We start from the raw sequence: 72089 nt of genomic DNA, 5'->3' as shown, positions 1-72089 counted from the left end.
TTGAAGAATATGGTCTCAGGAATCCGAGATCTGAGGACTGAGGGTTAAAACCAGCAGAGGCAAACAAATTCATTAGATTCTTATTTCCATCAAGCAAAAAGCTGGAATTTGAGGTATGGTTCAAGTGGTAGAGGGCCAGCCTTGAAGAAAAAAGCCACTCAAGAGCTTAAGACTCTAAGTTTAATCCCCAGTACCAGCAGAAAAAGAAAGATAAAAATAGTGGGTTTGGCTGGGAAGGTGGCTTAGTGGTAGAGTGCTTGCCTTATATGCATGAAGCCCTGGGTTCCATTCCTCAGCACCACATAAGCAGAAAAAGCTGCAAGTGTTGTTATGGCTCAAGTGGTAGAGCAGTAACCTTGAGCTGAAGAGCTGAAGGATAGCGCCCAGGCCCAGAGTTCAGGCCCCATGACTGACAAAAAAAAAAAAAAAGTGCCTTTGCGGTGTATCTTGGTGGTAGATCATTTGATTAGCATAAGGTCCTGGTTTGATCCGCAGGACTGCAAAGTAATAAAATTAAAATGAAATAAAAAGCTAAACATGGGATTAAAAATGGTCTTGTTTCATGACTAGGTGTTATGAATCATGTAACTAGTCTTCTCCTTTTTGTATTAGTTACTGAAAAATTAAAACTCTAAGATGCAATCTCTCCAGTTGCATGTGCATTCAAACTAGTAACTATCATTTAATTTAGTTTAAAAAAATAGTTGCTAAAGAAATGAAATGAATTCAATCTACCTGCAGCTCATATCTATATATTATTATGTCTTATGTAATTTATCCTATGACTTGATATTTTCAAACTCATTTTCCTCACTAGTAAGTTAAAAGAAGTAAAAATACTTAATGATCATTAGTAGAAATCCAAATGTAATTGTATATAATTTTAATGCTGTGCTCATAATTAAGAACACAATAAATATCAGCTACTACTCAGTTTTGTATTGTATAATCTTCTATTTATACATTGCAATCTGTTTTGTTATAGTTAGATACTTTTGTGTAATTCTCAAATGCATCATATTAAGCCTTTTGCTTTCAAGCCATGTGGGTGGATTTTTGCAAAATGCATAAAGATATACACCATTTGAAGAAATTTTTTGGTGTTTAAGAAAAACAATTTTTAAACTGTAGAAAGACTCATTGCACATAAATATACAACGCACTTTCAAAGGTAAATTATAAAACGCAACATAAAATTTGAATGATACATTATTTATAATAATCTGAATGTACATATTAATGATAATGTGATGTACTAATAATCTTTCCACTGCAGATCTGTTTGACACCACCATATTACCTCATGGATTCTCTGGTAGATGGGAACCTCACTGAAGTGACAGAGTTCATTCTATTGGGCTTAACACATGATCCAGTCCTTCGAGTCATCCTCTTCATCATCATCCTGGGCATCTACCTGGTAACTGTATCTGGAAATCTCTGCACAATTCTTCTCATCAGAGTCTCCACTCAACTCCACCACCCCATGTACTTTTTCCTCAGCCATTTAGCTTTTGCTGACATGGTCTTTTCATCTTCTGTCACACCCAACATGTTAGTTAATTTCCTTGTGGACACAAATATCATCTCCTACCATGGATGTGCCATCCAGCTGGGTACAGCTGTTTTCTTTGGGGCAGTCGAGTGCTTCCTTCTGGCTGCCATGGCCTATGATCGCTTTGTGGCCATCTGTGACCCGCTGCTGTATTCAACCAAAATGTCCACACAAGTCTGTGTGCAGTTACTTATAGTAGCTTACACCAGTGGTTGTTTTAATGCTTCATCCTTTACCATTTCTTTCTTTTCTTTAGTGTTCTGTGGCTCAAACAGAGTCAATCATTTCTTCTGTGATTTTACTCCTCTACTTGAAGTTGCCTGTTCTGAAGACAGTGTCCTTATACTTCTTTCCACATTTAGCGCTGGTTCCATCCTTGTGGTCACAGTGATTGTCATAGCCATCTCCTACATCTATATCCTCATCACCATCCTGAAGATGCGCTCCACGGAGGGCCGCCACAAGGCCTTCTCCACCTGCACCTCCCACCTTACTGCAGTCACTCTGTTGTATGGGACGGTTATCTTTATTTATGTGATGCCCAAATCCAGCTACTCCACTGACCAGAACAAGGTGATATCTGTGTTCTACATGGTGGTGATCCCCATGTTGAACCCCCTCATCTACAGTCTCAGGAATAATGAGATCAAGGGGGCTCTGAAAAGAGAGCTTGGGAGGAAAATGTCTTAGGTTTGGTATTTTCTAAGCTTCATTACAGAAATAATAATTATAACTATACCAAAAAGTAAACTGATTTTCTGAGATGGCCCTACAATCATCCTAGTGAAATTTTTAGTAAGCATAGTTCATTTTGAGATCATATATGATTAAGAACATAAACTGTTTTTGGAGAACAAAATTTGCTAAAAATTCTTTAAAAGTCTTTTTTCCAAAAAGAAAATGTTTACTGCAACTTATTAGTTTGGATCTTAAGTCCTCTGAAGGCACATAAATTTAGTTAATTTCAGTTCCTTGTGTGATTTTAGGTAATGGTTGAAACAATAAAGGGTGAAGAAGGGGGATCTTTAACCCAGTTATTAAAGGTATTCTCCCTCCTGAGCTACAGTAATACACATATTTGTCCTTTTAATGTTCATCCAAGTATCTTTCTTGTAAGCTTGCTTTGTTCCTCTTTATTGCTCTTCCATATTTTGGATCCAACATTGTATTTTGTCTGCCTAAGAACTTACTATTTATTTCTTCTGTTTGATCTACTCTCCTGCTGATGTATTCTATCACATCTTCAATGTGATAAATAATTTCTGTTTTTTTATTATTTCAAAATATATTTTGAGCTGGGTTCTGGTGGCTCATGCCTATAATTCTAGCTACTCAGAAGGCTAAGATCTGAGGATTGTAGTTCAAAGCCAGCCCAGGCAGGAAAGTACATGAGACTCTTATCTCCAATTTACTAAAAAAAAGCTGGAACTGTGGCTGTGGCTCAAGTGTTATAGTGTTAGCCTTGAGCAGAAAAGCTCAGAGACTGCATTTGGGCCATGAGTTTAAGCCACAGGACTGCCCCAACACACACATGTGCGTGAGCGCACGCGCCCGCGCGCGCGTGCGCGCACACACACACACACACACACTACATATACATACATATATATAGGTATAGATGTAGTATTTTTACAACCTCATCAGTTAATAGTTACATAGTTTTATCAAATACTTGGGTGAATGAAAAAGTAAATACTGCAAAGTCCATAGTGATACCTTCTTTATATGGTCTGAAGATGTTAACACAATTTTTCTGAGGATCTCGTACTGGCCATAAAACATGTAGCACATTTCTCAAAAATACTGCTCAGGATTTTTATATTTTTCCTATGATCTAGTATGAAATAGTAAGAAGTACATTTGTCCACAATTCTAACTGAAACTGCATGGCATTTACCAAGCCTGATGACATTTATTGTTACTGTCAGGGAAACAAATTAACAGAATATTTTTACTTTAATTAAATTCTGATTAATTCTTTTTAATTACTACAATTTCTCTTGTCTTAAATTAAATCTATGTGTTCTTGCTAGAATAAACCTAATATTATATTAATACTTTATGATGTTCATAAACTATTGATAAGTTTGCTAATATTGTGTAAGGTATTTTTGTCTATTTTCATAAAAATGAAGCTGGAGTATAATCGCATTTTCTTTTTTTTTCTTTTTTTTAATTAATAAGTTTTTTTAATTGTGAAAATACCGTACAGAGGGGTTACAATTACATGAGCAATGTAATGAGTACATTTCTTATCAAGCATTGTTGCCTCCTCCTTAGTTTCCCCTATCATCCCTGCCCTCCCAACTCCCCCCCCACCTTTCCCCCCCCCTCGGCCAAATTTGTAAAGTTCGTTTTTCGACATAACGACGTGTACATCTCATTGTTGCAATAGGTCCACCTGTATCCCTCCCCAAATTATACCAGCATCAAATACAGTGAAAACAGGGGTTATACCGTGGGGGAGGGACATACAAAACAACAAAAAAATCATCTTTTTTTTTAAATTTAATTTTATTTTATTTGAGAACATACTGTACAGAGGGGTTACAATTACATTGGCAGGATAATGCATACATTTCTTACCAAGCATTGCAGCCTCCTCCTTTGTTTACCCTTCACCTCCCTTCCCAGCCTCCCCCCTCCCCCCCCACCCAATCATACCCCCCTCCCCCCCCCCCACACCGACATTGTAAAGCTTGCTTTGACATGACATTTTGTAATTCTCCTTGTTGCAACAGGTCCACCTGAATCCTTAAACGACTTGTTTGTCCCCATCTCCTCCACATGTTATACTGACATCAAATAAAGTGAAAGCAGGGGTTACACTGTGGGGGAGGGACATACAAAGCAACAAAGAAATAATCTTATAAATGCGTTAGAAACACATGCATGAAAGATGCCTCCATCAGAAAGAATGACATTTCCCCATTTGTTAGGAAATGGAAAGGCTTGGAAAAAATTATATTAAGTGAAGTAAGCCAGGCCCAAAGAAACATAGGTCCCATGGTTTCCCTTATTTGCAATATCTAGTATAGGTATGAGTCAAGCGGAAAAGGTCAGATAATGTGATGTTAGGAAAACGAACCCTTAAATATGTATTTTAATGTTTTCGTTTCTTTCAGGCAAAAAAATCATCTTAAAAATATGTTAGAAACATAGCAAGAAAAAAAACCCATCTGAGTCCTTATCTTGGGGTACATTTCACCTAACATCAACTTATCTGACCGTTTCTGCTTGTCTCAGACATATCCTAGTAATTGCAAATAAGGGAAACCTTGGGACCTATCTTTTTTGCTTGTTGAATTTCAGTATCAAGACATCTCAGATGTAATTATTGCACTGAAATATGCACTTGCTAGTCTCAATGAACTTACATAAGGGTCTAATTACTATTTCACTGAATGTCTTTAGTATTTAATAAAATTTAACAGTAAGGCATTGCTGACTGCTTTTTTTTCATAACCTGATTAAAGTTCTTTAATGATCAAATGATCCTGCTTATTTTCTGTTGGAGCTGATTTCAAATCTGTTTTTTTCAATTGTTCAGTTTATCTATAGTATCAATTGTTACATACAAGTGCTTATAATTACCTATATTCCTAATAATAGCTGTTGCAGCTGTATTTGTATTGCTTTTTACCTTCTCTATTTGGCTGTTTGGATTTTGTACTTTCATTTTATTTTAGCATGAAAACAGGTAACAAAACCATGGGAAGAAACAAGTATTTACCTGTTTTCTCTTTCATTGAATGTTGACTTTCTACTTAATTAATTTCTGTTATTCACTTTATAATTATTTTCCTTTTTATATTACTTTATATTGTTATTCTTTTCTAATTGAAAAATGCAACTTTTATCGTTTTAAATATTTTTCTAGTATGCAAATTAGCTTATATACTTTTGAGTTTTATAACTAGAATTTGTCTTATCAAATTTCTCTCTCCTCTCTCTCTCTCTCTTACTTTATGTTGAATGCTCTCTATGTTGAATGTTGCTTTACTTCATTTCTCATATTCATCCAAATGGTATGCATAATGCTTAAAGTGCATATCAATATGTTTTTGTTATGTCATGATGACAGTCTCAGGGCCCCAGGTTCAGCCTGGGATGCACAGAAACTCTAAATTTTATGTCTCAGAATCTCAGGAACTGAGGAGCTGGAGCTTTCTTTCCCTTTTTAATAAAGTCATATTATTCACTGTGTTGATTATCATATATCTATATGCTCAAACTTAGTGTTTCTGTTTCTACTGGCTCTCATTCTTGGTATCTTGGTTTCTTTGACTTAGACATATTTGACTTAATAATTGATAGGGTTAATAAAAATTTAATCATTTATTTGCACATTTTACCCTGATATAATATTAGAGTGATCATCTCACAGATTTTATCATCTCAAGGTCTGAGATTTCCTAGAGCATTATGGCTGCATATCTGTCCAAGGCCTGATTACTTCCTGTTTCCCTTCATTCTGAATATATAATGTGAAATATGTCAAGCTTTTCACAGTGCATTCACTTAGCTTTTGTTTTTACTTTGGCTCTGTAATACCAAAACAATACAAAATCTACAGCCTGTACTAGTGCCTTGTGTTAGTAAGACTTTTTTTGACTTGTCAAGTTCTGTTGTCACGAAGTAATACCTCAATTCTATTTTCTGTGTTCTATTGTATGGTAATGCAATTCCTTATTTTCTGAAAGTCAATTAGCATATTAAGATGGAATTAACATTTCATCATTTATTCCAATGGCTCTCACCATTGGATTAATTAAAACAACCAAAAAATATTGTCGGACAGGAACCCCCAAGAAAATTTTATATGTATGAGTAGGATATTACACTCAACCTTGCAGGGAGATGGCACTCTGTTCAACCTGAACTGTCCTCACCTCCTGCCACCCTTGCTCAGGTGCTTAGTGGCCACTGAGACCTGCACTGACCAGTCCTGTCCCTGGCACATCAACCTCCCACACTTGCCTCTGTTTATTTTTTTCTCCAGGGAATTTATTCCTCTCTCATGATCTATATGGTTTACATTTCCTGTCTTGATCCCACACTCAAACTTATATTCCATCTTGACTCTTTCACTGTAGCATGAAAAGTGCAAATAGTGTCTTGAATATAAGAATTATTCACAATATTTCTTAAATATATGAAGAAAGAAGAGGTGAATAAATTAAAAGACTAATATCTTTGACTTTATCATTAACTTACATGGTATTTGATTCTGAAATACTTTAAAGAGAGGAGAAGAAAAGGCATTATAGATGATTGTTCCAGCATGTAAAAATGGAAGGTGTCTCTCCAGGGGTTTATAACAATTTTAAGGGAAGGATTACCACGTCAGCCGTATGTGGGTCCATCCATGAAGTCAACTAAAAGTTTAGTTGTAACAGTCTCACTCGCATCACACTATAAACTGAATGCTTTTCTTGGAAATTGTTTGTCTTCCACTCAATCGTTAGAAGCCAAGAACTCCCTGCTTTGCCCAACAGAAAAACTCACCTGTTTTGACCAGAAAGTGGAAATCACAGATGGTGATAGTCCCTCCTATTCTTCTTTACAGACCCCATAATTTGACCACAGCAAGAATGTAAGTGTCCACAAAGATCATTCCCCAATGATATTTTTTCTACAAGAAGAAATTTTCAAGAATTGTTATGTTCCCTCCTTGCATTTCTCTTACACTTTGCTGAGTCCTAAATACACATACCAGGCTAATCTCAGGATAAATTGCATTGAAATGGACAAAATTGAAATGTGTGTTAGTCACTTCCCCATTTAATGTAACAAATAGGCTGAGATAACTAACTTAAAGAGATAAGATGTTTACCATGGCACACAGGTTTGGATGTTTTGGTCCATAATGAGTTGATTCTGGGTCTTTGGTGGCACATTATGGCAGGGACATAGTAGAGAAAAACCATTTGCCCATGTGCTCATCAAGAAAACTGAAGGATGCCAGGTGCCAGTGGTTCATGCCTGTAATCCTAACTACTCAGGAGGCTGAGATCTGAGGATCAAAGTTCAAACCCAGCCCAGGCAGGAAAGTTCTTGAGACTCTTATCTCCAATAAACTACCAGAAAACCAGATGTGGCTCTGTGGCTCAAGCAGTAGAACACTTGTCTTGAGCTGAATAGTGCAGGGACAGTGCCCAAGCCCAGAGTTCAAGCCCCATGACTGACCAAAAAAAAAAAAAGAAAACTGAAGGAGAATAAACTTGGGTCTGACCATTAACTTTTATACTCTGTTCTCTATAAGCCAAAGAACTACCACTCAGCTCAAACTTTCAATTCTTCCATCACAACTGAAAAAAACACAAATCACAATTTAACTTTGTAGACCTTAACATCTAAACAATAATATTTAGCAACCTGAAGATGTAGCAGTGAATACCACTTGAAATACATTAACAAAACCATAAAAAGATTTGCAGTAAAGTTTGTTTTATGAAAAACATTTGTTTTTAATATAAATTTAGTGAGGTTTTACATAGGTAACATAGGAAACTCTTATTTACGACATGATCTGAAAACAATCACCATCTTTTCTAAAAGGTTCACCATGATATTTGCATGTAAATAAATAAATATAGGACAAGAAAGACTCTTTTCTTTTAGGTATATCTATGGATTATTATGTCTATAGCAAAGATTAGAAAATAGCAGATCTTCCTAAAATAGTTTCCTACCTAGCTCTCTCTTTAGTGCACTCTTAATCTCATTATTCCTAAGACTGTAGATGAGGGGGTTCAACATGGGGATCACCACCATGTAGAACACAGATATCACCTTGTTCTGGTCAGTGGAGTACAGGGACTTGGGCATCACATAAATGAATATAATGGTTCCATAGAACAGAGTGACTGCAGTGAGGTGGGAGGTACAGGTGGAGAAGGCCTTGTGGCGGCCCTCAGTGGAGTGCATCTTCAGGATGGTGATGAGAATGTAGATATAGGAGATGGCTATGACAATCACTGTGAACAAAATTACAATGCCAGCAGAATAAGTGGGGAAAAGTATGAAAAGACTGTCTACAGAACAGGAGAGCTCAACTAAAGGAGCAAAATCACAGAAGAAATGATTGACTCTATTAGGCCCACAGAAGAGTAAAGAACAGAAGGAAATGGTAAAAGAAGAAGCATTAAGAAAACCACTGGTATAAGCTACTATAAGTAACTGCACACAGACTTGTGTGGACATTTTGGTTGAATACAGTAGTGGGTTACAGATGGCCACAAAGCGATCATAGGCCATGGCAGCCAGAAGGAAACACTCAACTGCCCCAAAAGAAACAACTGTACCCAGCTGGATGGCACATCCATGGTAGGAGATCACATTTTTGTCCACCAGGAAGTTAACCAACATGTTGGGTGTGACAGAAGATGAAAACACGATGTCCACAAAAGCTAAATGACCAAGAAAAAAGTACATGGGGTGGTGGAGCTGGGTGGAGACTCTGATGAGAAGGACTGTGCAGAGATTTCCAGATACAGTCACCAGGTAGATGCACAGGATGATGATGAAGAGGATGACTCGAAGGATTGGATCATGTGTTAAGCCCAATAAAATGAACTCTGTCACTGTGGTGTGGTTCCTGTCTACTAGGAAATCCATCAAACAATGGAGCTGCTGCCAGGACCAATCTAGATGAATAGATTACATGAAAAAATGTATAAATGTAGTGATTTCATTGCTCATCACATAAGCATTTACAAGTACCAGTACATGAAAAGATGATTCATCTATAATTTTAAAAATAAGTTTAGCAAAAGCACCCTCAAAATTCCGTCCTATACTGTCTCTATCCCTTTATATTTACATTTTCTTCAATCTATATAATATATGACATTAAAGCCAAATAAAATCCTAGCTACATGAACATAACCACAGGAGGACTGAGTGTACTAGAAGGAAACAAAGTAGTTAAGCTGTTGCAACAAAGGCTCAGGTATCAGCTCATAAATACTTACATGATTCCTAAATGGTAAGTACACAGCTAAGAATTAGCTACCCATTGAACTATGATTATAGATATAGTTTACTATAGTTTACTATATTATCTATATTTACTATAGTTTATTATATTATATATATTTACTATATATATCTATATTTACTATAGTTTACTATATTATCTATATTCCAAAATGATATAATTTTTGTTGTATAGAACTGAGTTAGCAATCTGGTGATGAATATAAAACATGGTTATGTCTGCATAGAAGTGGTGAATTCCAAACATTCAGCCCAGTAGATTGATTGCCTGTTCCTTTCCCTACTGCATTATAATGAAATTAAGTTGTTGTAAGAACCAGGTCCATAAACCTACCTATAAATAGAAACTGGCTTCCATTGACCTGCTTAATGCTAACATTTTATAGTATTTCACAGTTTTATACTGCAAAATAGCTATCAGCTAAATAAAACCATTTCCGAGAAGTAGTCATTTTGTTTCTGATACTCAGCTAAATAAAAATTCTAAATTAGGGGTATCGATGACTTTACTTATTGCTTTGCAAACTGTTAAAATTGATTTATTGTTTTTATGCTTTTGAAACAGAAAATAGTATTTTATATACACATTGAATTGCCAGTGCAATCCCTATGCAAAAAGCACTTCATACTTAGCTCAAATTAAAGTTGTTTCATTTAAACAAATAATTTTCTACTGGAATCATTTCTAATGGTTCTTTTCCTGCATGAAGTCAAGACATTTTGGACACATTATACAGCTATAAAAAAGCACATATTAAAAAATTCAAAGAGGATCTCTGTGCTTGTTTCAAAATTGATCTTGATGTTCCAAATCTTCTGTGTGTGTGTGTGTGTGTGTGTGTGTATATGTGTGTGTGTGTGTGTATATATATATATATATATATATATATATACTTACACATTTTTCATAAGGCCTACTCATCTAAAAAAATCAAATGGATGAATAATCTTCTGCAAAGATTTGTATAACTTTACGTTTAAAAGTCTTCAATTTAATTATTAACATTTAAGTATCAATACAAGCTGAGGGCAGTGCTGAAATGATCATGTTTGTTTCCTACTGTTAAGTAAATGAGCAATCCTGGTAATGAATCAAAACTAATTACTCACATGAAACTGATGATGTAAAAAGAGCAAGTCAGCCCAAATCACTCACTATCTGATTGATGGATTACATCTGCCATATTGCTACACACATGTACTGTGGACTATATAGAAAGTAAATTTTCTCCAATAGGAAGTGAAACTTGCATCAAATTAATGAACAAAATCCAATTTCTTAGGTCTTGAAAGTTGAATTCACTCATCATTCTGTAGTCACATAAAGTAATAGTGGTTATATCACTCTTAAAAACACTTTTGTTCTCCCTTGTGGAGAAATCCCAATTGAAGCTGGAGATTCAGCTATGAGTTGGAAAGCATCATGGAGCCTCATCAAGTTCTGGAGTGATTATTGTACAACTCAATTCCCAATACAACACAACTGGTCTTCCAAGATGCTACCAATTCTCTGGTGGTCAATTTATTCTTTTGTTTCTATCTAGATGCTCTTGCAGACATCTCCTAACTTTAATGTTTATAAGAGTATTTAATTAGATAAATTGTCTTATAGAGAAAATACTGTTTCCAAGTTTGCTTTGATAGCCATGATTAAGAAATGGTACTAAATTGCTGGAATGAAATAAAAACATTAATTTTTAAAAAGATTTATTTTATTGTTATATAATATATACAGATATTGTATATGTATATACAATGATAAACAGATGGGTCACATTTACATGTGTCTGGTAAGAAGTCCATTTCCTTTCGTACAATTTCTTCTAGTCCCTCATTCTCTCCAATTCCCTCCATCCCATATACAACCACTAGTTGTATAGTTCACCTTCATCAGTGTCCAGGGTGCTCCACTGCTGCAATTTTCCACACTTTTTCTGTGCTCTCCTTCCCACCCTCCCGCAGATATGCATGTGAATATATCATATATAATGTAAAGCGTACAGAATCATAAGATAAAGAAGAAAAAATAAGAAAAGATTTTCTTTCCATATCTTTAGGGTTCATTTCAGTGTGTATATATTTATATACATAAGAAAAGGCACTTGGGAATTGCACCTTCGTGATTCTCTCCTAAGACTACCTCTTTTGGTCTCACTGTATGTGAGTATCTAGAACCCTGTATAATTTGTCATATTCCAGTGTATTTTATATCTAACTTCCATATATCATAGAGAACATGCCCCATTTGCCCCCCCCCCCGATCTTGGCTACCTTGCTTAACATGGTTTGTTCTAGTTCCATCCATTTCCCTGTAAATGACATTATTTTATTCTTTCCAACGACTGTGTAAAATTCCATTGTATATAGGTACAACGTTTATTGGATCCACTCACTAAGGTGGGGCATCCGATTTGTTTCCATATTTCAGCTATTGTGAATAATGTGACAATGAACATAGATATGCAGGTGTCCTTGTCATATCCTGGTTCATGATGCTCAGAGTAGGTGCCTAGGAGTGGTATGGCTGGGTCATCGGTCTACGTTTAGTATTTTGAGAAACCTCCAGACTGTGGTCCAGTGCAGTAGGGTTCCTTTTCTCCCACATCCCTACCAGCAATTGTTGTTGCTTCAATTCAAAAATGTTGGGCAACAGGTAATTGTAACCCCTCTGTACAGTATGTTCACAAAAAATTTAAAAAAATAAATAAATAAAAAATTTTTAAAAACTAATTAGATAAACGTTAAAAAATGTTGGGCAATCTAACTGGGATAAGATGGAATCTCAGGGTTGTTTTGATTTGCAGTTCCTTTATGGCTAGAGATGATGAACCTTTCCTCATGTGTTTCTTTGAAATTCTGACCTCTTCTTCTGAGAAGTCTCTCCTTAGGTCCCTTGTCCATTTGGTAATTGGTGTGTTAAGTTTGGGAGGGGTGAGTTTCTTGAGCTCCTTATATGTATTGGACAGTAGGCCTTTGTCTGATGTATGGTTTTCATAGATCTTTTCCCAGTCTGATGGCTGTCCTTCTAGGTTAGCAACTATGTCCTTAGCTGTGCAGAAACCTTTTACTTTAATGTGCTGTCATCCCACTTGTCCAGTGTTTCCCCTATCTTTGTGTCCCTGGGACTCTATTCAGGAAGTTCCTGCATATACCTGTAAGTTCTAGTATTTCTGCTACTCTCTCTTGCAGTAGTTTTGGATTTTCTGGTCTGATGTTGAGATCTTTGAGCCACTGTGAATTGCTATTAGTGCATGGTAAGAGCAGGGATCCACTTTTATTCTTCTGCATATGGCTGCCCAGTTTTCCCAGCACCAAGTGTTGAAGAGGCTATGTTATTTCCACTGTATGTCTTTGGCTCCTTTGTCAATATCATATGACTGTAAGTATGTGGTTTTATTTCTGGGTCTTCTAATTGGTTGCAGTGATGTTCAGGTCTATTTTTGTGCCAAAACCAAGCTGTTTTTTTTTGTCATTATGGCTCTGTAGTAGAGCTTGAAATCTGGTATTGTGATGCCACCCACATTATTTTTTTGCCTAGAATTGCTTTGGCTATTCTAGGTCTTTTGTGTTGGATAAGAATTTTGGGATTGTTTCCTCTATCTCAGTTAAAAAACATCATTGGGATTTTGATTGAAATAGCATTAAATTTGTATATCATTTTTATATCATTTTGGCAGTATGGCCATTTTCACAATATTGATTCTATTTGTTCATGAACATGGAAAGTCTTTCCATTTCCTGGTCTACTCTTTGATTTCTTTCTTCAGATTTTTACAATCTTTGCTATAATTTTTTTACATCTTTGGTTAAGCTACTTCCTAGTTATTTTTTGAGGCTATTGAAAATGGTTTTTTCATGAATTCCTTTTCTGCTTGTACATTGCTGGCATACAGAAAGGCTACTGACTGATGTGGGTTAATATTGTATCCTGCTACTTTGGGGAAGGGGTCGATCAGCTCTAGGAGTTTGGAGTGTATTTTTAGGTCCTTTAAGTATAAGAGCAGAGCATATCATCTACAAATAGGGATAGGTTAATTTCTTCTTTCCCTTTCTGAATCCCCTCTATGTTCTTTTCTGGCCTTGTTGCTCTGGCTAAGAATTCCAGAACTATATAAAAGAGGAATGAAGAAAGTTGGTATCCTTGCCTTGTTCCTGATTTTAGGAGAAATGGTTTGAGTTTTCACTGTTCAATGTGATAGGGCCTGTTGGCGTGTCATAGATAGTCTTCATTGTTTTAAGGAAAGTCCTTTTTATTCCTAGATTCTCCAAAGCTTTTTACATGAATGTATGTTGTATTTTGTCCAAGGTTTTTTCTACATCTCTTAAGATGATGATGGGGTCCTTGTCTTTGGCTCTGTTAACATGGTGAATTACATTTTTTGATTTGTGTATGTTAAACTAGTCTGTATCTGTGGAATGAAGCCTGCTTGGTCATAATGTATTTTTTTATTGTTTTGGATTTTGTTGGCTAACATTTTATTGAAGAGCTTTGCATCTGTGTTCATCAGAGAAATTGGCCTGTGGTTCTTTTCTTTTCTTTTCTTTTCTTCTTTCCAGTTTTGGGATGAGTGTGATATTGGCTTCATAAAATGAGTTTAGAATTTCTCTCTCTGATTCTATTCATAGAAAATCTTGAGGATTATTGGTATCAGTTCATCTTTGATAGTCTTATAGGATTCAGCGGTGAATCTAACCACCCTTGGCTTTTCCTTGTTGGAAGACTTCTGATTATTTCCTCTATCTCATAGTGTATTATTGGCTTGTTTACTTGGTTTGTTTCTTCTTGGTTCAGTTTAGGAAGATTGAGTGTTTCTAAAAATTCATCCATTTCTGCTAGGTTTTCTTTCTTTCGTGAATATAGATTTTGAAAGTAGTCCTTTATAATCATTCAAATTTCTTGGATGTTCATTGTAATGTTTCTTATGGTATCTATGGTCTTATTGATTTGAATCTCCTTTCTTCTTTTTCTCATTAATCTCACAAGTGGTCTGTCCATTTTATTTTTTTTTCAAAAAACAAACTTTTTGTTTCATTGCTCTTATTTATAGGTTTTTTTAGTTTCTACTTTATTGATTTCTGCTTAATCTTTGCTATCTCTCTCCATCTAGTAGTTTTAGGTTTGATTTGTTCTTGTTTTTCTAGCAATTTTAATTCCATCATGAGGTTATTTACTTGAGTTGTTTCTATATCCATAAATTGTTTGTACAATTACTGAAAGATAATAAAAAGTTTTAATGAGAAAACAAATAGTGTAATTCCTGAGAAATGAAATGTCCAATTTCAATAAAATAAACATGGAGAAGCAGATACTTGAAAGTGTTGTAGTGGGGTCAAGGGGACAGGGGTAGACAATGAAATGGAGAATAGGAGGAGAATGCAATATATATCCTATAAAATTACGATGTGTGAGAGAAGGGATGGGTAGGGAGAGATGGGTAAGAAAGTTGAAAAGGGTGACATTGATCAAGATGCATTGTATTCATAAGCTGCTATGTTAAATGGCAACTCCAAAGTAAAACTACTTAAATATAATTTTTAAAAAGCGCTGACTAATAGGATACCATTGCAAACAGCAACAGCAAAAACAGAAACAAAAAACAAATTACTTAGTAGCACTTTTTGAACGTTTAAAGCTAATGTTAGCATTTCCCTGAAATTTAGCACTTTTTTCAATGTCATAATCTTCAAAGTGTTCTTGAACTAATATTTATCTCTAAGGCAATTTATTTAATTACTCTCTTGAGGAAATACAAGAAAATATTTCTGATGTGTACATGAGCAGCTAGATAGAAACATGAGCATAAATTGATCACTTGAGAATTGGTAACATGTTGACGAATCAGTTGTGTTATGTGAATTGAATTACTCAGTATTCACTCCAAAACCTGATAAGGCTCCATGATGCTCTTGAATTCATAGCTGGATCCTCAGTTTCATTAGGGATTAATCCTCAAAGGAGAACAATAATTAGAAAATGACTTGTTCTCTCTATACATATTCACCATGACTTTGTGTTGCTACCAAAAGATGAATAAATTCTCACTTCAAGAGGTAAGATATCAGTGGCTCTGTGGCTCAAGTGGGAGAGTGCTCACCTTGATCTGAAGAGCCGAGGGACAGAACATAGGCCCAGAGCCCAGAGTTCAAGCTCCACGACTAACAAAAAAAAAAAATTAGGAAAAGAGGTAAGATATTGACTTTCATTAGTTAATCTTCTCTTTTAATATCATTTATTATTTGAGAAAACTTTACTGTCTGTAGTTTGCAATTTTTCACATGTCATAATGTGAAAACTGGGCTGATGTAATCAAGCAATCAGGTAGTGGGTTACTTTGTCTGACTGTCTCTGTTTACATCACCTATACACAATCCATTACTGGGATTCCTATTTACTTAACCATAAGACAGAAGCAGACACTGTGTTTTCAGTATTATTCAAATTTTAGCACTCTAACAATATGACAATATACCTTGGGGTTTTTGTAATACTTAAAGAGTTAATTGAAGTGTCAAAAGCCTGAAGATGTCAAAATTCTTTTGCATCTGAGTTTTTAGTGTCACTTAAACTTTATAGAAAGCTTAGTGGACAGAATCAGTGATTTTAATTCTTCAGTATGTACTTTATTCTGCAATGTTATTTGAAATGACTTTACTTCATGTTAAAACATTGCCAGTTAGAAATCATTATTGTTTATATATACCACATTTTCTTGATCCATTCATCTACTGAAGGGCATCTGGGTTGGTTCCATATCTTAGATATGGTAAATAAGGCTACAATAAACATAGTTGTGCTGGTAGCTTTAGCATGGTCTTGTTTGTGATCATTTGGGTAAATGCCCAAAAGTGGGATTGCTGGGTCATAGGGGAGCTCTATGTGGAGTCTTTTTTTTTAATTTAATTTAATTTTATTTGTGAACATACTGTACAGAGGAGTTACAATTACATGGGCAGGATAATGCGTACATTTCTTACCAAGCATTGCAGCCTCCTCCTTTGTTTACCCTTCACATCCCTTCCCAGCCTCCCCCCTCCCCCCCAATCCCAATCCTTCTCCTCCCCCCCCCCCACCGACGTTGTAAAGCTCGTTTTGGATATGACAACTTGTACTTCTCATTGTTGCCACAGGTCCACCTGTATCCTTAAACAACTGGTTTTTTTCCATCTCCTTATGTGGAGTCTTTTGAGGAACCTCCATACTGCTTTCCAAAGTGGTTGAACACGTTTACACTCCCACCAATAATGTAGTAAGGTTCCCTTCTGTTCACATCCCCTCCAGCATCTGTTGTTATTAGAGTTCTTGATTATAACCATTCTAACTGGGGTGAGATGGAATGTCAATGTTGTTTTGATTTGCATTTCTTTTATGGCTAGAGAGGTTGAGCATTTCTTCATGTGTCTATTGGTCAGCCTTCTTTCCTCTTCAGAGAAGTTTCTCTTTAAGTCTTTAGCCCACATATTTATTGGGCAGTTGTTTCTTTGAAGATTTGCTTTTGGGGGATTTAATTTTTTAAGTTCCAGGTATATTTTAGATATGAGACCCAATGGAATTCTATTCCTCCATCAGAAAGAATGACATTGCCCCATTTGTTAGGAAATGGAAAGACTTGGAAAAAAATATATTAAGTGAAGTAAGTCAGGCCCAAAGAAACATAGGTCCCATGGTTTCCCTTATTTGCAATATCTAGTATATGTCTGAGTCAAGCAGAAAAGGTCAGATAGTTTGATGTTAGGGGAATGAACCCTAAGTTAAGTATTCAAGTGTGGGTTTTTTTTGTTTTTTTTTTCCTTTCATGCAATTGTTTCTAAAATATTTATAAGATGATTTCTATGTTGCTTTGTATGTCCCCCCCCACGGTTTAACCCATACTTTCACTGAATTTGGTGTTGGTAATTTGTGGAGGGGAAGGGAAAAACAAATCGTTTGACTAGGGATACAGGTGGACCCATTGCAACAATGAGATGTACAAGTCGTTATGTCGAAAAACAAACTTTATAACTTTGGTGGGGGGGGGGAGGATCAAGTCGGGGGCGGGGAGGGGGAGTATGGGAAGGGATGAAAAGGGGAAACAAAAAGGAAGCAACAATGCTTGATAAGAAATGTACTCTTGCCCATGTAATTGTAACTCCTCAGTACAGTATTCTCACAATAAAAAAAATTTTTTTAAATCATTATTGTTATGGTAGGCAGTGATTTGTTTCATTTGATAGACCCTACTTTAAGTTGGGCTGAGTATTCAAATTTTCATTATTCATAATGACTGCAATAATATTTCAAAGATTGGCAAAAACTCTACCTGCTATTTAAATCATTTAAACATCCAGTGAATTGAAATAGTTGGTTTTAAAAAGTGGATGACCCCTTTTAATAATTTAGAATTTGTTTCTTGTTATGGTACCGGGAACTATTTTATTTCTTCTCAAAATATTTTAATACTTAGTAGATATATTGAAGCATAAAAAGTCCATGTGATGATATTACTTGTTAACTTTATCAAGGCTACATGAACTGGTTATATACTCAATATTTGATGTATTGATCATTATGGTTTTTATAGTTTAATTTCATTATTACATAGTTACTAAAAGAATAGACAGTCTCTTGGACTTCATGTTTGTAATTTATCACTTGTGTAATTATGTGAATATTTTATATTCTCTTTCAACCTCTGCTAATTCAATTCCACAATGATAATGGAATAAATGTTTTTTAGAACTTTTACGGAATCATATTATTTATAATTATTTGTGTAAGTATATAATTCTAAGTTGCATGCTTACCATTTACTAAACACTCAAATAATTATTAGCTACTATCCAAGTTCTTGCAAAATTCTAGGTAAGTTTATATTTCCACTAAAATGTACATTCATTGTTTAAATATCCACTTCTTTGTATTTTTATTACATGGGTGCAAAGCTCCATTAGACAGTTTTAAGCCATAAGGGTAAAAGAATAAGACAATACAATAAGGATTTTCCAGCGTGTTTGCTAAAAATATTTTATTAATTTGCAAGTTGACACATTGCTGTTTATAAAAATGTACAGGTACTTGAATTACTTTGTTTTTCATTACTTTCCATATTTGTTAAAGAAAATGATATCGTCATAGTTATTTATAAAACTTTCATGTAATTTATTCAACTTAGATTTGTTTTGGCAACAATTCCACTGTATGATGGATTCCCTGGTGGATGGGAACCATACCACAGTGACAGAGTTCATTCTACTGGGCTTAACACAAGATCCAGTCCTTCGAGTCATCCTCTTTATCATCATCCTGTGCATCTACCTGGTGACTGTATCTGGAAATCTCTGCACAATCCTTCTCATCAGAGTCTCCACTCAGCTCCACCACCCCATGTACTTTTTCCTCAGCCATTTAGCTTTTGCTGACTTAGGCTACTCTTCTTCTGTCACACCCAATATGCTGGTTAACTTTTTGGTAGAGAAAAATGCAATCTCCTATCTTGGATGTGCCATCCAGCTTGGTTCAGTTGTTTTCTTTGGATCATCTGAGTGCTTCCTTCTGGCTGCCATGGCCTATGATCGCTTCATGGCCATCTGCAACCCACTACTGTATTCAACCAAAATGTCTACACAAGTCTGTGTCCTGTTAGTATTAGTTGCTTATATAGGTGGTTTTCTCAACACTTGCTCTTTTAACTTATGCTTCTATTGTTTATTTTTCTGTGGACCAAATGGGATCAATCACTTTTTCTGTGATTTTGCTCCTTTAGTTGAACTCTCCTGTAATGATATTAGTGTCTCTGCTATTGTTCCCTCATTTACTGCTGGCTCCATCATTGTGGTCACAGTGATTGTCATAGCCATCTCCTACATCTACATCCTCATCACCATCCTGAAGATGCGCTCCATGGAGGGCCGCCACAAGGCCTTTTCCACCTGCACCTCCCACCTCACTGCAGTCACTCTATTCTATGGGACCATCACATTCATCTATGTGATGCCCAAATCCAGTTACTCCACTGACCAGAACAAGGTGATATCTGTGTTCTACATGGTGGTGATCCCCATGTTGAACCCCCTCATCTACAGTCTCAGGAATAATGAGATCAAGGGGGCTCTGAAGAGAGAGCTTGGGAGGAAAGTGTTTTCTTAGCCAGGTTTGGTATTTTCTAAGCTTCATTATAGAAATAATAATTACAACTATACCAAAAAGTAAACTGATTTTCTGAAAAGTTCTTATAATCATTGATACACAATTTTCCATAGTGAACTTTTAGTAAGCATGGTTCATTTTGAAATGATGTACCAAAAAGTATGAAGTGCTCTGATAAAATCTCACTGAATTTATGATTAAGAATATAAACTGCTGTTGCAAAACAAAATTTGCTAAGAATTCTTTAAAAGATTTTTTTATGTTACTATCCTTTTCTAACTAATTGAAATAAATACAAATCTTCTAGTTTTTAATGTTTTCTAGTATGTAAATTAGTTTATAAGCTCACTGAGTTTTATAACGAGAATATGTCTTACCAAGTTTCTCTCTCCTTTGTCCTTCTCTTTCTATCTTTGATGTTCATGAGCCTCTTGCTTAATGTCTCATGTTCATAGTATGCATAGTGCTTATAGTGTATATAAATATGTTCTTGTTACTTCAGCCTCGGTTGCACAGAAACTCTAAATTGTTAAAGTCTCAGAAGCTCAGGAACTGGAGAGATGGAGTCTTCTTTACCTTTTTAATAAAGGAATATATTTTACTCTGTTGATTAACAGACACCTACATTCTATTAGCGCTTCTATTATTTCCACTAGCTCTTGTTCTTGGGGTCTTGGTTCTTTTCTGCTAGACATATTTATTTAAGTTAATAAATGATAGGACTAATTAAATCTTTGGTCATTTATTTGCTCATACATTTTACACTGATAGAATAATAGCTGGCTCATGTTATGTTTGATCAGCTCAAAGTTTGAGATTTCTTAGAACTCTATGGCTGCATATCTGTGCAGATAACATGCTCTTATACTTAAAGGACCCCAAAAAATATACTCCCAAACTCCTAGAGTTGATTGACCACTTCCCCAAAGTAGTAGGATACAAAATTAACCCACAACAGTCCATAGCCTTTTTTTATGCCAACAACTTACAAGCAGAAAGGGAATTAATGAAAACAACCCACTTTCTTTTTGTTTTATTCATTTTTATTGTAAAAATGTTGTACAGAGGGGTTACAGTTACATGAGTAGGGTAATAAGTACATTTCATAGTGAGCATTGTTACCTCCTCTTTTATTTTCCCCTACCATCACTTCCCTCCTCATCTCCCCAACTCCTCCGGCCCTCCCCACCCCAACATTGTAAAGTTCATTTTCAATATAGTGTCCTGTACATTTCGTCATCACAATGGGTCAGCCTTCATTCTCTGTTAAGCATTCTGCAATATTCCTTCCCCTCCCCAAATTACAAATAGATAGATAGATAGATAGATAGATAGATAGATAGATAGATAGATAGATAGATAGATAGATATAGATATAGATATAGATATAGATATAGATATAGATATAGATATAGATATAGATATAGATATAGATATAGATATAGATAGATAGATAGATATACAAAATGCAGAGCACCAGCATCAAATCCAATGAAAACAGGGTTATACCATGGGGGAAGAACATACAATAGAAACAAAAGAATCACATAGTTTATTGTAAGTACATTAAAAACACTAGCAAGAAAGAAAAACAAAAAACAAAAAACCTCAGGTCCCTTTCTTGGGGGTACATTTTGTTTAACATTATCTCATATGGTCATATGTACATAACATTTGACCTACTCTGCTTGTCCTAGACATGTTCTAGTTACTGCAAACAAGGGAAACCATGGGACCTATGTTTCTTTGGCCCTGCTTACTTCACTTTATATGATTTTTTTCCAAGTCTTTCCATTTCCTAACAAAAATGGCAATGTCATTTTTTTCTGATGGAGGCAGATGTGTATATATATATATATATATATATATATATATATATATGCACACACACACACACATATATATATATACATATATATATATATATATATATATATTCTTGATCCATTCATCTACTGAGGGGCATCTTGGTTGGTTCCATATCTTAGCTATGGTAAATAATGCTGCGATAAACATGGTTGTACTGGTAGTTGGTATGACCTTGTTTGTGATCCTTTGGGTAAATGCAAAGAAATGCAAATCAAGACAACATTGAGATTCCACTTCACTCCAGCTAGAATGGCTATGATCAAGAAATCTAGTAACTACAGACGCTGGAGGGGAGTGGCCAGAAGGGAACCCTACTACATTGTTGGTGGGAGTGTAAACTTGTTCAACCACTCTGGAAAGCAGTATGGAGGTTCCTCAAAAGACTCTACATAGAGCTCACTTATGACCCAACAACCCACTTTCAATAGCTTCAAAAAATACCTAGGAAGTAACCTAACTAAAGATGTTTTTAAAAAAATTATAGCAAAGACTATAAAAATCTGAAGAAAGAAATCAAAGAGGAGACCAGGAAGTGGAAAGACTTTCCATGTTCATGGATAAATAGAATCAATATTGTGAAAATAGCCATACTGCCAAAATGATATACAAATTCAATGCTATTCCAATAAAAATCCCAATGATGTTTTTTGACTGAGATAGAGAAAACAATCGCAAAATTCTTTTTCTTTTTTTTTTTTTCGGGGTCCGGTCGTGGGGCCTGAACTCTGGGCCTGGGCGCTGTCCCTCAGCTCTTCAGCTCAAGGCTAGCACTCTACCACTTGAGCCATAGCGCCACTTCCAGCTTTTTTTCTTTTTGCTTATGTGGTGCTGAGGAATCGAACCCAGGGCCTCTGGCATGCAAGGCAAGTGCTCTACCACTGAGCCACCTTCCCAGCCCCGCCAAAATTCTTATCCAACACAAAAGACCTAGAATAGCCAAAGCAATTCTAGGCAAAAAAAATAATGTGGGTGGCATCACAATACCAGATTTCAAGCTCTACTACAGAGCCATAATGACAAAAAAAAAAAAAAAAAACCAGCTTGGTTTTGGCACAAAAATAGACCTGAACATCAATGGAACCAATTAGAAGACCCAGAAATAAAACCACATACTTAGAGTCATATGATATTGACAAAGGAGCCAAAGACATACAGTGGAAATAACATAGCCTCTTCAACAATTGGTGCTGGGAAAACTGGGCAGCCATATGCAGAAGAATAAAAGTGGATCCCTGCTCTCACCATGCACTAATAGCAATTCACAGTGGCTCAAAGATCTCAACATCAGACCAGAAAATCCAAAACTTCTGCAAGAGAGAGTAGCAGAAATACTAGAACTTACAGGTATATGCAGGAACTTCCTGAATAGAGTCCAGGGACACAAAGATAGGGGAAACACTGGACAAGTGGGATGACAGCACATTAAAGTAAAAGGTTTCTGAACAACTAAGGACATAGTTACTAACCTAGAAGGACAGCCATCAGACTGGGAAAAGATCTATGCAAACCATACATCAGACAAAGGCCTAATGTCCAATATATACAAGGAGCTCAAGAAACTAACCCCTCCCAGGGCTGGGAAGGTAGCTCAGTGGTAGAGCACTTGCCTTGCATGCCTGAGACCCTGGGTTCGATTCCTCAGCACTATATAAGTAAAAAAGAAAAAAGCTGGAAGTGGCGCTGTGGCTCAAGTGGTAGAACGCTAGCCTTGAGCTGAAGAGGGGCAGCACCCAGGCCCAGAGTTCAGGCCCCATGACCTGACCCCCCCCCAAAAAAAGAAACTAACCCCTCCCATACTTAATACACCAATTACCAAATGGGCAAGGGACCTAAGGAGAGACTTCTCACAAGAAGAGGTCAGAATGTCAAAAAACACATGAGGAAATGTTCATCATCTCTAGCCATAAAGGAACTGCAAATCAAAACAACCCTGAGATTCCATCTTATCCTAGTTAGATTGCCCAACATTTTGAATTGAAGTAACAACTATTGCTGGTGGGGATGAAGGGGAAAAGCAATCCTACTGCACTGTTGGTGGGAATGTAAACTAGTACAACTACTCTGGACCACAGTCTGGAGGTTTCTCAAAATAATAAATGTAGACTGATGACCCAGCCATACCACTCCTAGGCACCTACTCTGAGCATCATGAACAAGGACACCTGCATATCCATGTTCAATGTCACATTATTCACAATAGCTGAGATATGGAAACAAATCAGATACCCCACCACAGTGAGTGGATCCAAAAAATGTTGTACTTATATACAATGGAATTTTACACAGCCGTTGGAAAGAATAAAATAATGTCATTTACAGGGAACTGGATGGAACTAGAACAAGCCATGTTAAGCGAGGTAGCCAAGATCAGGGGGGCAAATGGGGCATGTTCTCTATGATAAGTGGAAGTTAGACATAAAATGCACTGGAATATGACAAATTACACAGGTTCTAGACACTCACATACAGTGAGACCAAAAGAGGATAGTCTTAGGAGAAAATCACAAAGGTGCAATACCCAAGTGCCTTTTCTTATGTATATAAAATAATATACACACTGAAATGAACTCTAAAGATATGGATGATTCTTCATTCTTTTTTTATTGTGCATTCTTTACCGTATATACATTGTATTCAAATACATACCTGTGGGAGGGTGGGCAGAAGGGCACAGTATCCTAAGAAAAAGTATGGAAAATTGCAGCAGTGGAACACACGGGGCATTGATGAAAGTGAACTATATAACTGGTGGTGGAGATGGGAAGGAGGGAATGGAGAAAGCGAGGGAGTAGAAGAAACTGTACAAAAAGAAATGGATTTATTACCTGACACATGCAAATGTGACCCCTCCGTATATCACTGTATATACATATACAATAGCTATGTATATTATATGTAACAATAAAATAAAACATTTAAAAAGTTAATGTTATCATTTCATTCTAGCAATTTTGTACCATTTCTTTTTAAATTTTTATTTTAATTTAAAGATGCTGTACAGAGGGGCTACAGTTACATGAGTAAGGTAATGTATACATTTCTTGTCAAGCATTGTTACCCCTTCCCTTCCCCCACTATCCCTTCTTTCCCTTTATCTCCCTCACTCCCCCCACCCCCACCTGAAGTTGTAAAGTTCATTTCCAATAGACTCTCTTGTAGGTATCATTGTTGCAATGGGTCATCCTGTGACCTTGTTTCAGCGTTTTGTTATTCCCCTTCCCCTCCTCAAATTAGACAATATATATACAAGATGCAGTGTACCAAAATTAAGTATAATGACAGCAGGGGATATACCATATGGGGAAGAACATACAAATGCAACAGAAAAAAATCACATAGTACATTAAAAACAACAACAACAACAACAACAAAGAAAGACCTCGTGTCCATATCTTGGGGTTCATTTCACTTAGCATCATCTTATATGGTCACAAGTACATAGCTTTTGAGTTTTTCTGCTCATCCGATAAAATTATCCTAGATGTGTACATTTTTGCAAGTGAGGGAAACCATGGGACCTATATTTCTTTCATCTGGCTTATTTCACTTAATATGATTTTTTCAAGTCTTTCCATTTCCTAACAAATGGGGTGGTGTCATTCTTTCTGAGGGAAGCATAGAATTCCATTATATATCTATACCACAATTTCTTGATCCTTCATCTACTGAGGGGTATCTGGTACCATTTCTTAATCACAGCTATTAAAGCAAACTTGGAAACAATATTTCTCTATAAGGCAATTTGTTTAATTAAGCTCTCCTATAAACATTAAAATTTGGAGATATGTATGCAAGAACATCTAGATAGAAACAAAAGAATAAATTGACCACCAGAGAATTGGTAGCATCTTGGAAGACCAGTTGTGTTGTATTGGGAATTGAGTTTAGAATAACCACTCCAGAACATAATGAGTATCCATGATGCTTTCCAACTCATAGCTGAATCTCCAGCTTCAACTGGGATTTCTCCACAAGGGAGAATTAAAAGTGATATAACCACTATGACTTTGTGTGACTAGAGAATGATGAGTGAATTCACCTTTCAAGACCTAAGAAATTGGATTTTGTTCATTGAGTTGATGCAAGTTTCACTTACTATTGGAGAAAATTTGACTTTCTATGAAGTCCACAGTTCATGTGTGTAGAAACATGGCAGATGTAATCCATCAATCAGGTAGTGAGTGATTTGGATTGACTTGCTCTTTTTACATCATCAGTTTCATGTGAGTAATTAGTTTTGATTCATTACCAGGAGTACTCGTTTACTTAACAGTAAGAAACAAACATGATCATGTCAGCACTGCCTTCAGCTTGTATTGATACTTAAATGTTAATGATTAAATTGAAGATTTGTAAATGTAAAATTATACAAAACTTTGCAGAAGATTATTCATCTATTTGATTTTTTTTGTCAGAAGATTATTCATCCATTCGATTTTTTTTGTCAGTCATGGGGCTTGAATTCTGAGCTTGGGCGCTGTCCCTCAGCTCTTCAGCTCAAAGCAAATGCTCTACCGCTTAAGCCACAGTGCCACTTCCCCATTTGATTTTTTATTAGCGTAGAATATATGATAATTCTCATGTATATATACAGAAGATTTGGAACATAAGATCAACCTGGGAATAAGCACAGAGATCCTCCTTGAATTTTTTAATATGTACTTTATACAGCTGTATATTATATTTAAAATGTCTTGACCTTGTCCATAAAAAGAACCATTAGAAATTAGTTACCAAAAAAAAGAAATGACTGTTACAGTAGAAAAATTATTTGTTTGAGAACTTTACAACTTTGGTGCAGGGAGGAGGCGGGGAGGGAGGGATGGGGGGGGCGAGGGGAGGCTGGGAAGGGATGTGAAGGGTAAACAAAGGAGGAGGCTGCAATGCTTGATAAGAAATGTACTCATTATCTTGCCCATGTAATTGTAACCCCTCTGTACAGTATGTTCACAAAAAATTAAAATTTAAATTTAAAAAAGAAAAATTATTTGTTTGAATGGATTAACTTTAATTTGAGCTAAGTATTAAGTGCTTTTGCACAGGGATTGTAATGGTAATTCAAAGTATATACAAAATACTATATTCTGTTTCAAATGCCTAAAATATTTAATCAATTTTTAATAGCTTGCAAAGCAGTAAGTAAATCACTGATACCCCTAATTTAGAATTTTTATCTAGCCGAGTATGAGAAACATTTGCTACTTTTCAGAAAGGTTTTTATTTAACTGATAGCTACCTTGAAATATAAAACTAACTAGAGGATGCTATAACTAACATGTTAGCATTAAGAAAGTAGTTTTATGGACTTGGTGCTTACAACTTAATTTCATTATAATGAAGTAAGGAAATGAACAGGCAAACAATCTTCTGGGCTGAGTATTTGGAATTTATCACTTGCTATACAAACATTAGCATGTTTTAAGTGAAATGAACCCCAAGATAAGGACACAAGTGGTTTTTTTCTTTCTTGCTATTGTTTCTAACATATTTATAAGGTACCACATGATTATTTTGTTGCTTTGTATGTCCCTCCCCCACGGTATAACCCCTGCTTTCACTGTAGTTGATGTAGGTATAATTTAGGGAGAGAAGGGGAATATACAAATTGTTTAAATAGGCATACAGGCTGACCCATTGCAACAATGAGATGTTCAAGACACTATGTTGAAAAACAAACTTTACACTTTAGGTGGTGGAAGGATGCAGTTGTGGAGATGGGAGGAAAGGGATGATAGGGAAGTGGCAACAATGCTTGATAAGAAATGTACTCATTCCCTTGCTCATGTGATGATTGTAACTCCTCTATACAGTATTTTCACAATAAAAAACGTATTTACAAAAAACATAAGCATGTTTTATATTCATCACCAGACTCTGCTAGCTCAGTTCTATATGACAAAAATTGTAATATCATTTTTGTAATATGTAGTAAGGTATATGTATAATCATAGTTCAATGGGTATCTACCTTGTAGCTGTGTGCTTACCATTTAGGAAGCAGCAAATATATAGGAGCTGCTGCCCAAGACTTCATGGAAACAGCTTAATGCCCTCATTTCCTTCAAGCATACCCAGTCCTCATCATGGTTATTATATTCATCTAGATAGTATTTTTATATGGCTTTAATGTCACATATAGTTTGAAAAACAGGTAAATATAAAGGAAAAGATATAGTATAGGATGCATAGTTGAGGGTGGTTTTGCTAAAGTCAATTTTAAAATTATAGACTGAACCATCTTTCCATGTAAGTGTGTGTTGGTATTTGAATATGCCTAAAATAACATGATGAACAATGAAATCACTACATTTATACATTTTTCAGGTAATCTATTCATCCTAGACTGGTCCTGGCAGCAGCTCCATTGTCTGATGGATTTCCTAGTAGACAGGAACCACACCACAGTGACAGAGTTCATTCTACTGGGCTTAACACATGATCCAGTCCTTCGAGTCATCCTCTTCATCATCATTCTGTGCATCTACCTGGTGACTGTATCTGGAAATCTCTGCACAATTCTTCTCATCAGAGTCTCCAGTCACCTCCACCACCCTATGTACTTTTTCCTTGGTCATTTAGCTTTTGCTGACATGGTCTTTTCATCTTCTGTCACACCCAACATGTTGGTTAACTTCCTGGTGGACAAACATATCATCACCTACCATGGATGTGCCATCCAGCTGGGTATAGTTGTTTTCTTTGGGGCAGTTGAGTGCTTCCTTCTGGCTGCCATGGCCTATGATCGCTTTGTGGCCATCTGCAACCCTCTACTGTATTCAACCAAAATGTCCACACAAGTCTGTGTGCAGTTACTTATAGTAGCTTACACCAGTGGTTTTCTTAATGCTTCCTCTTTTACCATTTCCTTTTGTTCTTTACTCTTCTGTGGACCCAATAGAGTCAATCATTTCTTCTGTGATTTTGCTCCTTTAGTTGAGCTCTCCTGTTCTGTAGACAGTGTCTTCATACTTGTTTCCACTTGTTCTGCTGGCTCTATAGTTGTGGTCACAGTAATTGTGATAGCCATCTCCTACATCTACATCCTCATCACCATCTTGAAGATGCACTCCACTGAGGGCCGCCACAAGGCTTTCTCCACCTGCACCTCCCACCTCACTGCAGTCACTCTGTTCTATGGGACCATTACATTCATCTATGTGATGCCCAAATCCAGCTACTCCACTGATCAGAATAAGGTGATATCTGTGTTCTACATGGTGGTGATCCCTATGTTGAACCCCCTCATCTATAGCCTCAGGAATAATGATATTAAAGAGGCTCTGAAAAGAGAGCTTGGTAAGAAAATAATTTCTTACTGATAGTTTGTCAGTTTGTAGGACTTATTATAGTAACAATATCCTCTAGAGAGACTGAGGATGTAGTTCTGTGGTAGGCCACTTGCCTAGCCTTCATAAAGCCCTGGGTTTAATCACCAACATTAAAAATGTATTTATCTACATAGATATATAGAGAAAGCTGTTCAGATGTATAAATAGACTTACCATAAACACATTAAAAGGATAAATCTGGTGGGTCAAGCCTATAATCCTAGCTATTTGAGAGGTCAAGATTGGAGGATCACAGATCAATGCCAGCCCAGGTAAAGAACTCTTCAAAACTTCATGTCATCCAATGGTGTTGTGTGGCACTGTGAACCTGGTATCTAAGCTACAAGGGAAGCATAGCAGTGTGGCAAAATATCTCACACTGCAGTCCTCACAGATACTGGAATGCACAAAATAGGAGGATCACAGTCCAAGCCAGCCTGTGCATTAAGTGAGACATTAGCTTGAAAATAACATGCAAAGAAGGGTTTGAGACATGCTTTAAATGGTAGAGAATCTATCAAGTGTGAAGTCCTGACTTTAATCCCAAGTATTGCCAAAAAAGAGATACAATAAATAAACAATATATGATAAGAACATAATATGTGATGTAATAAATAATACCAGGCTGAGCCTTTTATTTGCCATTTTACCTGAAAATTCTCTTCCCTAAAAAGGTTCTTAATGATCAAGAATAAATCAAGAGAAATATTTCAACCACAGTCAGCTTCCTATACATATATACATGCATGTATGTTGTAATTGTAAAGATGATGTACAGAGAGGTTTCACTTATGTAAGTCAAGTAATGAGTACATTTCTTTTTGAACAGTGTCACCCCTTCCCTCTCTCTTTCCCAGTTTCCCCCCCATCCCCGCATACAAGCTGTATAGTTCATTTCAACATAATGTCTAGTGAGTATAAGAATGATATTGTATCACTCATAAGAAAATGGAATACTTGGAAAAAATATATTATGTAAAGTAAGCCAGGCCAAGAGAAATATAGGTTGCATTGTTTCCCTCATTTGTGGTAGCTAGAATGTGTCTATACATCTACAAGTAAACATGATGGATGGTAAAAGACAAAAAATATACTTGGGCATGATAAATTAGGACTCTAGACATTCAACAGTGAGACCAAAGGAGGATATTCTTAGGAGAGGATCACAAAGGCTCAATGGCTATGTGCATATGGTCATATAAAATGATGCTTATCAAAATGAACTCAAAGAAGTGGAAAGAAGAGATTTTTTTTTTGTTACTGTTTTTGTTTTCTTTACCTTTTGTCTTGTTTGGGAGTTTATCTGTTTGGGGGAGGGTAAGTGGGGCACAAAAAGGGTGAGACAAAGGGTGAACTCCTAAAGTCTTTATCTCTGACATATTCCTTTCTGCTGCAGGTATTGGTAGGGTGTCTACCTTTGAACCTGCCAAACTCATGTGCAGTTCCCTCATTTTCTGAAATAAAATAAATAAGCATTCATATAAATGTGTCTAAATGGTTACAGGCCTAAATTCTGGTTCCACTGAAGAAAAAGTAGTTTAATATCTCTCTGAACCTACCTCTTAATATTAAAAGGAAAACGTGAATCTCTTGATGGAAAAGAAGTATAAGACCTTAAAAGATAGGAAGGCAAGTTCTCACAAATTTCAAGACTTGAGGAAAAGCAAAGTAGAGGGTCTCATGAATTTCCTTTTTTTTGGGGGGGGGTCTGGTCGTGGGGCCTGAACTCTGGGCCTGGACGCTGTCCCTCAGCAATTCAGCTCAAGGCTAGCACTCTACCACTTGAGCCATAGTACCACTTCCAGCTTTTTTTTATTCCGCTTATGTGGTGCTGAGGAATTGAACCCAGGGCCTCATGCATGCAAGGCAAGCGCTCTACCACTGAGCCACCTTACCCACCCGTGAATTTCCTTATTGCTTCCATGTCTTCTGAAAGAGCAACAGGAGCTTCCATCCCAGCACCACCAGAGTGATACATAAATAAAAGTGTTACACTCCCTAACCAGAAAATTGAAAAAAAGGTGGTCTTGAAGGAACTGAAAATACTTGAAAAGTGTTTACTACAACACACACACACACACACACACACACACACACACACACACACACACACACGATAATACCAACACACTTACCGAAATTTCAATGGAGCCAGCTGAAGGAATGAACTCCACCCCTCACCCCTCCTGCCTATTCCCAGCCTGAGCAGTGTCAGGGAGATGAGCTTCAATGTCATCGATGAAATGAGATGAATTGAGAGGAGAGGAAAGGAGAGAAGATATGAGAGGAGAGGAGGAGAAGAGTTATGAGATGGAACTACTTGACATTACTCTCCCCCCTCCACTGGGAGTGCAGCAGGATCTCTGCCGCTGTCCCTTCCTGCTACAGGAGGAAGCCCTCCATTCCTTCTTCCCTAACCTCGGAGAAGCCCAAGGCAAGGAGGTTGCCAGCCTGGTGCACCTCCACCGGAAGGGGCATAATGAGAGGTGGGGCTGAGCTTCCACTGGCCCATCTGGAAGAAGAGAGCATGAGTCACACCTCGCTGAAGGCAAACCACTATAAGTAGGCCCAGCAGGAAGCTGACTTCAAATACTTGTCTGGCCATTGCAACCATGGAAGGCCACCTGCAAGAATGTGAATGTGGTCCAGCCTTCAATCCCTAATTTCTTTTGATAGTAATGAAGCCACTGGAAAAGATCAGCAAAGAAATAAGAATACCCTCCCCCTGTTCCAAAAAACCCCAACTATATAAGTAGAAAAACTTTAAAAGTAAAAATACTCTTATCCGAATTAAATAAACAGCCTTGATGAGTGGCCTCAACCATAGAGGGCAGTCCTAGGAGTCAGAGCTGCAGAGAGGAGGCTCAGAAGATTTGACTGAAGAGAGACAGAATTAGACAGAATCTGATCTAAACAAAAAGTAAATAGATGAGATTGAGCATGTTCAGGGTGGTATGGCTGTGGACTATTGTCACTATATTCAGTTTTGGTACCCTGGTATTGTATTTATGTATATCTGAATTAAGGAAGGGAAGGGGAACAACAGAATAGTGAGACGACAAAGGACAAGGGGGAGCCAATGCAACAGCAATATTCACAAGACAATATGTTGGAAATTATCTGTACAACTTGGGGGGAGGGAATGGGAGGTGGGAAAGTAGGAAAAAATGAGGGAAGGGGTAATAAGTTTGGCAAGAAATGTACTAATTACCATCCTTATATAACTGTAACCTCTCTGCACATCATCTTGACAATAAAAAGGGTCTAGACAATAAAAATAGACTGGAAAAGAAAAAGAACAGAGCCATTCCTACCTGTGGAGAATAAAAACCTGTAGGTGTTCTATAAAGAGAGATTGGAGGGGAAATGAATAGGATTGAAAGAGATAATGGTAACCAGGCACCTATGGCTTATGCCTATAATCCTAGCTTCTCAGGAGGCTGAGATCTAAGGAATGTGAATTGAAATCAGCCCAGGCAGGAAAATCCATGAGACTCTTTATCTCCAATAAACTACTCAGAAAAAGCCAGAAGTGGTGCTGCTGCTCAAATGGTAGAGTGCTAGCCTTGAGTACAAAAAGGCTCAGAGACATCACCCAGTCCCTGAGTTCAAGTCCCAGGACTGGCTAAATAAATAAATGGCAAAAATAAACATCCCAACTCTGGTGTAAGAGATACAGTTGCAGAGTCAAGTGGCAATACAAATCCCCTTTTAAAACAAAAAGCTGGGAAGCTAGCTCAGGATTGTAATTCTAGCTACTCAGGAGTCTGAGATCCAGAGATTCTCAGTTCAGAGACATCCTAGGAAGGAAAGTCCTTAAGACTCCATCTCCAAAATAACCATTAATAAAGCAGAGCTGAAAGGTTTATTCTACTGATAGAGTGCCAGCCAAGCAATCATAAAACCTTGAGCTCGAACCCAAGTACCATTACCCCACAAAAAAAGCAAATATATCCATATTAAACTTTTGAAAATTAAAGACAAATATAACAAAAAAAGAAAAATCTTCAAATTAGCCCTAGGAAAGAATTTCAATTTAAGAGGGAAAGCCATTCTGACTCACAATATGTTTCTCATTTGAGAAACTTTCAAAGATAATATGTTTAAGGTATACAATGTGATGTCTTGATATATATGCTCACAGTGATATAATCAAGGAAATTATCATATTTATCTCATTTTTAGTAATAGAAGCATTTAAAATCCACCTAGCAAATTCCCAATATATGGATTATTAACTATAGCCTTTATGTTGTACACGGGAAAACTAGACATTCATTTTGCTTACTGCAACATCTTATTCTTTGACTTACATTTCTACTCTTCTCCTGGTCACCAGGCGATAGCCAGGACTATGCTGTTTCTATGTATTTGACTTTTTAAAATCCCACAGAGAAGTGAGATCATGCAATACCTTTCTTTCTAGGTTATTTCAAATAGCATAATGTCCTTTCATTCTTTCCCGATGGTTACAGATGGCGGGAAACTTTCTTTGTGAGGTGAATAATCTTCCCTTATATATGTAGGTCATAATTTCTTTTTTATTATCTTTATGTAGTCGTACAAAGGAGTTGTCATTTAACAAAGCAGTTTACATATACAATGCATCTTATCCAGTATCACCCCTTTTGGCATTCTCATCCACTCCTCCTGACCCACCCCTTCCTTGCTTTTCTTCTTTTTTTAAATTTAAATTTTAATTTTATTGTCAAGGTGATATACATAAGGGTTACAGTTACATAAGTAAGGTAGTGAGTACATTTCTTGTTGAACTTGTTGCCCCTTCCCTCATTTTGCTTCCACTTTTCCACCCCTGCCAAGCTGTACAGATCCTTTCCAACATATTGTCTTGTGGGTATCACTGTTGCATTGGTTTCTCCTTTGCCCTTTGTCTCACCTTTTTTGTTTGTTTTTGTTTTTGTTGTTGTTGTTTCTTTTTTGTCAGTCGTGAAGCTTGAATTCAGGGCCTGGGTGCTATCCAAGGACACTTCTTTGCTCAAAGCTAGTGCTCTACCACTTTGATCCACAACTCCACTTCTGGCTTTTAGGTGGTTAATTGGAGATAAGAGTCACAAGACCTTTCTTGCCCTCAACTGGCTTCCAACATAACCTTCAGATCTCAGCCTCCTGAGTAGCTAGGATTAGAAGCATGAACCACCAGCTCCAGGCTTTCCTTACTTTTCTTTCTTTTTTATTGTGAAAATACTGGACAGAGAGGTTACAATTACATGGGCAAGATGATGAGTACATTTCTTATCAATCTTTGTAGACTCCTCCTTTGTTTCCCCCTCCCTTCCCTTCTCCTTACTTTTCTTAATTGTGAGATATATACATTAAATTCTTGACTGCATTCTTCCCACTATTCCTCATCATTTGTCTACCCCTCTCCCTGTGGCCCCACCCCATCTCTTATGATAGACAAATCATTTCCAAATCTTGGCTGCCCTGAATAATGTTGAAATGAATGTGGGAATGCAAACATTTCATAAAGTACTCAGTTCATTTCCTCAGGGCAGATAACCACAGGAAAGATGGTTGGGTCAAATGGTTCTCCATGGTACGTATGGCATGTTAAACATACAATTAAAAATATTTCTCATTAAACACATATGGAAACACTAAAGTAGAGAGTAGCTTATTTATTATACCTTAACTTTGTTAGATTTCTTAATCTCAAATACTAAACTCAGAACTAATATTTATATATTTTAGGTATAATTTCTTTTATGTATATACGTACATATGAATTCTTAGTTGAATTATTAGTTTATTTGTATGTGAATCGCATAACTCAATATCTAGTATATACATAATGATTTGCGATGATGCTTTTGAATTCACATCTGAATCTCTAGCATCTTCAGAGATTTATCCCCAAAGGAGAAGAAAAATTTTTAAACCCAACATGTATCTATATAACTGTAACTATGACTTAGATATGTTATTGAAATAGGAATGGGTTCTCATTTCAAGAGGTAAGACTCTGGCTTTTGTTAATGGATGAGAGGCAGGAGTTTTCATTCATCATTTGAGACAACTTCCCTCTAACAACTATCAGTTATGCTCACTTGTTATGGGACAGAAACAGGGTAGGTGAAATCAAGCCAGTGGGCAATGAATGATTTTTTTCAGACTTGCTGTTTCTACCATCAGTTTACATAGGTAGCTGTCATTCCAATGTAGTAAGTTACTGGACTTCTTGGATTACCTACCCAAAAGAAAGAAATTCATATGGTCTTTCAACCAACTTGGACCAATTTGGCATTCTGCCAAAATCTTACCTGGAAGCTGATTTGAGCATTTGATAATATTTAAAGGTTTTAAAAGTTAGAAGTGTAAAGAGGTAAGTCAGGCAGATAAGTATTATATTTATTTATACCATCGTTAGTTGTACAAAGGGGTTTCAAATGAACATGTCAATTTGTGAGTATAAAACACCCTAATTAAGGTTACCCTTTTTATCATTCTCCCTTGCCTCACCCATCCTCTCAAGTTGCCTGGTTCATTCTAACATGTGTACATTGAAGATTATGACTGCATCTACTCACCCTTTCTCTCTCCTTCTATCTGTCCTCTCTCCCCTGGACCTCCACATTCCTAACAATATGTGTATTTGTTTTTGGTACTTCCTTTGTTAAACTGCAAGCTGCTCAAAGGAGTTACACCATTGGAATCCGCCCCTATGTGTTCCATACTTTAGTCAGCTTGTTTGTGAATATCTGCATATGGACTTGTAAATGTTTGACTATATGCTTATAATTTAGATCTAACTTGCACCATAAGAAAAAAATGTGCGCTCTGCCTCCCTGAGTCTGACTTACTTTGTTTAACATAATTTTTCCAAGCCCCAGTTAAATATTTTAGTTGAAAGACAAGTCCTAGAAAAACCATGGTAGAGGTACTCAGAAAATTTGTAGCTCAGAGCAACCTGACCTTCCATTCAGTGATCCTTAAGTTTTCAGCATGGACTTTGCACAGCTGTGTAAATTGTTAAAAATAGCTTTATTGAAAATAGCCACAAAATTCCACTTCAAAATCCTGTTACAGTATATAGTGATTTAACTTATTTGCATGAATAGATCTTTAGTTTTTATCTAAATGCCAAATGTTTTATTCAAAGTAATTACATTGAAATTTGAAGCCACTTGGTAAAGCAAAATTTTATGTTACAAATTTATACCATAATTAAAAATTCCTCTTTGTTTATAGGACTCATAACAATTTTATTTGAACGTATATAAAAGTTCATACTTAAATGACCAACACAATGAAGTACATATAACTTTAGTGACTCTTTTACACATTAGCTGCAAGATGATGAAAAGACTAATTTTCTTATTGCTGAGTGCATACTTTAACTTCATTATTATGTAGTCACTAAGAGAATGGGCAGTCAGACTTCCAAGGATTTGCATTTCTAATTTATCACTAGCCATATAATTTTGCATAATGTACATATTTTTCAGAGCTCATTTAGTCATCCATATGATGAATAATGAAAATAACTAATATCATTTTATTTACATAACAAATTACGTATATATTTGTTTATTCATATAATTCTTAATGACATGCTATTCATTTAAGAAGCTTGTAACAAACATTAACTGCTATTAAACCATCTTTGCAAAACCTTTATATAGTCTTTTGATGCTAGTATACGGAGTGTTAATTTTGATTATTTTCATATGTCTTGTATATTTATTGTTTGACATTGAAATAGCAGTGGGTGCATTTTCAGAAAATGTGGCATACAAAGAAAATGTGTTATGAATTAATATGAAGCATATTTTCTGGTGTTTCTGCTAAAAATCAATTTCAAAATTACAGACAGACTATAATCAAATAATTGCATATGATATTTGAACACTTTTATTTATGATGATATTCCTAAAATGTTAATGAAAATGAACTCATCACAATTATAAATTTTTTCATGTAATCTATTCATCACAGATTTGTCCTGGCAGCAGCTCCATTGTCTAATGGATTCCCTGGTGGATGGGAACCACACTGCAGTGACAGAGTTCATTTTATTGGGTTTAACTCATGATCCAGTCCTTCGAGTCATCCTCTTCATCATCATCCTGGGCATCTACCTGGTGACTCTATCTGGCAATCTGTGCACAATCCTTCTCATCAGAGTCTCCACTCAGCTCCACCACCCCATGTACTTTTTCCTCAGCCATTTAGCTTTTGCAGACTTAGGTTTCTCATCCTCTGTCACACCCAACATGCTGATTAACTTCCTGGTGGACAGAAATACAATCTCCTACCTTGGCTGTGGCATCCAGCTTGGGTCGGTTGTTTTCTTTGGATCAACTGAATGCTTCCTTCTGGCTGCCATGGCCTATGATCGCTTCATGGCCATCTGCAACCCACTGTTGTATTCAATCAAAATGTCCACACGAGTCTGTGTGCAGTTACTCATGGTATCTTATGCAGGTGGTTTTCTCAATAGTTGCTCTTTCACTAGTTGCTTCTATTTTTTACTCTTCTGTGGACCAAATAAAGTCAATCATTTTTTCTGTGATTTTGCTCCTTTAGTCCAGCTCTCCTGTACGGATGTCAGTGTTCCTGAAGTCATCCCTTCATGGTCATCTGGCTTTGTCATTGTGTCCACAGTGATGATCATAGCCATCTCCTATGTCTATATCCTCATCACCATTCTGAAGATGCGCTCCACAGAAGGGCAACACAAGGCCTTCTCCACCTGCACCTCCCACCTCACTGCAGTCACTTTGTACTATGGGACTATTACATTCATCTATGTGATGCCCAAATCCAGCTTCTCCACTGACCAAAACAAGGTGATATCTGTGCTCTACACTGTAGTGATACCCATGCTGAACCCCATCATCTACAGCCTCAGGAATAAGGAGATGAAGGGAGCACTAAAGAGACAGATTGGCAGGAAAATATGTTCTTAGTGATATCTCTTATTTTGTTGGACTTAGAATAGTAGTAATAATCCATAGATAATTAAAGGAATCTGAGTGTCTGCAATTGAACTATATCTACTAGTAAATAATTAGCAGTGTGGAGGCTTTAATACATAAAGCCAGTAGGTTTTCAGATGTGGAATAATGAGTCCCAAGTTTATAGTGAGAAAAATTTACACATTTAAAGTATTTTATAATTAAACTTATATATCATGAAAGCAATCTGTTTAAAGTTTGTCTTTAATTATATTCATATTGTTTTAAAACATTGTGTGCAATAAATTAAGATTGTTGAACATACAGATGTTTCAGACTGGAGCACAGCCTGAAATGAGCCTTGTGGTTTCAGTTATAACTCGATAATAGTCCGGGAGAAAATAACAAGGTAGAACATACAGTAAGATCAATGGCAATGTTTTCTTTACAGTAGAGTTGTCTACTGGCTGTTAATTTGGTGCACTCATAAAATTCTAGTTAGTGTTCCTGCCTTGTGACTCCAACATTGGATATAAGTAAGGTCCTCACAAATGAAAAGGATGAGTTCCCCTGACTAATTCCTTTTTTTTGTTTCTTTGGTGTTAGGAAGGAAACCCATGCTGGCTCATGTTAAGCCAGCTCTTTGCCTCTGAGCCACATCTCCCATTTTTCCCTTAGTGTCTTAACTTATCTCTAGTCTACCATATTGACTACTGTATTGAATTATCTTTTCCTGTTCATCCACTCCCAGCTTGTTCTTCTTCCAGAAAGGTACCATCATTCAATCAATTCATTGATTAGAAACATGACAGTGATTAATATCTTCCCCTCTGTACTTATTTCATCAAAAAAATCTGTACATTCTAAGCCAACTTTTTATCTACTATCTCTGTCCATTTTCACTGTCCGTGCTTATATTTCAAGATGACTGCCCTTTCAGATTCAGTGCACAGCAAGTTGTACTCTTGAAATGATTAATTTCATGTTAGCTTGACAAAGTCTGTGGTGTCTAATAGTTTTTCTAATACCATTCCACTAGTGCCCCTGATGGTATTTTTATGGCATAAGAATTAAATTGGTAGGCAATGACTAAATCACACTATTCTTCATACTATAGATGGACCTTCTCCTATAATCTAGAAACCTTAAAAGACTGGGGTCCTCTAAGGAGGAAGAACTTCTGCCTCCAGACTGGCTTTGGACTCTAAAACGAACAATTCTTGACAATATTTTTGTGTTTATGTGCCAGTGCTAGGGCTTGAACTCAGGGTCTGGGTACTCCTCCTGAGCTTTTTTGCTACAGGCTAATGCTGTACCACTTCAGTCACATCTCTGCTTCCAAAGCTTTATAACGATTAAGTGGAGATACAAGTTTCATGGACTTTCCTTCCCTGGCTGACTTCAAATCATGATCCTCAGATCTCAGTCTCCTGAGTAGCTAAGATTACAGGTGCAAGCCACTGGCACCCAGCTTTGCCTTTATTTTCAATTTGCTCACCTGCCTGTGAATTTTGAACCGATACCCCAACAATTACATAATATAGTTCCTTGAAAGAACCCCATCTTTGTCTCTCTCTGTACATATGTATATATATATATATATATATATATTTATGTGCATTTATTTATATGTATGTGTATATGTATAAAGACAGATATGTGTGCATGTGTAGGGGTGTGTGTGTGTGTGTGTGTGTGTGTGTGTGTGTGTGTGTGTGTGTGTGTGTGTGTGTGCAGGTGTTACTTGATGAAGCACAACACCCAAGTATACAGAAATTATGAAAGGTGCAGAGAAGATGACCTTCATACGGACTTCAGGACTTGGGTCTTTTGTATTTCCTTTGGTTTCCAGCTGAAAGGACCAAGCAGAGCAGCTAGCGCATTTGCAGACATAGAAAACAAGAATTGCTTCCTAGCCAGAAAATGATCATTTTAGCAGAACAGAAAAACCTTGGGAAATGCTTACTACACTTCACATAAACACTAATAAAAATATAGCACCAACCTACTCTGCCACTTTTCAAAGGAGCTAATTGGGAGGGGGGCTTAATCTGAACATCACTACACCCTCCTTCCTATTCCATGGCTGGCTAGTGTCGAGAATTCTGCCTGGAGACAAACTTCCATTGTTTCTTGTGCTTTCTCTAACATCTGGTGTCTTTCTTCATCTGGAAAAGTGAGCTTTCTGAGTAATAAGCTTTCTGAATGCTTCTATGATATGAAGATGTCTTCATTTTTCTCTCCTGTTTGAATCATGCATTTTCTGGATGTAGAATTCCATGTGCACTATTACTCCTCACCCCAGGGCTGAAAAGAATCACTTCCTTATCTTTCTGCTTCTAGTGAAACCATATTTTTATCAGGTGTCAGTGTTCTGATCCTCTGTGGACAATTATTATTTATGTATGTTTATTATAACCACCACAGTCTTTCTTTTAAAACTTAGTTACAGAATTTTGGAAATAGTACTTTTTTGCCTATCTATTTAAAGACCTTTGTCTCTCTTAGCACTGAAATTTTTCTTCAATTATATCATTGGTTATTGCCTCTTCAGTTATTGCTTCTTTACCTACATTCCACTGTTTTTTCTCTCTTGGGACTCTCAATAGACACTTGACTTTCTTCATATTTTTGATGCCCCTGTCTTTCCTCTGATTGACCTTTTGCACTACATCATAGTCTTTTTTCCCAGCTTTGTTCCCAACTTACCGAAAACCCCTGTGTTCATTTTGATACCAGATCCATTCATTGAAGATTTGCTTTTTGTTTTTATTTCAACTATAACATTTTTTTCTCTTTTTTTGTCGGTCGTGGGGCTTGAACTCTGGGCCTGGGCACTGTCCTTGCGCTCTTCAGCTCAAGGTGAGCTCTCTACCACTTGAGTCACAGCGCCACTTCTACAACTATAACATTTTTTATGTTCAAGTATCTGACCTTGACTTTATTCACACAATACTTTCTCATATCCTTCTGAGAACATTAATTTTCTTCATTCTAAAGGCTTTTATTCTTGTGTGATAGACAGTATTTCTCTGGTTGTCAGATCATCTGATGACAGTTGGCAGCTCTCATTCATGTACTGCTTTGTCCTCAGTAGTTAGCTGTTTCTTGTTGCTTGCTTAACTATGTACTTCTGATGATCAGTCAGTCTTTGTGTGAGCGCCATCAATGTCTACCTCTGCCACCTCCAGTTCCGCAGAAAGGACAAGATGTACTTTCAAATAGACAGTCCAGGAGCTGGTTTTCTGGGCCTGTCTGTTCCTATTTATTTAACTATACCCCTGTTATTGCTTCATCATGCACAAAGATGAGAAAATGCTAGGTCCAAAAATGTATAAAAATGGGAATGCTAACAAATTCCTGTTGATAAATATGGAAGGAATTATAGTATCATCATTTTGTTAAAAATTACTCAAGTAAATGATATAAACAATGAAGATCAAGGCCTGTTTAAAATCATTAAGTGAGAAAACACAAGGGATTGACAACATCTGATCTTGCTTAATTTAAAATCATACAGGGGACAAGCAAACTTTATATGCATAATGGTCAAATTGAACAGGAACTTTGCACCCTGTTCTCAAATTTCTTAATGAAAATCTAACCACAATCTGATCAAACTTCCATCTCCATCTACCTATTAATACAGGAGTACAAGAATACATCAAAGCCACAGCTCTATCATTAGAACAATAGTAAATATAAACATTTCCAGAGGACTGAATGATTCCTACAACAACAACAACAACAACAACAAAATAGAAAAGGAAAAACTTGCCCAAATAAATAGTAGAAGGCCAATTGTAAAGAAAGTTGTAGGGTAATGAGAAAAAAAATCTCTTAGTATCTGATGCTTTGAAATGATTTAAAAAATTCATTTAATAATATTACTGTGGTTATGTTTTTGTGAGTTTTCAACTTTAAGAGATATGTTCTGAGTCATTTATAAATGATATAATTTATGATTAAAGATTTGTTATTTTTTATGACTGGGGAGTAGTGAATGAGAGCTTTGGAAAAGAACTAAGATGGGCTAACTGAGTAACTGTTAGAGCCAAGTGATGTGCATGTGGAGGTTTATAGTACTATTCTTTCTAAGTTTATATTTTATATGGCATTTTAGTTGGCCCATCATTTTTCAAAATATTGAATATCCTCTATTCTTTCTATAATTGCCTTTTGTCATTCCTATACATGTATGCTGGCCTTTCTCTGTCTATCCTGCATATCTCAGAACTTCTTTCACTGTACATGCTGTCCCCCATTGACATTCTGTGTGATTTCTGTGACCCCAACCTCTACGTCTTCATCAATCTCATCAGTAACATGTAATCTACCGTATAACCTGTTATTTTTAGAGAACACATTTTTATTTATAGAACATCTCTTTTTTTTCCCTTTAAAGCCTATGTGATCTATTATTTCAAGCTTTTTTCTTAAAATGTCTATGAAATCATGCTGTTATTTGGAATCCTTGATGATATGCATCTGCTTTATGATAGATGTGCTTGTGCTTTCTTCTGCCACCAGCTTCCTGAACCACTGGTTCCAGATAAATCTTGATAATAATTTTCTCAACTTGGAGATTTTCAGATAATAGAACAGTATACTTGTATATACAGTATTTATGCTATAATCTTCAGTACAAAATTCCAAAGAAAGATTTTACCTTCCTTCCTCCCTGAAAAAAGTTTCTGCAGTCTCATGTAAAAACATATTCCTTCTTCCAAGTGACTACAACACACAATTTATTGCCCCTGAGATTCTGGAAGGCTTCGATAGGTGACCAATTGGAAACTTAATAACTTGGAACCTAACACATGCTCACAAAAGAATGATTTTTTTTATTTGAATTCGTGTGTGTGTGTGTGTGTGTGTGAGAGAGAGAGAGAGAGAAAGAGAGAGAGAGAGAGAGAGAGAGAGAGAGAGAGAGAGAGAGAGAAAATACCATACAGAGAGGTTACAATTACATGAGCAAGATAATGAGTACATTTCTTATCAAGCATTGTTGCCTCCTCCTTTGTTTCCCCTTACCATACCTTCCCATCTCCCTGCCCAGCCTTCCCCTCCCCTGCACCAAAGTTGTAAAGCTCATTTTTCGACATAACGTCTTGTACATCTCATTGTTGCAATGGGTCCAGAGACCACAGTCTACCATTTCAAGAGATAAGAATACCAAACTCTTCTCATCTTATGACCTGGTAGTCATTTTACAAAGAAGTTACTATTCAACAAATCAGTTTATGAACCTAATTCATCTCGATCAATTTCATCCCTTTTTTTATTCTTCCAATTCCCTCCCAATTCTTTCCCTCCCCCAAATTTTCTTAAATTTTATAGGATTCTTGATGCCCTTCTTCATGTTGTGCTTGAAGATATTGATGCCTACTGACAGCCACAGTAAGATGTGTGTTGAACATGTTCAAACACGAGCATGAAGCAAAGGTTTTCTCTTGGGAGTGATGGGATGAGCAAGATTTCCTCATATTTCTATGAGATAATTAATACATAGAATCAGCCCAGATGCCCCTCAGTGTAAGGATGAATCAAGAAAATGTGGTATATATACACAATGGAATTCTACTCATTCATCAGAAAGAATGATATTGTAGAATTAACAAGGAAATGGAAAGACTTGGACAAAATTATATCAAGTGAAGTAAACCAGACCCAGAGAAACATAGATTGCATGTTTTCCCTCATGTGTGATAGCTAGAATGTGCCTATAAATCTATAAACACACTGGATGGCAAAAATAAATACACTGGTACATGAAATCTCTAGGCATTCACAACAGTGAGACCAAAGAAGGATATTCTTAGGAGAGGAACACAAAGGTGCAATACTTATATCTATCTGATCATATACAATAATATTTATTGAACTGAACTCCAGGAAATGGAAAAAATATCTCACTGTGACAAGAGAGGATGCTTCATTTTTTATTTAGAATTTATGTAACTAGATCAACAGCAGATTAAAAGCTTTCAATGAGCTTCAAAGTATACTTCAGGCTCATTAACCTAGGCACATCCCAGAACTATGCTCTCTCTTTTAGCACTCATGGTATTAGGAATACTCAAAATTTACACAGGTTATAGTGAATTTTGGAGCCAGCAAAACTACTAGTTTTTTTGCAGTCTGATTCATATAAGATGATAAGAACTTCAAGAAGATTTTCTGTCTAAGAAAGTTATTTTGTTAATGGCTTAGATATGGATAAATTACATACTTCTTGAAGTTCACATCACTCTCAAATTAACAACCTCAAATGTTTGGCATCTGTACTAACATGTTTAAGGGAGAAAGCTTCAGTTGAGATTGTTTTTCCTGATTCCTGTAAGTGTTCTCAAAACATGCAGTACTTTCACACACACACACATACATATGTGTGTATGCACGCGTGCCACTCCTGGAGCTTGAACTCAGCATCTGGGTACTGTCACTGACCTTTTTACACACAAGACTAGTGCTCTACCACTTCATTCAGACACAGCTCTAATTCTGGCTTTTTTGGTGGTTAATTGGAGATAAGAGTCTCATAGACTTTCCTGTGGAGGCTGACTAAACAGTGATCCTCAGATCTCAGCCTCCTGTGTAGCTACAGTAAAAGGTGTGAGACACTGGTCCCCACATGCAAACTAAGTTTTAAAGGTGTTTAGTGTTTCGTTTATTATTTTTATGTCTTCTTTTTTATAGATTTGTTTTGTAAAAATCAAAATTTCCATAGGGAAGCTGGAGACTTCTAGTTTGACATTTGATATTGTGAGCAGGTAATTTGGAGATATTTGCCAGGAAAATCTCATGTTTAATATGGTTATAGGGCAATGGCCAATCCATGTGCTTTTCTTATACACTAATGCTGTGTCAGGAAAAAAGGGAAGAGTTACAAGAAATCATAGCTACTTTCTTGTGCCTAGACAAATGCCATTTAGAGAAGTGAAGATTTAGTGTTTGCCATTTAGAAGGGTGGGAAGACAGACTCATAAACACCCCAATGGAGAGCATCCTAAATGGCAGCATGCTAGCATGACTTCGTGGGCATGCTGGCTAATTATCTTCCCTCTCTTTTCCTTCTCCAGCATATGGCATAACAATCATGTAGTTACAGTCAGAAACGAAGAGAAAGAAAATGTTTTAATATAATATGATGTTTGCAAACAAGTAAAACAATCCTTGCAAACAAGGACAGCATTGCTTTCCAATTCATGTATAGCAAGTATTAACCTCTACAAAGGGAGAAGTAATATTTGCAAATGAAAATCATAGACACCAACCACTTTGTTGATCAGAAAGACTGGCCAAAGTAACTGACTGATGTAGGTGGAATGGGATTTGTTATGCGGCTTGATCAAAAATTTTCTTCTGGGCTTGACTCCACATCTTGCAAAAGGTATTTTTAAGAAATCACATTCAGAAATATCATAGGACATGGTTGAATGGCTCAAGTCTTGGCTAATGAATAAACTTTTTTTTTTAATTTGGTGTATTGTTGGTCTCGCCAGGCCTTGTATTTTCTTTCCTCCTTAGTCTCTCTAAAATTTCAGGAGGAAACTTTGGATCCCAAAATGTCTGTAAGCAGGAACCAGCTGATCTTACTACTAGGGTTTATTTTTTTGGAACAAGACAAATCTGAAGCTCTTTCTCTTCCCAAAGGTAAGTCTAAATGAACTTTATAACTACTTTGCCTGATGGACACATCTTTGCCTCTATTCCTTGGAGAAAAGGAGGAAAACTTGTCTATTTGGGGCAGCTAATTGGTGTGTGTGTGTGTGTGTGTGTGTGTGTGTGTGTGCGCGCGCGCGCGTGCGCGCACACCCGTGCTGGTCTTGGGGCTTGAACTCAGAACCTGAGCAATGTCCTTGAACTTTTGTCTTTTTTTTAAAAATAAGTTTTTTATTGTGAAAATACTGTACAGAGGGGTTACAATCACATGAGCAAGGCAATAAGTACATTTCTTATCAAGCATTTTTGCTTTGTATGTCCCTCCCCCATGGTATAACCCCTGTTTATACTGTATTTAATGTTGGTATAATTTGGGGAGTGGAAGGGAAAAAACTAATTGTTTAAATAAGGATACAGGTTGACCCATTGCAACAGTGAGATGTACTAGACATTAAGTGCCTAGTGTATGCCAGGAATAGCTCTAAACCTTAGAAATACAGAAATTCATAAAGACATAGGTTTTTTATTTAAGGAATTCACAGCTTGATGGTAGAGATAAATGATCGACTAGCATAAGCAAGTGTGGTAAGAACAATAGGAGAAGAGAGCGTGGAAGAGTTTTACACACCCAGTTTGAATAAATCTTAGAAGCCTTTGCAATTGAGGTAATAGTGCCAGCTCTAACCTTAAGCTCTTATCTTTCACAACAGAAAATTCTCTTTTTTATTTAATTTTATCTTACTGTAAGGGTGATGTACAGAGGGGTTACAGTTACATAAGTAAGATAACGAATACATTTCGTGTGGAACATTGTTACCAACTCTTGTTTTCTCCCACTTTTCCTCCTTACCATGTATGCCTCTTTTACATGACAAAAACTAAGAAATGTTATGTAAAGCAAACCTCCAAAAGTTTTCATGAATTCAGCCTATTTTGTGATTATTCTATATTCTCCACAACTTGCAGTACTTTTTTTCTTAGTACTTTGCTCAGAGTTCCCATTTCTCTTAGTCCTACAAGCTAGCTACTTATTGATGTTGTCTTGTCATCATCCCAGCTCCTAATTGTGGGCAGAGTCTGGATAAAACACAGCCTTGGAATTACTATAACCTTTTCAGTCGCATTGTTGGAGGAAGCCAAGTGGAGAAGGGGTCCTACCCCTGGCAGGTGAGTCTCTGCAGTAGGTGGGCTAGGAGAGGTCTCAGAATTGGTTTATCTTTCTATGGGGAGGGGAAGGATAGGAAAGCACAGAAATGAAAGGACAAAAAGTGAACAAATTCAGCAGTGGTACTCATTAGACACTATGTTGAAAATGAACTATACAACTTGTGAGTGGGGATGGGAGGGAAAAACTAGGAGAGAGTGAGGGAAGGAATGACATTACCCAAAAAGAAATGTACTCATTAAATGACTTATGAAATGCTAACCCCTCTGTACATCATCTTTGAAATAACAATAAAAATCTAACCACCCAAACAAAGAACTAATTCTACACAAGTCACAAGCTACTAATTAGGACTCCATTCTACTTATGTCTTCAGAAATCATCTCATTAGTATATAAAATGCTTTGATTATCTCATGATGTACAACAATTAAGTTCCAGAAAAGATTATTGAAACAGCCAACATTTGTTATTGGCTTGTATTACAAACTCGAAGTGTTATTGCAAGCTTTCAATTCCTAAGATAGAAATATCATTCCAAAAAGCTGAAAATATTTTGAATTTATTATTTAAAAAAGTAACATTTGGCTGGTGACTCACCCCAGTGATCTTAGCTACTCAGGAGGCTGAGATCTGAAGATTGTGGTTCAAAGCCAGCTTGGACAGGAAAGTCCACAAGGCTCTTCTTTCTAATTAACCACCAGAAAACTAGAAGTGGGACTGTGGCTCAAAGAGGTAGAGTACTAGCCTTGAGAATAAAGAGCTCAGGGATAGTGCCCAAGCCCTGAGTTCAAACCCATAACCAACAAATAAATAAATAAATAAAACATTTTGATTCAAAGTATATTTTAGAGATTTTTTTTGGGGGGGGGTCCGGTCGTGGGGCCTGAACTCTGGGCCTGGGCGCTGTCCCTCAGCTCTTCAGCTCAAGGCTAGCACTCTACCACTTGAGCCACAGCACCACTTCCGGCTTTTTTTTTTCTTTTTGCTTATATGGTGCTGAGGAATCAAACCCAGGGCCTCAGGCATGCAAGGCAAGCGCTCTACCACTGAGCCACCTTCCTAGCCCCCTCAAAGTATATTTTAAAACATACTATATTTTCTTTTTATAGTTAAGAAAAAAAGCAGAGAATTCACATCCATGAATGTACTTTGTTTGTGGTGTAAGGTTTGCACATATTCCATAGGACCCAGCAAAGAATGGGCTACATAATTAATAGCTAATATCCTAGAAATTCTGCCTCAAATTAATGTCTTGGCATAGAATTTCCTTGGCATGGAAATCTCTTTATGTCTCTGGCCCTACCCCCATGGTATTTGCATTTACTTTAACACCTCTGGGATATCACCAAAAGTTTAAACCTATAAATTATAGATATAGAAGAAGGATAAAAGAGTACAGAAAACTTATAAGTGCCACCCAGGCACAGGAAGATTTCAGAACACAAGCAGACATAATCAGACAAGAAATGCCCGTAATCATATTAAAATCAAAGCACTAAATATAGAGGACAAAGAAAGAAGGTTGAATGCTGAGAAGAGAAGCAACAAGTCACATAAAAAATAATCCTTCAGAATAACAGATTTTCTCAACACAAACTTTAAGTGCTGGCAACCTAGATAGTGTATCCATCAAAACTATCCTTAATAACTAAAGCAGACATGAAAGCCTTCCAAGGTATACAAAAGCAAAAGCAATTTATGACAACAAAGAGGCACTGCGGAAGATACTTCAAGGAATATTATGCCCAGCTGAGGCAGGTAGATGCAACCAGGAAAATACTAAAAAGAACAATCCTTACAAAGTGAGTAGATTAGTAACTAAATTACTGACATTTCACTAATTAACCTTGATTGTTAATGATCTCAATTCCCTAATCAAAAGTCATAGAAAGATCTGAGCGCTGTGGCTCATACCTATACTCCTAGCTACTCAGGAGGCTAAAATATGAGGATCATGGTTTGAAGCCAGCTGAGGCAGGAAAGTCCATGAGACTCTTTTTTTTTTTTTTTTGGTCGGTTGTGGGGCTTGAACTCGGCCTGGGCGCTGTCCCTCAGCTCTTCAGCTCAAAGGGAGCGCTCTACCACTTGAGCTACAGCGCCACTTCCGGTTTTCTGGTGGTTTATTGGAGATAGGAATCTCACAGTCTTTCCTGCCCGGGCTGGCTTTGAACCTCGATCCTCAGATCTCAGCCTCCTGAGTAGCTAGGATTACAGGCTTGAGCCACCATGAGACTCTTATCTCCAATAAACTACTCAGAGAAAACCAGAAGTGGTGCTGTGGCTCAAGTAAGCACAGACAGGCTCAGGGGCAGAGTTCAAGCCCCACAATCAGAAAACAAAAGGCATAGAATGGTGAACAGGATTAAAAATCAAGACTTGACCAGTTGTGACCTATCTGTTGAGAAACAAATCTCAACAGGTGCCAGAGCTTATGCTTGTAATACCAGCTACTCAGGAGGCTGAGCTCCAAAGGATGATGGTTCAAAGCCAGTTCAGGCAGAAATGTCCAGACGGTTATATCCCTAGTATAACCAGCAAAAAGCTAGAGACCTGGCTTAAGTTGTCAGTCAGCTAACATGAAGCCTTGAGTTCAAACTCCAGTGTTAGGGGAAAAAAAAAAAACAAAGAACTATAAAGGCAAACACATTGACTTGGGATAAAAAGAAGGAAAATATCTTCTAGGCAAATGAACCCCAAAGCAGGTAATAGCTTTACTTATATCTTATAAAGCAGACTTCAAATCAAAGTCAGAAGAGACAAAGGTCACTTTATAGTAATAAATAATACATCAAGCAGAAATAACAATTACTAGCATAAATGTGTCAAGTAAGAAACTCAAAAATGCAAAGAAATAATAAAAAATTAGAGCAGAAATAAATGAAATAGAGAGAAAAACTACAGAATGAATAAATGAAGCAAAAAGTTGGTTATTTGAAAAGATAAGATTGACAAACCCTCAAGGGAAAGACTCAATAAAATTAGAAATGAAAATGGGGATATCAAAACAAATATCAATGAAATTCTAAAGCATATAAAGGGCTATTATTTTGAAAATCTGTTTCCAAATAAACTGGAAAATTTAGAAATGATTCTAGTAATGATGATGATGATGGCAATGATGATAATGGAACAGGAATGTAAGAAGGGGGACTGTATGAGGAAATCAGGAGGGAGAAAGAAATAGAAAGGATAGTGAGGGGTGAATAAGATCAAAGTATATAACATATATGTATGTAACATATATGAAGTTAGCATGGCAATTCCCACAAACACTGTTAGAAGAGGGGAAGAGGAGGGAGGAATTATGGGACTATAATGGAGGAAGTGAGCTTGTTCGCAGTACCCTGTACATATCTTTGGAGTTATCTCAGTGAAATTTCCTTGTATTATTAACATATATTAATACAAAAATAAGGTATTTATTTTTTTAATGGCAGGTAAAAACCTATTTTTTTAAGAGATTTGGGGGAAAAGGAGCCTGGATTGAAGCATTGCTATCTCATTCCTTACTTTCTCTCCAAATCTCTTCAGATGGACTCTGATGTATTTCCTGTTCCTTTTTCTTCACTCACAGATATTGTTCATATCATCAGAGCCACCGATAGAAGTCAATATTATTATCAAAGCAGATATCAAGGCATCTAACTGTTAACTCTACTGCAATCATTATGTCATGTCTACTTGACAATCTCACCTCCTTCCAAGGCTAGGAATGCTACATCCAGCATTGCTTTTCCTTCTGAGCTTCATTGTGCAAGTTTTCCTTGTCATAGTCCATAAATCATGATAAAATAGAGGTAAACTAAAGGGGTCTGATCCTAGGGCATTAACTTGCACTAATGTATGGTCTTTGCAATCCAGGTATCTCTGAAACAAAGGCACAAACACATCTGTGGAGGAACCATCATCTCTCCACAGTGGGTGGTCACAGCTGCTCACTGCATTGCACACAGGTAAGGAAGGGCAGCTGGTCTCTTTCTTTCCCTTGGAAGCCCCAGGAGTAGCTCGATACAGACATGGAGGAAGATCTCAATTGCATGACACAGTGGGGGGGCTGGTGACATGGTCAGATCATTCTCAACATTGTCTATATATATATATATATATATATATATATATATATATATATATATATATATATATATATATATATTCTTGGCAGAAGTAAAATATTTATTTTTAAATAATTGAAGTTAAAAATTGGAGTTAAAAAAAAGGTGTCCACATGGGGACACCTGGATATTGAAAACATCGCAATTTGGTTTATGAAACTTTTCACTCCATTTCATAAGTTTCAGTGGAAATGTATCCTATTTACTGTATAGCCTCTCCCCCCACCTCCCACCAAGTCATGGGACTTGAACTCACAGCCTGGGCACTGTCCCTAAGCTAGCTTTCTATCACTTTGAGCCACAGGGCCTAGGTGGTGAGCCGTAGCACCACTTCCCATTTTCTGGTGGTTAATTGGAGTTAAGAGTCTCATGTATTTTCCTGCTGCTCTGGCTTTGAACCATGATCTTCAGATCTCAGCTTCCTGGGTAGCCAAGATTACAGGCATGAGCTACCAGTGCCCAGGTACTGTATATCTTATGAGACAGAAAAGCTCAAGCCTATAATTCTAGCTACTCAAGAAGCTAAGATCTAGACATAATAGCAGTTTGGAGCCAGTTCAGGCAGACTAATCAGAGGGACTCATCTTCAGTCATCCAGCCAGAAGTTGAGGCATGACTCAAGTGGTAGAGTGTCAGTAGTGAGGAAATAAGCTAAACAAGAATGTAAGGCCCTGAGTTCAAGCCTCATTACCAGCACAAAAGTGTATAAAAGAAAACAAAACAGAGTTGTGAAATATAATAGGCCCTGACATATTCATTCTTATTCATAATGATCCAATTTCTCTAAGGTTCAACCTACCAAATTCCATCCTTTATCTACTTTTGTGATATACCAAGCTATGACTGAGAATTTGTTGCCCTATTTTTTTCTTCCAAGTCTAAAGATATTCTTTAAATAATTATTTAGTACCAGATATTGGGTGGCAAAGACCTTCCACATGACTAAGACATGATGTATACCCCCAGAAAGTTGATAGTTTAAAATGAAAGTTCACTGGGCAGTGAACTATCACCCCATCTGCTTTGAAGGCAAAAGCAGGAAAATTGCTCAGGTCCAGTAGTTTCAGGCCAGCATTTGAAAAATAATGAGGTGTAGTCTCTTAAATAGATGAACAAGTAGAATGCCTGTAATCCTAGCTACTCAAGAGGCTGAGATCTAAGGATCATGGTTCAAAGCCAGTCATGGCAGGAAAATCCCTGAGATCCTTTTTTCTAACTTATCGCCAATAAACCACAAAAGACTGGAAGTGGAGATTTGGCTTAAGTGGTAGAGCACTATCCTTCAGCACTAAAGCTCAAGGTCAGCACCCAGGCCAATAGTTCAAGCCCCAGGACTGACAGAAGGGGGGGACAAAAGGGAGGGAGAGAGGAAGGAAGGAAGGAAGGAAGGAAGGAAGGAAGGAAGGAAGGAAGAAGGAAGCAAGGAAGCAAGGAAGCAAGGAAGCAAGGAAGCAAGGAGGGAGGGAGGGAGGGAGGGAGGGAAGGAAGGAGGGAAGGAAGGAGGGAAGGAAGGAGAGAGAAAAGACAGCAAAAACCCAGGAATGGAAGGAGAAAGGGAGGGAGGGAGGGATTGGTTGACAATGTCTTTGTAAAATAACAGATGTAGACTAGAGTGATACAATGTATTAGGCTAGGTACCTATCATAACCAAGTTTCAAGAAAGTATACCAAGACATGTGGCTGGGAAGGTGGCTTAGTGGTAGAGTGCTTGCCTTGCATGCATGAGGCCCTGGTTTGATTCCTCAGCACCACATAAGCAGAAAAAAGCCGGAAATGGCGTTGTGGCTCAAGTGGGAGAGTGCTAGCCTTGAGCTGAAGAGCTGAGGGACAGCACCCAGACCCAGAGTTCAGGCCCCATGACTGGACCCTCCTCCCCCCTCCCCTGCAAAAAAAAGTATACCAAGACAAATGATGCTCCTTCCAATTTTATATAGAACTTTCATGCCTAGAAATCAAGAGCAAGTTTAAAGCTCTTAATCCATCTTAACACATCCTACCAAATTACATGTGTGAAAATAGAATAATGAAACTTGTTCACATTGTGTGGTGAGAGGAATGATGAGAAAGAGTAATAGAGGAGGTGGATTTGACCAAAGATCACTAAATGCATGTGTGGAAGTATCCCAATGAAACCCCTCTGTACAATCAATACACACTAATAGAAAAGATAAAACAAAAAGAAGAGATAACAATGGCCCGGGAGGGTCATGTCTTTCCCATGTCATGTGATATTTCTAAATTGCAAACATAAAAATGGTAAGGAGAAGATTCCAATGTTCCATTGTTGGCATTGGTGCCAAATCCCTGAGTATGTATGTACGCTCCTGGGACAAGTTTGCAGCTGCTGTTCTTCATAGCACTGTGACCTTAAAGCATCAGACTTACTGAGAATCACATGTCATTTCCTGTCATAAACCATTACTGTTATTATGACTTGGCCAACTTCTGGGGGTTAGTTTAATAACATCTCCTTTAGCTGTTAGGATCCTGGAGTAGAGTAACATTTCTAGATGATTACAAATAACACTGCAAACTGTTAAATTTATCCAGTCATTAGCTCCACACTTTCCTTGTCCTCAGCAGGAATTAGAAATCTGCACTTTTCCAAATGGTATTGGATCATTTGCACTTCCTCTGCTCAGTAGCCTCACACCCCACATTATCCATCCATGTCCTTTGGAAGAGAACCATGTCAACATTACAATGGTATTCAGAGGCTGATTGACATCCCTCATTTCACTGCCCCCACTTCACAGAAGCACCGCATCAACTCTAAATGTGACTGCTGGAGAATATGACTTGAGTCAGACAGATCCCGGAGAGCAAACCCTGGCCATTGCAACCGCCATCATTCACCCACAGTTCTCCATCAGGAAACCAATGGACTATGATATAGCTCTTCTGAAAATGGCTGGAACCTTCCAATTTGGTAAACATTTAAGGTGCACCTTGAATTGTCTACTTCATATGAATACTTCATATTCCTCATAGCTTTTGGCCCACAGAACCTCCCCTGCAGTTCACATTGCATAGCACATATGCAGTTGTTTAGAACATGCACCCTGATTCATGGATTTGAGCTGGCAGGTCCCCTACCTGAAACTCCATTTGCTTGTGTTTCTGGGTAGAGGATTATGTGGAGTCTGGAGAGGGCTCTGGGTGACCACTAGAGTTGCCAGCCAAATGTCATTGGGGTCAACTGGGGGGGGGGTTCTGTGACTCCTCTGTACCTGAGACAAGTCCTGCCCTGATCTTTCTTCAGGCCAGTTTGTGGGGCCCATGTGTCTTCCAGAGCCAGGGGAGAAATTTAAGGCTGGATTTACTTGTACAACTACAGGCTGGGGCCGCTTGACAGAAGGTAAGCACTCCTGTGCCGTTCCTCTTAACAGAACTTTCTGACAGGTACTCAGAAATTAGAATTTTTAACTTAAAAAAATAGCTGTGCACATACTTTGAAAGGTAGAGTATGTCACACTGTTCTTAGAAATATAGGTCTTTCCAGTCAGATAGGAGGAAGATGTTTCAGGATTCTACTATACAAGCAGAGGTTATACAGTATTTAATTCCAAGTCGTTTGGAGGGAGATTTTGGATGTTCTCTTCACAAAGAAATGGTAAATGCTGAAACGATGGATAGCCTGAAGTATCTGGAGTTGATCCATGCATGATGTGTAAATGTATCAAAACATCACATTGACCAGGTGTTGGTGCCTCACATCTGTAATCCTAGCTACTGAGGCAGCTGAGATCTGAGGATCCACAGTTCAAAGCTAGCGTCAGCAGGAAAGTCTATGAGACTTTAATCTCCAATTAGCCACCTAAAAATCAGAAGCAGAGCTGTGGCTCAACGTAGTAGCACACTAGCCTTGAGCAAAATAATCACAGTGACAGTGCCCAAGCCCTGAGTTCAAGCCCCACAATCAACAAACAAATAAATGTATAAATAAAAATAAATCCCATAGTACATTGTGCTTCCTAGAAATGTACACTTATCATCTATCAATAAAGGCATAGCATTGTTATCTGTCCCCACACACACACACACACAAAGAAATGTAGGTCTTTCCCAAAAGACACAAAACTTTGTGCAGCTGGTGAGGATAAATGGGAGCATCTCCATCTCAGAATAGGTAAACTGAGGGTGCTCCCGGATCCGCATCCCTGTCTTCCAGGTGGCAATTTCCCACAAGTCTTGCATGAGGTAAACTTGACGATCTTGTCCCAGAAGGAGTGCACCGCAGCTCTGCTGACCCTGCAGAAGCCCATTACCGGCAACACCTTCCTCTGCACGGGCTCTCCGGATGGAGGGCGAGACGCGTGTCAGGTCAGTAGGAATAGCCTGGCTGGCGGGTTTGTTAGCAAGTGGAGAGGCTGAAGGAAGGCAGATTCCATCTAAAACTCGAGTGTGGCAAGAGGGGTCAGAAGTAAGTGGGGAAAGTCAAGTCCAAGTAAAAGGAGCATTTGAACAATGGGTTTAAAGCGTGAAGTACGACTTCAGAGGACGTTCCCCATTCCCTTCTCTCTCCCACTCTCCCCCCACCACCCCGGCAAAAAAAAAAGACTACACAGCAGCAGAGAGAGCACCAAGAATGAGGTCATGGGGGTGTTCCAGTCCCCAGGGGTGTCTGGCTCTTTTTCTAGTTTGCAGATGGTAGGAACTTTCTCTCTACTCTTCCTGTTGACTGTAAACCTGAGCTAGTCAATTTGATCACTGACCAGTTAGCTCTGATTCTACAGCACGAGACTGGGAAGGGAAGAAATTTGGTAGCTGTGGTGATCGCTTAGGCTAGGGGAGAGGGAACTGGGATTAGCAGGGCCCAGTGGTATCGGTTCCTAGAGGAATGGCGCTTGCTTGTCCTTTCAGACCTCTGAAACTAGATTTTTAGACCTGAGATACCTGCCATTGATCTTCATCCAGCATCCTTGTTGGGGGGCGGGGGAGAACTGGAGCACTTTGGTTGGGGCATAGACACTGGTAATGATGGTGATGAAGGTTTTCTTTCTTTCTCCCCCACCCCCACCTCTGTAGGGAGACTCTGGAGGTTCACTCGTGTGTCCGAATAAGAAAGGAACCTGGACTCTGGTCGGTGTGACTTCTTGGGGTTTGGGCTGTGGCCGAAACTGGAGAAATAATAGGCGGGAAAAAAGGCAGGGGTCGCCAGGGATCTTCACAGATCTCAGGAAAGTGCTCCCCTGGGTCTATGAGTACGTGTGACCTGGCAGTGGCGCCGCCATACAAGAGGAAGATGCTGGGGTCCTGTAAGGGCAGAGGGCGTCAGCAAGATGCAACTGGGGTCCGCTTCTGTTCTCAGTGCGGGACATGATAGCGTAAAAAATTACTGTCTAAAACAAGAGCAAAATACCATGTGGATCTACCTGGCAAATATGCAATGGCAATGAATCGGTCTGTTCTAGATTTTGTCAATTTTGTCTTTTATTTTGAAGGGGGTGAAGTTTTATTTTTATTTTCTATTGGTACTAGAAATAGATGATGTACAGAGAGGTTACAGTTACCTAAGTCAGATAACGAGTACATTTTTGTTTGGATAGTGTTGCCCCTTTTTAGCTCTCTCCCAGTTTTTCCCTCCTGTTCCTACCCACAAGTTTTATAGCTCCTTTTCAACACAGTGTCTAGTAAGTACCAACTGCTGCATTTGTTCACCCTTTTCCCTCCATTTCTGTACTCCCCCACTACCTTCCCAAAGACATATAAATGAACAAGCAAGACAGAAAAAAGAAAGAAAGTAAAAACAGTAATAGAGAAGGAAAATACTCATTTCCATTTCCTGGAGCAATTTTTCTTTCATTGAGTCTGTGACCCCTGATGCTTCCACTATCTGCTTCTCAACTGTTCTATTAAGAATCGGTCATTTATAGCCTAGATTCATAGTTATATTGCAGGGGCAATTTTGACACTTGGCCAACAATATTGAGAGACATATTTTGTTGTCACAACTAAAGAGGGACACTGGCAACATAGACAACAAGAGCCACAGGGGCTGAAATGTGACCTGCAATGTGAGCACAACAGCCCCCATGAAGAAAAAAATCTCACCCAAATAAGTCCTGGGTTGTAAAGCCCTGGTATAGACCAGGTAAGGCCAGAATGTACATATACCCACTTCTACTAGACACCCACTTCTACCAAGAAGTGAAATGAAACTTCATTTCTACCTCTAGAGCCAATTTCATTATGTTCTTACCTGCTGTCCTCCAATCTCAAAGGCCTTCCAGACTTTCTCAAAGGGGTTAATTCAAATTAGCTTAGTCAGAGCTTAAGTTGTTTTTTTCTTTAAGGAATGGCACAGTGAGATATCTGAGCCCTCCGTTTAAGTTTAAGTAACCCAAGAAATGTGTGGACAAGTTATTTCCATGTGGAATCTCCATTCTCATGTAAAATGACCTTTTAGTGCCTTGTATGTAATCGCCAAGTCTGTCTGTTTCTCCTCCTCCTCCTCCTCCTCCTCCTCCTCCTCCTCCTCTTCCTCCTCCTCCTCCTCCTCCTCCTCCTCCTCCTCTTCTCCTCCTCCTTCTTCTTCTCCTTCTTCTCTCTTCTTCTCCTTCTTCTCTCTTCTTCTTCTTCTTCTTCTTCTTCTTCTTCTTCTTCTTCTTCTTCTTCTTCTTCTTCTTCTTCTTCTTCTTCTTCTTCTTTCTTCTCCTTCTTCTTCTTCTTCTTCTTCTTGTCAGTCATAGGGCTTAAACTCTGAGCCTGGGCACTGTCCCTCAGCTCTTCAGCTCAAGGCTACTGCTCTACCACTTGAGCCACAGCGTCACTTCCAGTTTTTTTCTAGTGGTTAATTGCAGATGAGAGCCTCACAAACTTTCCTACCCAGCTTTGAACCATGATTCTCAGATCTCAGCCTCCTGAGTAGCTAGGATTACAGGCGTGAGCCACCAGTACCCGGCTGCTGTCCATTTCTTAATTAAGCCACTAAATAAAATAAGTGATAAATCATTTTCTTAAAACACCAGAGCATCTTTCCTACTCTGTCAATTTACCCTTCGGTTCTTTGCACATATCTGAATTTCGTTACTTGCGTACTGACTTAAAAATGTCTGTGCTTTTTTTTAGCCAAATCGTTGAAATATTGCTTAGGAGATCATAAGTTTTGAATCGCATCTTTCTTTTTCATTTTCAGAGTATCAGAGAAAGGTATTCCTTATGGACTGCTTGGTAAAGACCACAAATTAACATTCAACATTTCTGAATATCAGTTCCTTTTATAATCAAAAGATGTCCTCTACATGAGTTAGTAAAGATAGAACTACAAAGAATGTGCCCACTGCCATTTCCTGGAAGTCTGGGTCATCCATGACCACAAAGGCTCCAGATTCCCTTCCATTTCCCTTCTTGCCAGATCAGAGCTCCATCTACTTCAGCAGACATTTGACAAGCCCTAATTTTGAATCAGATACTTGAAGAGCAAAGGAAGAAGGTTCAGATATGATCAATAAGCGATGCACTCTGCCTGCCAAGTGTCTACTCACATAGGGGTACCCTGGTGTTCTTTTCTAACTGTACAACGCATTTGCCCTGTACCTTGAGACAAGTTTCTTCTTATCTCTGGACTTCATCTACCTTAACTTAGAGATGACTTGTCAAGTCATCTGTAAGGCTTTCTTAGTTGAAATCCTCAATGTTTCTTTGAGACTATAGAGCTATCTATAATATGGAAAACTAATACCACCAGAGCTCAGAGGAATGAGAAGCTGTTTCTACTGAAAACAGACAACCTTAAATAAAAGCTTTAGAGCATGCTTATCTTTTTTTCAGTTTCGGTGATCATTTTTATCCAAGAATAGAGATTAAATGGTACAGATAGGGAAAGGTAGGGTATAACAGATCAACCAATGCAGCTGAAGTGTGGAATGTGTAATGGGATTTTGTAAGAGAAAAAAATTAAGGTAACTTGAGGTCAGCTTATGAAAACTTCAAATTTTGGCCAAAAATTTTGGACTTTATTGAGTAATAAACAGAAGATTCATTAGATAAACATATTTGAGCTGTACTTTTTTTTGGGGGGGGGGGCGGTCATGGGGCCTGAACTCTGGGCCTGGGCTCTGTCTCTCAGCTCTTCAGCTCAAGGCTAGCACTCTACCACTTGAGTCACACTGCCACTTCCGGCTTTTTTCTTTTTGCTTATGTGGTGCTGAGGAATCGAACCCAGGGCATCATGCATGCAAGGCAAGCGCTCTACCACTGAGCCACCTTCCCAGCCCTGAGCTGTACTTTAATAATAAAAGAACCACATGTAAGAAAAGGATTAGGAGGTAACTAATTCAATGTGAATTTATAAGATTATTAGTTTAAGTGAGAAGAAATGAAGGACTAAAGAATGAGAAGACAATGGATAAAGAATGAAAAGGTGGAAATGGAGAGAACTTTATAACCAATTTGATTTATAACCAATTTGATGACTGACTCTTTAATAGCATCAAAAGTTCTGAATGTGAAGGATAAACCAAAGGAGGAGGGTGCAATTCTTGGTAAGAAATGTATGCATCATCCTGACCAAGTAATTGTAACCCCTCTGTACAGTATGTTCACAAATAAAATAAAATTAAATTTAAAAAAAAGTTCTGAACATGAGAGACTAGGGACACATAAAAGTAATAGAATCAGAAGTAGATTTTGATGGCCCAGAGGAATTCCATTTGTTGTATGCTGAATTCCATCAGAGATAGCTGACAGGTCGTTGTAAAATTGACCAGAAGTTCACCAAAGTAAGGGGAGTGGAGATGAGGGAGAGTGAGAGGGGTTTGGTCTGATTAAGGCTTGCCTATGAGTATAATCATCATACACATATGTGCATACATCAAATGAAACCCCTTATACAGTTAATTGACTCTAATAAAAAAATGTTGAGAAGACCCCCCCCCCCAAAAAAAGTTGAAATTGTCTCTTAGGTAGAGCTTTGCTTTCCTAAAAATGAAAATGACCTTTACATCATCAGGATAAGAAGAGAAATATCAATACTACCAAATAAGTAAGATGTAAATAATAGCTAATAGGTAATAGGTAAGTAGATCATGAGGTAAAAAAATTATGAAGACAAAAAGATTCTTCATGTAAGAAACAAAAGTGAAGCTAGGCATGGTGGCACACACATTTAATCTTAGTATTTGTGAAGCTAAGGCTGAAGGATCAGGAAGAATTTGGAGCTAGCATAAGCTATATAACAAGATTTTGTTGCAAACCAACAAACAAAAAATGGAGTGGGAATGAAGGTATGACTAAGTCTGGGCAGAGGACTCTTCTCAGAGGCAAGAGGAGGGCCGGGGACAGAACCTAGGAATTACATTACAGTGTTGGAAAAAGTAAGTTACAGGGGGAAAACATCACAGAACTCAACATCAAGCAGGACTCAAGAAGAATAAAGAAAAGAATAAGCAATTACAGAAGACACAATACAATTTTAAACAAATATTTCACAAACGAGAATCTATAAGAACCAGAGACTGCCCTTACTTCTGCAAGTTACTGTGGCAACCATGGTCACTCCTGCTTTGAGAACATTCCCTCGCAGCAGTGTACAGTCTGCAGGATGAGCTAGTCATTAGGTGAGGTTGGGGGCGGGGGGCATGTGGCTCCACCTTAGAATAAGCAATGAGTCGCGCTATCAGCCATCCTCCTCCAGACTCCCTCCCACCTCCAGCCTGGTTGTTCCCATTAACTGGCCTGTGAGTCATTCTCTGTCTAGAAATAACACCCTCTCCATGTGCCTGCCCCGTGCCTGTATCTGGACCCTTTGGTTCAGGAGGACTCACACATATGACTCTGTTTTGCCCATTTGGTTGCAAAGCCTGGTCACCACGATTCCCTGCCAATGTACTAGTGCAGGACAGACTTGTTGATGAGTGGATTTTTACGTTGTTCATTGGAAAGAAGTGCTAAGTGAGCTTCGTAAGACCTGGTGAACTAGAGGTATGGCACAGAGCCATCTGTAAATGCCAGGTTGTCCAATAGTATCAAGGAGAAGACACTCTGGTTCTAACAATTAAGATGTCTGGAAAGTTCATTCCTCAAAGTAATGCAATGCAATGGGTGCTGTTTTCTAGATTCTGAAAACAGAATGTTTTCATGTTGCAGGAAAGTTGTAGGGGAAAGGGCTTGCTTCATTCATTCCCATTGACTCCAATTCTATAAGGCTAAAGTTCAGTTCCAATGCTGCTGATTATGCCACTGAGTTTAATCTCACCTATAAAGCTCTTAAGTCAAACTACCTTCCTGGTCAAATCATTTACTTGTATCCCTTATTATTTAGGCTCTTGGCATAGGGAGTTAGGGAAGGGCAGGGAGCTCCAACCTTACTCTTGCTGGTTCCACATTGGGAGAATCGCAGGGCTGGCTGGCGAGTAGGCCATGCAGTCTGTCTGTCCCTCTACGGTCCTGCGTGCTGGTGCATCGCCTGCCCAGGTATGCGGAGAGCACCTGAGCGTTGGGTACAAGCCCCTTCCTTCTTGCTGGCCATCTGATGATTTTGTTCATTCATCACTTGCTGGAGGCAGGAAAAAAGAGCAATGAGAAGTCCCCCTGGGTGAATCCATTTGTTTAAATTTCCTTTGTGTGTTTCAGATTCAGGCTGCAGTTCCTTCACTGGCCTTTTCTGAAGAAGGCATCAGGAAGCCTCACAATGACATGGCTAGTTGTAACTGGATTTTTCAAGCTCCTAGACATTACCTAATAAGGTTACCCTCACTTAGCCCTGGTATAGCCACAGAACAGCTGATAGAAGCACTGTGAGGGGCATAGGTTTTTATTTAATTGGCTCACTGCTACATTTTTAGTATTAAACACATAAATAATGGACTAGTTACCCCGGCAACTACCTACTTGTACCACTAGATGGCACTTAAGCTCTTTAGTTTTTGTTTTTGTTTTTTTTAATATTTTATTATCTTTAAGTAACTGAAGAGAGGGGCTTTCATTCAATGCATCTTGATCATTATCATCCCTTTCCATCAATTCCTTCCCCATCTCTCCCAACCCCACTCATCTCCGCAGTTTTCCAAGATCCATTTTCACAGATTTACATTATTATGACTGCATTCTCCGTCTCCCAGTCTTCATTAAAGATAAATACATAAACACATAAATAGAACCTCTCAAACAGTTGTCTTAATCTTTGTACCTGGTAAATTTCATCAGTCTCCAGTCCCTTCTGTAATGACTCCTTCTGTATAAATGCAGCTGCTAACAAAACTCTGTGGAAGTAATGGCTAATAGAAGTCAGTGGCAATCAAGATAATATTATTGAGCCTTCCTATCCAAGGAGACAAATTAAACAGAAGGTAATAAAGAATAGGTCCAGTTAAAGGGAGTTGTAAGGTGGGTTTGGAAGGGGCAGAGGAAGGTCGGGATAAAGCCAAAGGATAGAGAACTTCAACCATCAGGATATGGGGTTCATTCCATATTGAGTAGTAATGTGTTGTTTTGTTGCCCATTAAACACTGGAGAGAGATGTCACTATGTGATTGTATGAAGGAGAGAGTAGAGGATACTAGTGTATGAAGAGTGGATGTTACATTTAGTGAGAAGGGATGGGAGCCGTCTGAATCTGTGTTCTCTTCTTTGACAAGGACCTAGTTAGTGGGTGCATAGATGTCCTAAGAAAAGTGACTGCAGTGTTTCCTTCTCCTGGCCACCAGAGGGCGCGTGCAGCAAAGCAGTATTTTATCACCCAAGTGCAGTGTTTTCCAACAAACCTCATTGCCAACACTCAAGAAAACATCAGCACCTACGCAATTCTAAGAACAGTGTCAGTGTCAAGCAAATATTTGGTAAATGAAATAAAATAATCCATAAAACTATCTCCTGAAGTAGAACTGAGATAAGAGACTTTTTCTGATTTTTCACTGACTTCATGAAACATCTCTTCTTTTACACAAGTACCACAGAAGAAAGATTTTTATATGTGTCCTCTTGTAAATATCACACTTCTGAGACAAGTAGCCACCCCTCCCCACACACAAAGTAGGGCAAAAGGAAAGCTCCATTTCCTTAACCTGATTCCTGTTTATATTTTGTTTGGCATGTTGGCCTGAGCTTGTGAGTCCAGCACTTGGGAGGCAGAAGGAGGAGGAAAGTGAAGCATATATATATACATGTATATACATATATATGTTTGACAGGGTTTCAGACCTATATATGTGTGTGTGTGTGTATTTATATATATATATATGTGTGTGTGTGTGTGTGTATTTCTCTACATACATTATACACACATATACATATATATATATATATATATATATATATATATGTTTTCAATAGCTTCATCATAAAACACCAGATTAAGGCATAGGGGCAGAATTCTTATGAGATTTATATCATTCTTAAATTGGGGCAGATTACTAGCCTTATGAACAGAACAGAACCAAAGTGAGGCTCTTTATTGGAACTTCAGGTCATGAACAAAGGGAACTAACACTGATCAGAGTAACTCGGATACTCATTTAACAAGAGAACAGCCAGGTCTTATAATTTACCTTCCCAATTATGTATATCTTTAAGATCTTTTAAAAAATTTTTCTCTGCTACTATTCTGTCATCTTATAGAGTGTTCTCCCTTGAAAATGTTTAAAAGTTTTTGCCAATCTGATGTCCTCTCATTGTACCTTATTGCGTCCTTTCAGCTGACTTGGACTGGTGGGCAGACTGAACAGGAGGTAGAGCTATTTCCTGTAGGTGACTGGCAAGCACCATGGTGATCATGTTGACCTTAGAAGGAAATGCCAAGACTTTCTTCACTTTCCACTGGAGCTCTAAACTATGTGTGATGTCATCTGAATCCAGGCCCCTGAAATCTGGCTAAAGCTCTCTGGTCAGAGGTCTCAGCACTCACTTCCTTCCTCTCCAGCCCCTAGCCTTTCCCTATGGCTGCCACAGTCCCCCTAATCACATCATTTTAGTGATGACCAAGATGGAGTCCTAAACATTTCCAGTGAGAACTGGAGGATGTGTACTGAATTCTCTTTCTCTTCGTGTAGGTAGAGAATTCAGGAATGGTTCACCAGCCAAGTCCAAGTTTTACTGCCCAGAAGGAGCCCTCTTCTTGCAGAAATCTGCCCCTGGAGAAGATTTGCCTGCAGGCCAGCTTCCCTGTGTTTCTAGTCCCATACAAAACTACAGAGCTAGCAACAATCACTTAGGAAGCCCCCTCCCGGGTCCCATCTCCCAGGAGGCACTCTCCTCCTCAGACTCTGCAGGATACTTGCAGCACAGGGTGCCTGTGCAAATCGGCAAATCGAGATCCTGTTGGGAGAATTGGAGCAGCCCACACGCTGTGCCCCTCCCGGCATCCATGAGTGTATTTAATTCTGCTTCATCTTATCAGTAAAGGTCCTTCAAGCATGTAATCATCTGCTTCCACCTCAGCTAGCATGACTGTGGATGATGGCTGGGAGCCACTGCAGCTGGCTGACCCACTTCAGTGAACCTGCACGCTCATCCTGACTGCCTTAGAAAGGCGAGGAGATGCCGGCTTCTAGTGTTTATGAGGATACCGGCTGGGGCTGTCCTGTACATCTGTCACGAGCTGCCTCCTGATGTACTTAATATCTTACTTTGCAGTACTTTATACTTACATTTTCACACCATCTCTCTTACTTAGTTCCCTCTCACAATTCTTTCACTGGTGTGAAAAAAATGAGGATAATTACCTCCATGTTTAAGGGGGAAAAAAAAGAGGAAAAGAATCTGAGTTTTTGGTTCTGGTTTAGATAGAAACCAGATTCAAAATCACTAGCTCATCAAAACTCATATATTAGGCCAGGAAATGGTGGCTCACACACCTACAATCCTAGCTACTCAGGAGGCTGAGGTCTGAGGATCGCAGTTCAAAGCCAGCCCAGGCAGGAAAGTCCTCATGAGATTCTTACCTCCAACTAACCATCAGAAAATTAGAAGTGGTGCTGTGGCTCAGTGGTAGAATGCTAGCCTTGAGCGAAAGGGTTTAGGGACAATGCCCAGGTCCTGAGTTCAAGCCCTATGACTGACCAAAAACAATGAAAACTCACATATTGAAGGCTTGGTTCCCAGCTGATACATGTGATCATTGAGAAGTGACAAGATCATGATAGCTCAGACCTAGTCCATGGATTGATTCATCATCCATTGATAGAGTCATAATTTCATAGTATTATTGGGAGGTGGTGGGAACTAAGTAGAGTTTTGTTGGAGGAAAATAAACTGAATGTGTACATCTCATAAAGTATTATTCTTTGACAATTTACACAGAAGCAAGCCATAACTTTCAAACCATGCATCTTAGAATCCCTTTTCCTTCTGTCTGTGGATAGCATGTCTAAATACCTCCTGAAAATATATATTCTCTCCCGCCCTCTCTCCCCCTCTCTCCTTCCCTCTCTGTCTCTGTCTGTCTCTGTGTCTCTGTCTGTCTCTGTGTCTCTGTCTGTCTCTGTGTCTCTGTCTCTGTCTGTGTCTCTGTCTGTCTGTGTCTCTGTGTCTCTGTGTCTCTGTGTCTCTGTGTCTCTGTTCTCTCTCTCTCTCTCTCTCTCTCTCTCTCTCTCTCTCTCTCTCTCTCTCTCTCTCTCTCTCTCTCTCTCTCTCTCTCTCTCTCTCTCTCTCTCTCTCTCTCTCTCTCCTATACAGCAAAGATTCCTTGCCTATAAGGTGTCATAGCCCTGTAGAATTCCATCCCTGTTCCTGGAGCACACTGGGAGCTGGTGTTTGAGTCTCCACAGAGATGCTGTGGAGGCCCTGGGTGCTGGCTTTGCTTCTGACGGTGGCCAGGATGTCTGCTGGGTGAGTTGTGCAGGGCGGTCTCTCTGCTGTCTCCCACAGTGCTGCTAGGGCCTGGCAGGGTCACCTAGCAGTTTGACAAGACAGCCTCTGGGCAGAGCTGCCCTGACAATCTAGTTCAAGAAGATTTTAAGAACCTTCTTTTTAGAACTGACTTCCTGGCTTCCAGTGTGAAATAAAGAAAAGAATCCTCCACTTATATTTTCAGGGTTTGGGCTTCCTACCTTCTTTTTTTTATTGTGAAAATACCATACAGAGAGGTAACAATTACATGCGCAAGATCATGAGTACATTTCTTATCAAGCATTCCTACCTTCTTTATTCACCCTTATCCTCCACCACAGTTATTACTAACATGCATCAAAAGTTAAACTGACAAACAAGATATATCACAAGATTAAACTTACAGCTTACATGTAAACCCAGTGGATGGTAAAAGACAAAAAGTTACACTTGGAGATGATAAATTAAACAGGACTCTAAACATTCACCCAGTGACACCAAAGGAAAGGACATTCTTAGGAGAGGATCACAAAGGCTCAAGAGCTGTGTGCATTGATCATATAAAGAGATGCTTATTGAAATGAACTCCAAGAAATGGGAACAAGAGGGATTTTTATTGTACTGTTTGTGGAGGGGTTTTTTCTTCTTTTTTTCCCTTTTGTTGCTGTTTTTATTTCTGTACCCTTCATCTTGTATGTAAGTTTACTGATTAGGGGAGGGGGAAAGCAAGCACAGAAATGGTGTGACAAAGGGAGAACTAATTTAGCAGCGACACTCACTAGACACTATATTGGGGACATTTGGGAGAGAGAATATGAGAGAGGGGGTGATGCTATTAAAAAAGAAATGGACTCATTACCTGACTTACATAACTGTATCCTTTCTGTACATTACCATTACAATAAACATTAAAAAAAAAAAGACTGAAAGCCACAGATCCCTAACTCTTGCTGGATGTGCTTGCCTGTTTTCAGAGAGAGAGAGGGCTCCGCCATCATCATTTCTTTCAAGTGTCCAGTCCTTAGATTTCTATATTCTTCTAGGGTGACTTGTTCTGTCTCCTAGGCACTACACTATCTTTGGGATAATCCTTTGGGGTGTGACCTATGGACAGATTCATATGCAAGTGCATCCATGTAGCAGTGCCGTTGTTGACAAGATGGATCCGCACCTCCACTGGTATATGGCTTCTGAGTTGATGAACCTCTATCCCACTACCTTCTCCCCAAAGGCAGCACACTGATTCTTCTCCTCAGTGGTCGCAAATGAAGCCTTGATGATTTCCTTCCAGAGGAAGTAACAACCCATCAATCACCATGTCTGTAAGCACATACAAGACTTTGAAGATCATGTCCAGAAGAGACAAATTCATTTGTGGAGGTGAAAGTGCTTCTTATCCCTGCTGTTTTAACAACCTTAAAATGTCCTCCGGGCTGGATACCAGTAGCTTATATCTGTAATCCCAGCTACTCAAGAGGCTAAGAGCTGAAGCTCATGGTACAATGCCAGGCCAGTTGGCAAAGTATTTGTATCTCCAATAAACCACCGAAAAACCAGAATGGAGTTGTGGCTCAAGTGGTAGAGTACTGGCTTTGAGTGACAAAATTAAAGGAAAGTACTTAAGCTCTGAATTCACATCCTAGTATTGGGACACACACACACACACACACACACACACACACACACATGTCCAAGGTGCTGGGTATTGATGGCTCACACCTGTAACCCTAGCTACTCAGGAGGCTGAGATCTGAGGATTGAGGTTCAAAGGCAGCCTGGGGATGAAAGTCTATAGGATTCATATCTCTAGATAATCATCAAAAAGCTGGATGTGGAGCTGTGATTCAAGTGGTAGAGCACTAGCATTGAGCACAAAAGCTCAGTGACAGCACTCAGGCTGAGTTCAAGCTCCCAGAATACAACACACACACACACTCACACACACTGTCCAAGGGGAGTATTTGGCTAGAGCAGACAATGCAGAAATTGGAGGAGAGAGAAAGGAAGCAGATTGTCTGCATTTCTGTACTTGCTGAATTCTCTTCCACCATAGAAGAAACTTATAGTCGTTTTTTTTTTTTTTGAGGGGGGGGGTGTCCGGTCGTGGGGCCTGAACTCTGGGCCTGGGCGCTGTCCCTCAGTTCTTCAGCTCAAGGCTAGCGCTGTACCACTTGAGCCACAGCGCCACTTCCAGCTTTTTTTTTCCTGCTTATGTGGTGCTGAGGAATCGAACTCAGGGTCTCATGCATGCAAGGCAAGCGCTCTACCACTGAGCCACCTTCCCAGCCCCTTATACTTGTTTTTAATCCACGTACAGGCTGGCCAAAGTAGACACTCCAATGCAAAGGCCCTGGTCATTTGTTTATAGTCCTCCCTCCAAAAGTAGCATCCAATGCCCACATCTGGGCTTCAATTTCATGAGGTGAAAAATCAAGTTGCTAAATTTTGGCTTAAGAATCTAGTTTATGTCTGCAGAGCACTAAAAACCAGTTTTGGTTACACGTGTACTGCTCCAAAGATTGCTGGGGTTTAAGGGAAGGGCCTCAGGCCGGAAGCAGGACTGGGTTCAAATCCCAGCATTGCCATCCTCAGAGCTCTATAACCTTGGAGAGGGCATGGAATGGCCCTGAATTTCTTTCCGTAAACTAAAGTGGCAGTAAAAAGATGACAACTTGCTCAGGGACGTGTTCCTTTGTGAGAAATGTGTTGTAAAGTCTACTCTCTATGGAAACCAAGGACTTAGAATTACTCTTAGAATGGAAACTTGACTCCAATCAGCTTCATCTTCAGTTTTTCTTGCTTTTGAAACCAATTTTCAAGCCAAAATTGTCCTTGCCAACAACAACAACAAAAATAAGACAAAATATTTTTTTCCGAAAGCACCTGCGTCTGTCCTTTGAAAAGCTGAGGGAGAAGCTAAGGGAAAGTTGGGAATAGTCCTTATGCTTCTGATGTCATTCCTTGGTATATTTCAAGGTGGTTATTTCAGAGAAATAGCAGAAAGAAATAGCTCTGAAAACCCTTCCTTCTGTGAAAGAAATTTACATCTATCAACACTAGTAAAATAAGCAAAGGCCAAGGTTTTGACTCTGAGATTCCCATGTCATTTCATAGGAAGAAGAGACGAGGGTATGTCACCTGACCCAAGCAGAGACTACTACAGGTGCCCTTTGAAAGTAGGTCCATGGGTATCTTGGTCCTTCCTGTCTTCACTCTCCCAAGGCTGTGTGGCCACTCCCCTATCTCCAGGAGCTCCATCCCTATTCCTTATGGTAAACCAAGATGGCATGCAAATGTCAGCCATCTGACCCTTTCCTTGAGAGTCATGCATGCTTTGTGCGGCTCCTGGGTTTCTGTATAATAACACATTTGTATGTTTCTTCTGCTGTGAATCTGTTGCAAACCTGTTTATTCCACAGAGTAAAATGGCCACGCCTTCAGAGGGGGAAATGAGAAAAACTTTGAACTGTGATACTTGCTGGTTATGATTAAGTAGGAATGGAGGGTGCTTCCCTTCAGCTCTTCTTTCAGCTGACTCCCCCTTCTCCTCCTGGAAGCCCTTCGTGCCTTCCTTCTACTCTAGGCTGAGGCTCTCCAGCCCCAGGCTTCCAGCCATATTTTCTAGCAGGTGGAACTTCCTCCTGGAAACAGCTTTCTATTAACTCCCTGTTGTCTCCAAACTGTGAACTCACAGTCACTACCTTCTGGAAGCCCTAGCCCAGCCTCTGATACAACAGATGCTGTTTGGGAAGACTGGGAGCAACTGCTATAAATATTGGTGGGGAACTTTCCTGGCACCATTGGCATTGCTCTGCGTGCATAGCTGCTCAGGAAGGAGTTCCCTGCATGTGAGAAAGACAACAGGACACTTCTTTTTTTTTTTTTTTTTTTTTTTTTTTGTCGGTCGTGGGGCTTGAACTCAACAGGACACTTCTTGATCACATAGTTTCTAGCAAGCTCTGATTATTCTGGCTGTCTCAAGAACCTTGCTCCAGACTGCACCACAAGAGAGATTTTCTGTAGCCCACATCCAGGTTGAAGACATTTCAGAAAACAAGGTATTGGCTGGAGGCGTGGCTCAAGTGGTAGAGTGAAGCTAGAAAGAAAGAAAGAAAGAAAGATGACAGACAAAATACAGACAGAGATAGATGATAAATAGATGGATAATTACAGGTATTGCTGTTGTTTGATGCCTGTCTGCAATATTCAGTGGCAAGATTCTGTTAGGTGACAAAAACACATGTTAGTTTAAAATCCTTGAAGAAGAAATTAAGGAAAATTAATTTCATGAAATATGCTCCATATTGAGTCCTGGGAGTAGCCCGGAAGCTCCATCAGTGGTCTCTCACAAAGCTCACTCCCATCCAATAACTTTGGCTGCTGAGTTCTCTGTTCAAGGCGACATTTTAGCAAAATTCACAAAGGATGGGCCAAAGCCAGCTTGAGAAGAAAGGAAGGAAGAGAAAGAGTGAGCTGTCCCTGTGGCCTGGAAGAGATAATGAACTGAAGTCCTGACCAGCTAGGAAAAGACCTGGGAGCTGGTAGCTCATGCCTGTAATTCTATCTACTCAGGAGGCTGAGATCTGAGGATTAAGGTTCAAAGCTAGTCCTGGTAGGAAAATCCAGGAGACTTTTATCTCCAATTAACCACCAGAAAATAGGAAATGGTGCTGTGGCTCAAAGAGGTAGAGCACTATCCTTGAGCAAAAGCACTCAGGGACAGTACCCAGGTCCTGAGTTCAAGCCCTATGACAAAAAAAAAAAGCATGAAATGAAAAAAAATAGAAAAAGACTCTGAACAAAAGCATTTTAGACATCTAAAGCAGGCAAAGAGATAACTTCTGGGTCAAATCATATAGTTTTTGGAGTAAATTCAGGTGTAAAAAAAAATAAGCCCAAAGAGTTTTTTTAAGTTCATTTAGTATATGTATTTAATTTCCTATTGCTGTCATAACATTTTTTTGCAAATTTAGTGGCTTTAAAATAACACAAATTTATCCTCTTGCAATTCTGGAAGCCAGAACCATGAAATCAGTTTCACAGAGAAAAATCAAAGTGTCATTAGGATTCACTCTCCAAAGGCTCTAAGCAGAAAATCCTTGTTTGTGCCTTTCAGCTTCTAGTGGCTGTCTGGATCCCTTGGCCTCCAGCCCCTCGTGTTGTGCTGGCCTTTGACTATATTCTCTAGTCTCCCTTAACTAGACCAATTATGTCAAGCTCACTTAGACAAGCCAGAAAGTCTCCCTGTCTCAACATCTTTAACCAGTATGAGATCCAAGAAGAAAAAGATTTTCCTGTTTTTCACTTGACAATCACTCGACACTTCCATGACCCCTGATGTGGGTTTCTCCAGTAATTCTAATAAGGTTCGTGATCAAAGGAATGAGGCTGATACAAAGCGAAAGTTAGGCAAAGCTTTATTTCACGCCAAGCATCGAGAATCAAACTGAGTGGACAGGGCCGTCTCTGTGGATAGAGTGACCCCTCCCAGTCTTACAGGCTAGCTTTTATAGGGCAAAACCACAAATCATAAACTAACTGTAAGCATGTAGCTAATCTTACTCCTATAGGTTAAAACAGAAGGGTTACATATGTGCTTTTTACTGATTGGACACCTCCACCTGACCTGACTCACCTTTGTTTTGGGGGGCTCTATTACTGAGGCAAGCAAGCAAGGTTACAGAAGCAAATCATAGCAAAAACATGGCCTTGAGTCACAAATGCATAGGCAAAAGACAATCTTGACTTGGTCAGAATGACCAATACTATCAATGCTATTGACACTATTACAGAAATGATTTTTATTATAAGCTCCTGACTAATACAGCAACTCAGGGCAGCTGGTGATAAGCCTCAAGGCTGTCAGTAGCCTTCTGCAAGGCTGCCAGCTTGGTAAACTTGACTGAGGGAGAGATGTTCTTTTGCTTTTTAGCAAGGATGGAGAAGGGACAAAGGCTGACTACTGGGGAGTTACTTTGGCTAAACTGGGCCTAACAATTCTTCACTGGAAACAAGCTGGATGTCCTCTAATTCAACATGGTTTTGTGTAAGGGAGGTGTAAACACTTGTGGAAAACAATTATAACTAAAACAGCATGGTATTGCCACAGGGCTAGGCCACTGGACCCGTGTGAAGAATGGGGAGACCACACAGCCTGGCTCATATGATTATGGACCTTGGCCTAGGATGGGGACAGTATTATAGATGAGTGACTCCATGTGAATAATTCAGTAACTGTTCCTGTCATACAGGGAACATTAAGTTGAAATTCTGCCTCATATCATATGAAGAAATCAATTTTAAGTGCTTGGGAAATTTAAAAGAGAAAGGAAAATATTGTATCAGAGAAAATATGGAATATCTTTATGAGCTTGAGTAGGAATAGGGAAATCACAAAAGGTTTTATTGTGAAAGCAAATTAGGTTAATCAGAAAACAGAGAAGGAGGAAGAAGCAGAAGGAGGGGGAGGAGGAAGAGGAAGGAGAAGAAAGAGGAAGAGCAGGAGGAAGAAAAGGAGGAGGAGGGAAAATTGTACTTTTTGTGCTGGTACTGAGGCTTGAACTCAGGGCCTTGCATCTCAATTGGC

At 38.4% G+C, this 72089-nt stretch overlaps 6 protein-coding genes across 7 annotated transcripts; 5 read left to right on the top strand and 1 right to left on the bottom strand.

Annotated features, from left to right (window-relative positions):
* Positions 1-1299: 1299 nt before the first annotated feature.
* Positions 1300-2245, top strand: LOC138836270 (olfactory receptor 5P6-like). The gene has a single exon (XM_070034762.1). The coding sequence runs from the start codon at positions 1304-1306 to the stop codon at positions 2243-2245; it is 942 nt and encodes a 313-aa protein (XP_069890863.1). The 5' UTR covers positions 1300-1303.
* Positions 2246-8233: 5988 nt separating this feature from the next.
* On the bottom strand, positions 8234-9175 carry LOC138836269 (olfactory receptor 5P6-like). The gene has a single exon (XM_070034761.1). The coding sequence runs from the start codon at positions 9173-9175 to the stop codon at positions 8234-8236; it is 942 nt and encodes a 313-aa protein (XP_069890862.1).
* A 9559-nt stretch (positions 9176-18734) lies between these two features.
* Positions 18735-19679, top strand: LOC138836268 (olfactory receptor 5P6). The gene has a single exon (XM_070034760.1). It carries the CDS (start codon positions 18735-18737, stop codon positions 19677-19679), a length of 945 nt encoding a protein of 314 aa, XP_069890861.1.
* An 8239-nt stretch (positions 19680-27918) lies between these two features.
* LOC138836267 (olfactory receptor 5P6-like) lies at positions 27919-28866 on the top strand. Its single transcript, XM_070034759.1, has one exon. The coding sequence runs from the start codon at positions 27919-27921 to the stop codon at positions 28864-28866; it is 948 nt and encodes a 315-aa protein (XP_069890860.1).
* Positions 28867-36860: 7994 nt separating this feature from the next.
* On the top strand, positions 36861-37805 carry LOC138836266 (olfactory receptor 5P6-like). The gene has a single exon (XM_070034758.1). The coding sequence runs from the start codon at positions 36861-36863 to the stop codon at positions 37803-37805; it is 945 nt and encodes a 314-aa protein (XP_069890859.1).
* A 7470-nt stretch (positions 37806-45275) lies between these two features.
* Ovch2 (ovochymase 2) lies at positions 45276-58722 on the top strand. Of its 2 annotated transcripts, none has more exons than XM_070035237.1 (7): positions 45276-45449; positions 46516-46625; positions 50487-50578; positions 53494-53666; positions 54030-54095; positions 54909-55060; positions 55766-58722. In XM_070035237.1, exons 1-7 carry the CDS (start codon positions 45362-45364, stop codon positions 55949-55951), a joined length of 867 nt encoding a protein of 288 aa, XP_069891338.1. In that variant the 5' UTR covers positions 45276-45361; the 3' UTR covers positions 55952-58722. The 2 variants fall into 2 exon arrangements, with proteins under 2 accessions (XP_069891338.1, XP_069891337.1); XM_070035236.1 differs by having other exon boundaries at positions 45278-45449; positions 54000-54095.
* The last annotated feature ends 13367 nt before the right edge of the window (positions 58723-72089 follow it).

This window comes from Dipodomys merriami, unplaced genomic scaffold, assembly GCF_024711535.1.
Source record: "Dipodomys merriami isolate MVZ:Mamm:240054 unplaced genomic scaffold, mDipMer1.0.p SCAF_25, whole genome shotgun sequence".
NCBI lineage: Eukaryota > Metazoa > Chordata > Mammalia > Rodentia > Heteromyidae > Dipodomys > Dipodomys merriami.
The sequence above is the reverse complement of the archived record's forward strand: the minus strand, read 5'-3'. Positions and strand labels throughout refer to the sequence as shown.

What these genes read in the sequence shown, in the direction of transcription:
- LOC138836270 (XM_070034762.1), top strand. Translation starts at nt 1,304, where the DNA reads ATGGATTCTCTGGTAGATGGGAACCTCACTGAAGTGACAGAGTTCATT.
- LOC138836269 (XM_070034761.1), bottom strand. Translation starts at nt 9,175, where the DNA reads ATGGATTTCCTAGTAGACAGGAACCACACCACAGTGACAGAGTTCATT.
- LOC138836268 (XM_070034760.1), top strand. Translation starts at nt 18,735, where the DNA reads ATGGATTCCCTGGTGGATGGGAACCATACCACAGTGACAGAGTTCATT.
- LOC138836267 (XM_070034759.1), top strand. Translation starts at nt 27,919, where the DNA reads ATGGATTTCCTAGTAGACAGGAACCACACCACAGTGACAGAGTTCATT.
- LOC138836266 (XM_070034758.1), top strand. Translation starts at nt 36,861, where the DNA reads ATGGATTCCCTGGTGGATGGGAACCACACTGCAGTGACAGAGTTCATT.
- Ovch2 (XM_070035236.1), top strand. Translation starts at nt 45,362, where the DNA reads ATGTCTGTAAGCAGGAACCAGCTGATCTTACTACTAGGGTTTATTTTT. An exon ending in AGCTCTTTCTCTTCCCAAAG is followed by an intron (nt 45,450 to 46,515) that starts GTAAGTCTAAAT and finishes TCATCATCCCAG; the next exon opens with CTCCTAATTGTGGGCAGAGT. An exon ending in CTGGGGCCGCTTGACAGAAG is followed by an intron (nt 54,096 to 54,908) that starts GTAAGCACTCCT and finishes CCTGTCTTCCAG; the next exon opens with GTGGCAATTTCCCACAAGTC.